The 72089-nt window shown below is 41.6% G+C and overlaps 1 pseudogene; it reads right to left on the bottom strand.

The window, feature by feature from the left end:
* Nucleotides 1-41277: 41277 nt before the first annotated feature.
* Nucleotides 41278-63838, bottom strand: LOC123487049 (annotated as a pseudogene).
* Between the last annotated feature and the right edge of the window lie 8251 nt (nucleotides 63839-72089).

Here is a 72089-nt window from a genome sequence, read left to right as displayed (position 1 = left end):
AGGTGTTATTGAACACGGGGGGTGTTTGTTTTATATGTATAGGAAGCAGCGGTCTATAGGCATTTCTGGGAATTGTTAAATGTGGTCCGGGACCACTGTACCATAGTGTCTGGGAAGCTAGAGGAACCCGTTGAAGATACATATAGGATGGCACATGGAGTGGTGTGGATGGGAATACCTAAGATACATATAGGATGGCACATGGAGTGGTGTGGATGGGAATACCTAAGATACATATAGGATGCAAATGGAGTGGTGTAGATGGGAATACCTAAGATACATATAGGATGGCACATGGAGTGGTGTGGATGGGAATACCTAAGATACATATAGGATGGCACATGGAGTGGTGTGGATGGGAATACCTAAGATACATATAGGATGCACATGGAGTGGTGTGGATGGGAATACCTAAGATATACAGTGGGGAAAAAAAGAATTTAGTCAGCCACCAATTGTGCAAGTTCTCCCACTTAAAAAGATGAGAGAGGCCTGTAATTTTCATCATAGGTACACGTCAACTATGACAGACAAAATGAGAAAAAAATTTCCAGAAAATCACATTGTAGGATTTTTAATGAATTTATTTGCAAATTATGGTGGAAAATAAGTATTTGGTCAATAACAAAAGTTTCTCAATACTTTGTTATATACCCTTTGTTGGCAATGACACAGGTCAAACGTTTTCTGTAACTCTTCACAAGGTTTTCACACACTGTTGCTGGTATTTTGGCCCATTCCTCCATGCAGATCTCCTCTAGAGCAGTGATGTTTTGGGGCTGTCGCTGGGCAACACGGACTTTCAACTCCCTCCAAAGATTTTCTATGGGGTTGAGATCTGGAGACTGGCTAGGCCACTCCAGGACCTTGAAATGCTTCTTACGAAGCCACTCCTTCGTTGCCCAGGCGGTGTATTTGGGATCATTGTCATGCTGAAAGACCCAGCCACGTTTCATCTTCAATGCCCTTGGAGGTTTTCACTCAAAATCTCACAAAACATGGCCCCATTCATTCTTTCCTTTACACGGATCAGTCGTCCTGGTCCCTTTGCAGAAAAACAGCCCCAAAGCATGATGTTTCCACCCCCATGCTTCACAGTAGGTATGGTGTTCTTTGGATGGAACTCAGCATTCTTTGTCCTCCAAACACGACGAGTTGAGTTTTTTTAACCAAAAAGTTATATTTTGGTTTCATCTGACCATATGACATTCTCCCAATCCTCTTCTGGATCATCCAAATGCACTCTAGCAAACTTCAGACGGGCCTGGACATGTACTGGCTTAAGCAGGGGGACACGTCTGCCACTGCAGGATTTGAGTCCCTGGCGGCGTAGTGTGTTACTGATGGTAGGCTTTGTTACTTTGGTCCCAGCTCTCTGCCGGTCATTCACTAGGTCCCCCCGTGTGGTTCTGGGATTTTTGCTCACCGTTCTTGTGATCATTTTGACCCCACGGGGTGAGATCTTGCGTGGAGCCCCAGATCGAGGGAGATTATCAGTGGTCTTGTATGTCTTCCATTTCCTAATAATTGCTCCCACAGTTGATTTCTTCAAACCAAGCTGCTTACCTATTGCTGATTCAGTCTTCCCAGCCTGGTGCAGGTCTACAATTCTGTTTCTGGTGTCCTTTGTCAGCTCTTTGATCTTGGCCATAGTGGAGTTTGGAGTGTGACTGTTTGAGGTTGTGGACAGGTGTCTTTTATACTGATAACAAGTTCAAACAGGTGCCATTAATACAGGTAACGAGTGGAGGACAGAGGAGCCTCTTAAAGAAGAAGTTACAGGTCTGTGAGAGCCAGAAATCTTGCTTGTTTGTAGGTGACCAAATACTTATTTTCCACCATAATTTGCAAATAAATTCATTAAAAATCCTAGAATGTGATTTTCTGGATTTCTTTTTCTCATTTTGTCTGTCATAGTTGACGTGTACCTATGATGAAAATTACAGGCCTCTCTCATCTTTTTAAGTGGGAGAACTTGCACAATTGGTGGCTGACTAAATACTTTTTTCCCCCACTGTATATAGGATGGCACATGGAGTGGTGTGGATGGGAATACCTAAGATACATATAGGATGCACATGGAGTGGTGTGGATGGGAATACCTAAGATACATATAGGATGCACATGGAGTGGTGTGGATGGGAATACCTAAGATACATATAGGATGGCACATGGAGTGGTGTGGATGGGAATACCTAAGATACATATAGGATGGCACATGGAGTGGTGTGGATGGGAATACCTAAGATACATATAGGATGGCACATGGAGTGGTGTGGATGGGAATACCTAAGATACATACAGGATGCACATGGAGTGGTGTGGATGGGAATACCTAAGATACATATAGGATAGCACATGGAGTGGTGTGGATGGGAATACCTAAGATACATATAGGATGGCACATGGAGTGGTGTGGATGGGAATACCTAAGATACATATAGGATGGAACATGGAGTGGTGTGGATGGGAATACCTAAGATACATATAGGATGGCACATGGAGTGGTGTGGATGGGAATACCTAAGATACATATAGGATGCACATGGAGTGGTGTGGATGGGAATACCTAAGATACATATAGGATGGCACATGGAGTGGTGTGGATGGGAATACCTAAGATACATATAGGATGGCACATGGAGTGGTGTGGATGGAAATACCTAAAATACATATAGGATGGCACATGGAGTGGTGTGGATGGGAATACCTAAGATACATATAGGATGGCACATGGAGTGGTGTGGATGGGAATACCTAAGATACATATAGGATGGCACATGGAGTGGTGTGGATGGGAATACCTAAGATACATATAGGATGGCACATGGAGTGGTGTGGATGGGAATACCTAAGATACATATAGGATGGCACATGGAGTGGTGTGGATGGGAATACCTAAGATACATATAGGATGGCACATGGAGTGGTATGGATGGGAATACCTAAGATACATATAGGATGGCACATGGAGTGGTGTGGATGGGAATACCTAAGATACATATAGGATGGCACATGGAGTGGTGTGGATGGGAATACCTAAGATGCATATAGGATGGCACATGGAGTGGTGTGGATGGGAATACCTAAGATACATATAGGATGGCACATGGAGTGGTGTGGATGGGAATACCTAAGATACATATAGGATGGCACATGGAGTGGTGTGGATGGGAATACCTAAGATACATATAGGATGGCACATGGAGTGGTGTGGATGGGAATACCTAAGATACATATAGGATGGCACATGGAGTGGTGTGGATGGGAATACCTAAGATACATATAGGATGGCACATGGAGTGGTGTGGATGGGAATACCTAAGATACATATAGGATGGCACATGGAGTGGTGTGGATGGGAATACCTAAGATACATATAGGATGGCACATGGAGTGGTGTGGATGGGAATACCTAAGATACATATAGGATGGCACATGGAGTGGTGTGGATGGGAATACCTAAGATACATATAGGATGGCACATGGAGTGGTGTGGATGGGAATACCCTAAGATACATATAGGATGGCACATGGAGTGGTGTGGATGGGAATACCTAAGATACATATAGGATGGCACATGGAGTGGTGTGGATGGGAATACCTAAGATACATATAGGATGGCACATGGAGTAGTGTGGATGGGAATACCTAAGATACATATAGGATGGCACATGGAGTGGTGTGGATGGGAATACCTAAGATACATATAGGATGGCACATGGAGTGGTGTGGATGGGAATACCTAAGATACATATAGGATGGCACATGGAGTGGTGTGGATGGGAATACCTAAGATACATATAGGATGGACATGGAGTGGTGTGGATGGGAATACCTAAGATACATATAGGATGGACATGGAGTGGTGTGGATGGGAATACCTAAGATACATATAGGATGGCACATGGAGTGGTGTGGATGGGAATACCTAAGATACATATAGGATGGCACATGGAGTGGTGTGGATGGGAATACCTAAGTATAGAAGCGGCAGGACTAGAGGGGCTATAGAGCCTATATAGAATATGGGAACTGTGGTGACTACAGAGACTACAGAGGAACCGTTGAAGATACATATATAGGATGCACATGGAGTGGTGTGGATGTGACCTACCTAAGTATAATGCAAATGTATTTGTGGCCGGAGTCAAAGTAAAAAGGAGTCCTGAGCGAAAGGGACCAACGCCGGCCCGGAGTAGAGGCCCAGAAGTAGAAGGAAGGAGAGCCCTGCTGGGCCCTGGGTTGTGTCCGGTTAAGTGATGAACTTTGCTATAGCATTGATAAGGAAAAAGGCCTTTTAAAAGACTATGACCAACAATGTCAGCGGAGTCACTCACCACCTTCCGGAGACATTTGAAACCCCACCTCTTTAAGGAATACCTGGGATAGGATAAAGTAATCCTTCTACCCCCCCAAAAAAAAATTGTAAAGTGGTTATCCCACTGGCTATAGGGTGAATGCATCAATTTGTGAGTCGCTCTGGACTAGAGCGTCTGCTAAATGACGTAAATGTGCCCTTGAGCAAGGCACTTAACCCTAATTGCTCCTGTAAGTCGCTCTGGATAAGAGCGTCTGCTAAATGACTTAAATGTAAATGTAAATGTAATGTGCCCTGGACCAAATTTGGGAGATCTCTAGAGACGTACAGAAAAACAGAGAGGCTCATGACTATCTTTTGGCAGGTCAAGGGGGCACTTGTGCAATCATTGGCGATGAATGATTAATATGCTGTCTCGCCTGTTCTATTTAGACCTTGATTGTTTTATTGTGTAAACATTTATAACCTTTATTATGATAGAATTACCGTACTAATTAGATTGTATAACCCAGAATGAAGGGTTTGAAATGATGAAGTGTCTTTATGTGTTGATTTCATAACACTTTGCCCTATTTCTTTGCAGTATTATTTTAGTGCCTTGTAGCAAACAGGATGCATGTTTTGGAATATTGTTATTCTGAACAGGCTTCCTTCTTGTCACTCTGTCATTTAGGTTGTTATTCCAACGATGGGAGGCAATAAAACTAAAGAAGGATTTACCTAAATTGGTTGAGACCAGAGGGACCTCAAGAGTTAACCAACCCTGAGAGCTCATTCTTTTATACATTAGCAATGAAGCTAGGTAAGTTGGAAGCTTGTGTAGCAAGGCTTTGTAAATAAAAAAGGAGTAATGAAGTGACCTACGGGACTTTAATGAGGACCAGCCGACCTTTTGATACAGGATGCAGTGGTGAGTATCAGAACTGTCACCAGTGATAAAAACAAATGGCGCCACGGTAGACGGCAACCAAAGGTGTAAGAGTAGTGGCTGCTGCAGTCTGCTAAATGGTGTCACGAAGAACTGGCAGGAAAGTTGACGGTACAATCTGCTTCCTGCTGTTTTGGGAGACGCAAGATCTATAAAAAAAAAGGCCCACTTTAAATCTGAGCTTTTTAACTAGCTCATCCGTATGTTTTTTAAAACATTAAGTCTTTGTCAATCCAAATGCCCAGATATTTATAGGTGGAAATGGGAGAACCATCCAATGAATAAATACACTGCTCGAAAAAATAAAGGGAACACTTAAACAACACAATGTAACTCCAAGTCAATCACACTTCTGTGAAATCAAACTGTCCACTTAGGAAGCAACACTGATTACACTCTTACACCTTTGGTTGCCGTCTACCGTGGCGCCATTTGTTTTATCACTGGTGACAGTTCTGATACTCACCACTGCATCAAAAGGTCGGCTGGTCCTCATTAAAGTCCCGTAGGTCACTTCAACACTGATTGACAATACATTTCACATGCTATTGTGCAAATGGAATAGACAACAGGTGGAAATTATAGGCAATTAGCAAGACACCCCCAATAAAGAAGTGGTTCTGCAGGTGGTGACCACAGACCACTTCTCAGTTCCTATGCTTCCTGGCTGATGTTTTGGTCACTTTTGAATGCTGGCGGTGCTTTCACTCTAGTGGTAGCATGAGACGGAGTCTACAACCCACACAAGTGGCTCAGGTAGTGCAGCTCATCCAGGATGGCACATCAATGAGAGCTGTGGCAAGAAGGTTCGCTGTGTCTGTCAGCATAGTGTCCAGAGCATGGAGGCACTACCAGGAGACAGGCCAGTACATCAGGAGACGTGGAGGAGGCCGTAGGAGGGCAACAACCCAGCAGCAGGACCGCTACCTCCGCCTTTGTGCAAGGAGGAGCACTGCCAGAGCCCTGCAAAATGACCTCCAGCAGGCCACAAATGTGCATGTGTCTGCTCAAACGGTCAGAAACAGACTCCATGAGGGTGGTGTGAGGGCCCGACGTCCACAGGTGGGGGTTGTGCTTACAGCCCAACACCGTGCAGGACGTTTGGCATTTGCCAGAGAACACCAAGATTGGCAAATTCGCCACTGGCGCCCTGTGCTCTTCACAGATGAAAGCAGGTTCACACTGAGCACGTGACAGACGTGACAGAGTCTGGAGACGCCGTGGAGAACGTTCTGCTGCCTGCAACATCCTCCAGCATGACCGGTTTGGCGGTGGGTCAGTCATGGTGTGGGGTGGCATTTCTTTGGGGGGCCGCACAGCCCTCCATGTGCTCGCCAGAGGTAGCCTGACTGCCATTAGGTACCGTGATGAGATCCTCAGACCCCTTGTGAGACCATATGCTGGTGCGGTTGGCCCTGGGTTCCTCCTAATGCAAGACAATGCTAGACCTCATGTGGCTGGGGTGTGTCAGCAGTTCCTGCAAGCGGAAGGCATTGATGCTATGTACTGGCCCGCCCGTTCCCCAGACCTGAATCCAATTGAGTACATCTGGGACATCATGTCTCGCTCCATCCACCAATGCCACGTTGCACCACAGACTGTCCAGGAGTTGGCGGATGCTTTAGTCCAGGTCTGGGAGGAGATCCCTCAGGAGACCATCCGCCACCTCATCAGGAGCATGCCCAGGCGTTGTAGGGAGTTCATACAGGCACGTGGAGGCCACACACACTACTGAGCCTCATTTTGACTTGTTTTAAGGACATTACATCAAAGTTGGATCAGCCTGTAGTGTGGTTTTCCACTTTAATTTTGAGGGTGACTCCAAATCAAGACCTCCATGGGTTGATAAATTTGATTTCCATTGATAATCTGTGTGATTTTGTTGTCAGCACATTCAACTATGTAAAGAAAAAAGTATTTAATAAGATTATTTCATTCATTCAGATCTAGGATGTGTTATTTAAGTGTTCCCTTTATTTTTTTGAGCAGTGTATATAGTCCATCTGAAACATTCTTGAGAGAACAACATGTATTTAGTCTTGTCCGTATTAAGTACACATTTTAAACCAACCTTTCTGTAAGGTAACGAGGTCAGATTGCAGCTCTATCATCGTCTGGTCAACAGTTGGGGCAATGGCCTTCGGAAAGTATTCAGACCCCTTGACTTTTTCCACTACAGCCTTATTCTAAAATGGATTAAATAAATAAAAAATACTCAGCAATCTACACACAATACCCCATAATGACAAAGCGAAAACAGGTTTCAAAAACAGAAATACCTTATTTACATAAGTATTCAGACCCTTTGCTATGAGACTCGAAATTGAGCTCAGTTGCATCCTGTTTCCATTGATCATCCTGGGAGAACCTTCCAGAAGGCCAACCATTTCTGCAGCACTCCACCAATGAGGCCTTTATGGTAGAGTGGCCAGACGGAAGCCACTCCTCAGTAAAAGGCACATGACAGCCCACTTGGAGTTTGCCAAAAGGCACCTAAAGGACTCTCAGACCATGAGAAACAAGATTCTCTGGTCTGATGAAACCAAGATTGAACTCTTTGGCCTCAATGCCAAGCGTCACGTCTGCAGGAAAATTGATAACATCCCTACGGTGAAGCATGCTGGTGGCAAAATCATGCTGTGGGAATGTTTTTCAGCGGCAGGGACTGGGAGACTACTCAGGATCGAGGGAAAGATGAATGGGGCAAAGTACAGAGAGATCCTTGATGAAAACCTGCTCCAGAGTGCTCAAGACCTCAGACTGGGGTGAAGGTTCACCTTCCAACAGGACAATGACCCTAAGCACACAGCAAAGACAACGCAGGAGTGGCTTCGGGACAAGTCTCAATGTCCTTGAGCACGGAATTGAACCTGATTGAACGTTTCTGGAGAGACCTGAAAAAAGCTGTGCATCTATGCTCCCCATCCAAGCTGACAGAGCTTGAGAGGATCTGCAGAGAAGAATGGGAGAAACTCCACAAATACAGGTGTGCCACGCATGTAGCGTCATACCCAAGAAGACTCAAAGTAATACTTATGTAAATGTCATATTTCCATTTTTTATAAATTAGCAAAAATGTCTAAAAACCGAATGCACTGTACATCACTGAGCCATCACATGAGCCATCACTGCAAAGAGCCATCACAATGAGCCATCACAATGAGCCATCACTGCAATGAGAAATGGGACATGAAGTACGTACTTGTACACGCAACAGAGAACACAACAGAGAACATGGAGGAGAGACACGCAAAAGAACATGGAGGAGAGACACGCAACAGAGAACATGTAGTATGGACACGCAACAGAGAACATGGAGGAGAGACACGCAACAGAGAACATTTAGTATGTACTGACAACAGAGAACATGGAGGAGAGACACGCAACAGAGAACATGGAGGAGAGACACGCAACAGAGAACATTTAGTATGTACTGACAACAGAGAACATTTAGTATGTACTGACAACAGAGAACATTTAGTATGTACTGACAACAGAGAACATGGAGGAGAGACACGCAACAGAGAACATGGAGGAGAGACACGCAACAGAGAACATTTAGTATGTACTGACAACAGAGAACATTTAGTATGTACTGACAACAGAGAACATTTAGTATGTACTGACAACAGAGAACATTTAGTATGTACTGACAACAGAGAACATTTAGTATGTACTGACAACAGAGAACATTTAGTATGTACTGACAACAGAGAACATTTAGTATGTACTGACAACAGAGAACATTTAGTATGTACTGACAACAGAGAACATTTAGTATGTACTGACAACAGAGAACATTTAGTATGTACTGACAACAGAGAACATTTAGTATGTATTGACAACAGAGAACATTTAGTATGTATTGACAACAGAGAACATTTAGTATGTACTGACAACAGAGAACATGGAGGCATTAATACCATCGTTGCTGAGTGGGGTACAGCATTAAGGTGAGCACTGTCTGGTAGGGGGTTCCACTAGTTACCACAGCCACAAAGTCAAATTAACGAAAACAACAAAAAATATATATATTTTAAGGTTAATTTAAGGTTAGGCATAAGGTTAGCTGTGTGGTTAAGGTTAGGTTTAAAATCACATTTCAAGAAGATACATTTGAGAAACGCTTAGACTTTGTGGCTGTGGTAACTAGTGACGACCGGTAGGTAGCCGGGACAGTGGTAGATTGAACTAGAGGTCATACACAGAACCACATCTGAATTGTGAATTCAGATCAATAAATTGCACTTTAAACATGAAGAGAAATTGTACATTTGTCACATAATAATAATATGCCATTTAGCAGACACTTTTATCCAACGCGACTTACAGTCATGTGCGCATACATTTTTACGTATGGGTGGTCCCGGGGATCGAACCCACTACCCTGGCGGCGTTACAAGCGCCGTGCTCTACCAGCTGAGCTACAGAGGACCACATCCCTTGTGCACTTACATGACATTATGCCAGCCATGTTTGCGCCCCATTAACAATACATGGGGAATATTTAAACTGAACGTCTAGAATCGGAACAATATGGAACGTTCTGAAAGTTGGCCCAACTCTGCATAATAATAATGTATTACATTTCTATAGCGCTTTTCATAACAGTCTCATGTCTCAGGTTCAGCCTAATGGAAGTACCTCCATGTTCTGAGGATATTTATAAGTTATATTCTCCGAGAATCAATGGCTAGGCCCAGAGCCATATATTAAAACGATACATTATTTCAACAAGTGCAGTTTGTGACCCTGCTTTTAAGACAGTACTCACTGGTGTTAATCAGATCTTCAGTCTCCTCTTCTTCTCCTTCCTCCTCCTCCTCCTCCTCCTCCTCCTCCTCCTCTTCATCTCCCAAAACGTCTTCCTCCTCTTTTCTTAAGATATAATCTTCTGGAGAGGAAGAGGGGGGTATCTCTTCTTTCACTATAACATCCTCCTCTTCTTCTTTCAATGTAACAGCCTCCTCTTCCTCCTTTTTCATTCTGAAAGCTTCTACCTCCTCCTCTTCCACTGTGACAGCCTCTATCCCCTCTTCCTCTTTCACTCTAAAGTGTTCTTTCTCTTCTGTCACTGGAACATCCTCTGCATCTTTCTCATTTTTCATTCCGAAAGCATCCTCTTGTTCTTCTTTTACGACAATGTTCAGCCCCAGAGCTTCTTTCTCCGTCCAGCAGACCTCCTCTTCTTTAGCAGGAGGAGAGTAGCTTAGTGAGCTCATGGTCGGGGATGTTAGCTAGATTGCTAGTTACGATTAACGAGTAGCCTGGTGCTAAGCTAACATAGCAAGCCAGCTAGCTACCTGACTAACAACGTAAATGTTAACTTAAATGGGGCAACTAGCTACACGAAAGAAGTTTAAAACACAGAAGGCAAATATAGACCGAAAGCGTCTACAGAGCTCCAATGTTTCGGCTATGTTGGCTAGCACGCCACCGAGGTGACTGACTAGACCACTGTGAAACGATAAAGTTTAACTAAGTACTTCCGGGTCACGGATTTTTTTAATCCTTCAGCATAAGAGTCCTGTCCTGTATACTTTCTAAATGAATAATTAGGGAGAAAATGATGGGAAATTATATGTGATTTATTTGTTTATTGTTATATTTTTTAATCTAAATGGTCAATATTTGTTTATTTTGTGTGTGTACTCCTATCCACTGAGTGGCGCAGTGGTCTAAGGCACTGCATCGCAGTGCTAACTGTGCCACTAGAGATCCTGGTTCGAATCCAGGCTCTGTCGCAGCCGGCCGCGACCAGGAGACTCATGGGCGGCGCACAATTGGCCCAGCGTCGTCCAGGGTAGGGGAGGGAATGGCCGGCAGGGATGTAGCTCAGTTGGTAGAGCGTTTGCAACGCCAGGGTTGTGGGTTCGATTCCCATGGGGGCCCAGTATTAAAAAAAGGAAGAAAAAAAAATAATGTATTCACTAACTGTAAGTCGCTCTGGATAAGAGCGTCGACAAAAATGTAAATGTTTATTTTTTGCACCGTACATAATCACCTGGACGTTGTGTCAGTAAAAGGTGGTACCATTCTGCTCGGCAGCATGTATGGCTTCCAAATCCACAGAGTTTACACACAGAGGGCGTCGCTGCTCATTAAAGAGTGGCCAATCAACTTAAATCAAATATATATATATATATATATTAATATTGGCCATAAATATTACACGCTAAAAGTCACAAAGTCAGAAGGCCCGCCTACTCGTGTGATGACACTTAAACCAATTTAACTGTTCTCGGAAAATGACCAATCAGATGAGGGAGTGTGATGACGCGTATGCCGACCGGCTTGCAGGGCAGACAAGAGACATGCATTTTCTTTTATCCATTGATCCATCAATTATGTGGTTATTTAATAACTATAATAATACAACTAACCGTTCTAAATGTAAAGTGGAAATCAGATATTTTTTTATAGCCTTGCAGTTGCAAGAGGTCAAAACATTTAATAATAATAATAATAATAATAATAATAATAATTGATTGGAATTACCTGGCACTTTTCTAGAAGTTCCAATCAATTATTATTAAATGTTTTGACCTCTTCCATAGCTTGAAGACCATGCTTTAGTACAGAGACGGAAACTGGTACAAAATACAAAAAAGGTTGCCCACGTTATCTGCTTTCCTGGTTTTAAGGTAAATATGAAAAAGTATACAGTATAGCAAATAGGGGTGGCAATACAGTCTGCTACCGTTCTCAATGGTTTCCCATCTAGCTTCCATCTAGCTTAATGTAACCAGTTACTGCTCAGTGGGGACCTTGGTCAGAGCAACACAACGGGAGGGTTAAGGTAAATATGAAAAAGTATTCAGTATAGCAAATAGGGGTGGCAATACAGTCTGCTACAGTCCTCAATGGTTTCCCATCTAGCTTCCATCTAGCTTAATGTAACCAGTTACTGCTCAGTGGGGACCTTGGTCAGAGCAACACAACGGGAGGGTTAAGGTAAATATGAAAAAGTATACAGTCTAGCAAATAGGGCTGGCAGTACAGTCTGCTACCGTCCTCAATGGTTTCCCATCTAGCTTCCATCTAGCTTAATGTAACCAGTTACTGCTCAGTGGGGACCTTGGTCAGAGCAACACAACGGGAGGGTTAAGGTAAATATGAAAAAGTATACAGTATAGCAAATAGGGGTGGCAGTACAGTCTGCTACCGTTCTCAATAGTTTTCCATCTAGCTTGTCTATACCTGGTGGTTTATCATTATTGATAGATAACACGTTTTCCACCTCTCCCACGCTAACTCGACCAAATTCAAAACAGCAATCCTTCTCTTTCATTATTTGATCTTTTATACAAAAAAAGATATGATGGTTCACTGTTCAATGTTGTCATTTCCCTTCTGAGTGTTTCCACTTTACTTGTGAAATAGTCATGGAAATGAATGGCCATATCAAAAGGGTTTGTTTTAAATGACTCATCAACTTCAATGAACGATGGAGATTAACTGGGTTTTCTGCCCCTGATATCATTTAAGGTACTCCAAAATAATATATGTGTTTTATTTAATTTATCTTGGTTTGGTAATATAATTTATTGTTATTTTTGTAAAGTTCAGTCACTAAATGTCTAAATTGACAGTATGTCAACCAATCAGCTGAGCAGCCCGACTTGTCTAAATTGACAGTATGTATAAATCAACCAATCAGCTGAGCGGCCTGACTTGTCTAAATTGACAGTATGTATAAATCAACCAATCAGATGAGCAGCCCGACTTGTTTACCACAACAAACCTGCCAAGAGAGGGCCGCCCACCAAAACGCTTTTAGGCCATCAAGGAAAACGCTATGTCTGGCGCAAACCCAACACCTCTCATCACCCCGAGAACAAAATCCCCACAGTGAAGCATGGTGGTGGCAGCATCATGCTGTGGGGAAGTTTTTCATCGGCAGGGACGGGGAAACTGGTCAGAATTGAAGGAATGATGGATTGCACTAAATACAGGGAATTTCTTGAGGGAAACCTGTTTCAGTCTTCCAGAGATTTGAGACTGGGACGGAGGTTCACCTTCCAGCAGGACAATGACCCTAAGCATACTGCTAAAGCACCACTTGAGTGGTTTAAGGGAAAACATTTAAATGTCTTGGAATGGCCTAGTCAAAGCCCAGACCTCAATCCAATTGAGAATCTGTGGTATGACTTAAAGATTGCTGTACACCAGCGGAACACATCCAACTTGAAGGAGCAGTTTTGCCTTGAAGAATGGGCAAAAATCCCAGTGGCTGGATGTGCCAAGCTTATAGAGACATACCCCAAGAGACTTGCTGCTGTAATTGCTGCAAAAGGTGGCTCTGCAAAGTATTGACTTTGGGGGGGTGAATAGTTATGCACGCTCAAGTTTTCTGTTTTTTGGTCTTATTTCTTGTTTGTTTCACAAAAAAAAATATTTTGCATCTTCAAAGTGGTAGGCATGTTGTGTAAATCAAATGATACAACCCCCCCCAAATCAATTTTAATTCCAGGTTGTAAGGCAACAAAATAGGAAAAATGCCAAGGGGGGTGAATACTTTCACAAGCCACTGTATAATGTATTCTTACTTTTGTTAAGTTCAGTCACAAAATGTCTAAATTGACAGAATGTATAAATCAACCAATCAGCTGAGCAGCCCGACTTGTCTAAATTGACAGTATGTATAAATCAACCAATCAGCTGAAGCAGCCCGACTTGTCTAAATTGACAGTATGTATAAATCAACCAATCAGCTGAAGCAGCCCGACTTGTTTACCCCCTCTTTTGCATTATTTATTTGTATTTTATTTATTTAACCTTAATGTAACTAGGCAAGTCAATTAAAGACAGATTCCTATTTACAATGACGGCCTCCATAGAACCATACATTTGTTCAGTTCATCATCAATCTAGGGAGCTCTAACAGTTTTCACAGTTAACGTCTTAACAGCTGCTTGGCAACAATTGGCAAGAATAGTTTTACAAATACTTCCAGTGCTGCATCTGGATTCACTTCCTCATACACATCAGACCAACATAAATGTTTTACAGCTTCAACAAAAGAGTCCTGAGAAAACATTTTGTAAGATCTCTTATAAATTACTTTATTGCCACAGTGTTATGGTCACTACAGCCAATGGGAACTGGTATTGTTATGGTCACTACCAGCCAATGTGAACTGATATTGCTTTGGAGCTAAAGCTAAAAGTAGCTAGCTAGCTGGTAAATGAGTATTTTCCCCAAAGCCCACTGGCAAGACTGCTAATACAGCCTCCTCTCACACAAACACTCAAAATGCTTCTAGCTGCTCCTATTTTAATCTCTAAATGCTTCTAGCTGCTCCTATTTTAATCTCTAAATGCTTCTAGCTGCTCCTATTTTAATCTCTAAATGCTTCTAGCTGCTCCTATTTTAATCTCTAAATGCTTCTAGCTGCTCCTATTTTAATCTCTAAATGCTTCTAGCTGCTCCTATTTTAATCTCTAAATGCTTCTAGCTGCTCCTATTTTAATCTCTAAATGCTTCTAGCTGCTCCTATTTTAATCTCTAAATGCTTCTAGCTGCTCCTATTTTAATCTCTAAATGCTTCTAGCTGCTCCTATTTTAATCTCTAAATGCTTCTAGCTCCTTCTATTTTAATCTCTAAATGCTTCTAGCTGCTCCTATTTTAATCTCTAAATGCTTCTAGCTGCTCCTATTTTAATCTCTAAATGCTTCTAGCTGCTCCTATTTTAATCTCTAAATGCTTCTAGCTGCTCCTATTTTAATCTCTAAATGCTTCTAGCTGCTCCTATTTTAATCTCTAAATGCTTCTAGCTGCTCCTATTTTAATCTCTAAATGGTTCGTTACTATGTGGCAGGGTCGTCTCTCTATCTCCTTTTCGGAAAAGCTCCATCACCCGAGTCTTTCCTCGCCGCAGTATTAGCCGGCTAGCCTAACTTTAGCTTGGCTTGCTAACCTCTCTAGCCAAAATTGACGAGGACAGTGTGGGGCGTTGCGCATGCAAATAGCGCGCATATGAGAACCAATCCAAAAAAAAGTCGTCATCGCTCAGGGTCGCTAAGAATTTGAGCTAACCTCAACCTTTTAAAAGCCGGAAGTTACCAGTGACCCTGGTGTAGTCATATATGATGTGCGTCAGCAGCATTAGATAAGATAAGGAGCAATACTTCCTCAAGAGGACAGCTAATGGCGAACCAGTCAATGTTCAGGGTCACCCAGAAAAAATAGACCTCTCTGTTAACATCACACGCACTATCCAAGCATTGCACACACATGATCCAAATACTGACGGTTAGCTCTTGGTGGCCCTATAGCAGCACCCCAAAAGAAGAGGCTTTAGATGAGGCAGGTGACCTTGCAACCACAACACTAACAACATTTGACATGAGATCCTCTCTAAGCTTTACAGGAATATGGCTCTGAACGTATACAGCAACACCTCCCCTACAGGCATTCCTGTCTTTTCTGTAGATGTTATATCCTTGTATTGCTACCACTGTATCATCAAATGAATTATCTAAGTGAGTTTCAGAGATGGCCAGTATATGAATGTTATCCGATGTTAGTAAGTTATTGATTTCATGAACCTTTCTAAGGCTACATATATTAAATATGGGCTGTTATTAGCCCTGTCCCGGGTAGCTTGCCGGAGAATAGTCAATGAGGCCCTTGTGAGTGTCAGTTGGTGTGTGTGTGTGTGTGTGTGTGTGTGTGTGTGTGTGTGAGTGTCAGTTGGTGTGTGTGTGTGTGTGTGTGTGATGTTGGGCTGAAGCTACTGACCCGGAAGTTGATGGAAAAGTTATTTTTTCCCAGACCAAAAGTTTATTTTTTAATTTATTTAACTAAACAGCTAACCTTATTGTATTGAGACATACTAAGAGAAGCAAGAGTTGTTTGATTAGTTCAGATTTTTGTATGAGAGTAAAATAAAATAAACATAGCCTACTACACATCTGCATTCATTCAGTCAAACAAACAGATCATATCTAAATAAGCATTTAGCTCTATGACGTTACAATACATAGATGTATATAATGAACGCCCACTAGTGGCGCTCCACATTTTACAATCAGCATCTGTACTTTTGGGAACATTGATGAGGTAGCTAGTGAATGTTCTGCATCTCAACAACTTACCGACGTCGTCATAACAACGTCATCACATTTTTAAACACCTTTAGCTTGAAGACTAGAACACAAATTAACTCAATGAAACACAACTAAATTCATGAGGTTAAGGTTATAATTAAAAAAATACACATTCTATTCATCCACTTAATCATTTATATTTTAAAATATCCAAATCATATAACGAACATATAAGGGTTCATACTTGTATTCAATCAATCCAAATCAATAATCAAAGCAAAATACACATTTAAAAATGTTAATCTTATTTGATCATGTCTGAAGAGGAAAAAACTAAAACAAAAGTGGGCCTATTTTAATGATTTCATATAAACAATATGATTTAATGTGGCATAAACACAAACACAAATTCTCAGTCAAAAACATAAGTCAGAACACAGCCTCTCTATTCTCTCATGTGATTTCAGATCCTCTGTCCGGGAAAATGTATTTCCAAAATTAGGTTCCCTAACTGACTGAAACACTTTCCACACTGGGAGCAGTGGTAGGCCTTATCCTCTCCTCTGTGTATTCTCTCATGTGTTTTCAGGCTCCCTAACCGGGTGTATTCATTCCGCCGATTCAGTTGCACAACGGAATCTCTGCAGCTGTTTGGAGTTTCTATCGGACAAATCCCCATCCCCGTTTTGTTCCGTTTGCTTCCGTTTTAAGATACGTTTTGCAGCAGAATTACTGTAATGAATACACCCCAGGGGGTTGGAATCGAAATTCCATTCTAAAAAAAGAACCCCCAAGAAGTTGGTTCCGTTCCACTGTTCCGAGCCAATGATGTGTTCCCTGGATGACTGACAGGGGGCGCTGTATTGAAGCCACCCAGCAGCCATCTTGGAACTCCTCCATCATTGGAAGCTATAGAAATGTATTTATTACGTCTTTACACCTTTATCCTCTATCAGACGCCTTAATGCTTAAACTTATACATTACTGTGGTCCTCTGTAGCTCAGCTGGTAGAGCATTGCGCTTGTAACGCCAGGGTAGTGGGTTCGATCCCCGGGACCATCCATCCATAAAAATGTATGCACACGACTGTAAGTCGCTTTGGATAAAAGCGTCTGCTAAATGGCATATTATTATTATTATTATTATGTGAGGTAAACATAAAAATAAAACATGAAAAATATATAACATCTTCCTTAAAGTATAATCTTTTTTAGTACTAATATTACTGTCTCCACTACAAAAAATACTTAAAATACATTTAATTCAAATACTGTAGAATTCCATTAATTCCTATGGAGGACTGCTCCTACTGGGGAGTAACAATATGGCCGACTGGTAGCTTCAAAGCCTCTAAATACATAGCATCAGCAATCCAGGGTTTATATACGTCATTGGTTCAGACCAGCAAAATAAAGTTCTGAACCGGTTCGAACCCCAAATAACAATACATAGCATCAGCAATCCAGGGTTTATATACGTCATTGGTTCAGACCAGCAAAATAAAGTTCTGAACCGGTTCGAACCCCAAATAACAATACATAGCATCAGCAATCCAGGGTTTATATACGTCATTGGTTCAGACCAGCAAAATAAAGTTCTGAACCGGTTCGAACCCCAAATAACAATACATAGCATCAGCAATCCAGGGTTTATATACGTCATTGGTTCAGACCAGCAAAATAAAGTTCTGAACCGGTTCGAACCCCAAATTACAATACATAGCATCAGCAATCCAGGGTTTATATAAGTCATTGGTTCCGACCAGCAAAATAAAGTTCTGAACCGGTTCGAACCCCAAATAACAATACATAGCATCAGCAATCCAGGGTTTATATATACGTCATCGGTTCAGACCAGCAAAATAAAGTTCTGAACCGGTTCAAACCCAAATAAGGTACCGGTACATATCGTTCCTTTCTTAACATGTGAAAGCAACTCTTTAAAAAAAACATTTAGCTCATTAAATGACTTCACCAATCAGTGCGGATAGAGCAGCTTGCTATGGAGCGGGCAAGCTAGTTGTTTACATGCTCGATGGACAGACAACAAGTGTAAGGCGCGAGACGCGACTGAAATTTCTCTCCCCATCTTCTGAAATCAAGCTTGTAAGTCAGTACTGTAGCCTTGCCTTCGATGGGGGGGAGGGGGCAGTTCGCAAACGGCCACACTGGCAAAGATTTTCAGCTCGTAGGCGGACACTGGAAGATGTTTCTGAGTGAGAGCTTTGCATAGGCGCTTCGTTGGCATTTCTGTGAGACTGTAAGAAAATGCCTGGAACTTAAAAGTAACTGCCCAGTGTTTCTAGATTTCTATTAAATATGACCTATAATTACTTACAATATGAGTGAAATTGGTTTTCCTTCCAAAAAATTGTCATTTATGTATGTTAAAAAGCAGCTTTTCTGCGTTGGAATGGTGTGGGGGTATACAGGTCATGAAAAATAGAGTAGACCGCTGATTGGCCAGCTCATCCTCCTCTAGACCGCTGATTGGCCAGCTCATCCTCCTCTAGACCGCTGATTGGCCAGCTCATCCTCCTCTAGACCGCTGATTGGCCAGCTCATCCTCCCTCTAGACCGCTGATTGGCCAGCTCATCCTCCTCTAGACCGCTGATTGGCCAGCTCATCCTCCTCTAGACCGCTGATTGGCCAGCTCATCCTCCTCTAGACCGCTGATTGGCCAGCTCATCCTCCTCTAGACCGCTGATTGGCCAGCTCATTCTCCTCTAGACCGCTGATTGGCCAGCTCATCCTCCTCTAGACCGCTGATTGGCCAGCTCATCCTCCTCTAGACCGCTGATTGGCCAGCTCATCCTCCTCTATGAGGAAATAGGAAGCATTTTTGAAACAGTCTGTTTTAGATACAAGTTTGAGATTGGGTTTTATTAAGTGTTTTTTCTCCAATTGATGCTTTGGCCACATACGAGTATAGGATGAGTCAACAACATTATTTGGGTATGAGTTAACAGAATATTAACTTTTTAAAATGAGATTTTCACTAGGCAATTACTTTTAAAATAACATAATTAAACAGTTCCCAAGCTTTTAAAATAAAGGTTCTGTTCCAGAACAGTAGAGATCACTTTCGTTACCGGTTCTGTTTCTGTTCCTCAAATGTTTTGTTATTTTCCGGTTTTAGGTCCGGTTCCACACTGGGCGCACTGGAAAGAGTGTGTGTGTTCTCTCATGCCTTTTCAGGGTCCCTAACTGGGTAAAACTATTTCCGCACTGGGAGCATTGGAAAGGCTTCTCTCCTGTGTGTGTTCTCTCATGCTTTTTCAGGGTCCCTAACCGTGTAAAACTATTTCCACACTGGGAGCATTGGAAAGGCTTCTCTCCTGTGTGTGTTCTCTCATGCCTTTTCAGGTTCCATAACAGGGTGAAACTCTTATTACACTGGGAGCAGGAGTGTGGTCTCGCTGGTTTGGGCGTCTCTAGGTCTTGTTCCCCTGATGGACCCTTTCCACTGTTAGAGTGAGAGTCTGGTCTCTCTCCTGCCAAAGACAAACAGAGTATTTGGTTAAACAGAGAGACCTAAATGAAATCTCCATATGATAAAACAGTCTTCCTATGAGGTTTAATCCAGACTTGCTGGAACCAACTGCAAAATACACAGGGCAATTCAAATATTGATAGGGAAACTAGTTGCTGAGGAAGTGGCTGTTGTTCTGGATGGTGATAGATTGTGCTGGTATTGTAGTCTGTTTTTGAATTGATTTGGTCTTGTCAATGTTATGTGCAGGGCTCCCTTGTGAAAGAGACCCTGGTCTCAATGGTGACTTCCTGTTTCAATAAAAGTACAACAACAATAAGGATCCCTCATTAGAAAACTGTTCCTTTGGATTCTGGATGCTGATTGGTTGATAGCCGTTAGTTATTCACAATAGTCAACGGGTAATGCATATGTTAACCGTCCCAACACTCCTTCCATCTTCTTTGTAAGTCTTGGTTCCAGCGGTTGTCAGTCGGATCCCTGCAAGGTTTTGTATATATGACCTATTATAGGAATATCCTTGTCTGACTCAAATAGGATTCCCTCAAGACTTTTCCGATGTCCAAAAGATTTAAAATCGACATTTTCCTGATATGAAACCTTTAAGTTGCATGTATTAAAAAAATATCTACATTGGTCAGTTCAAAGTTGCTTTTTAATTCTGTCATGGAAATAAATGCATTTCCTATTACCAAGTCATTTACGGTTTTCTATGCCTTTAGATTTCCATGTGTGGACCAATTTATCAGTGAATTCTGAAAAGCTCTCCAAGGATTGTTCCATAAGGTTGTGTTTCTTTAGAGTCATATTGGTTCTTGTAGAATACGTTTCATTGTCTTCCATATTGTTATAGTGTTCTTAACTATGAAGTTGCTAATGTTCTTAGCTTTATGAATATATACAAGCAGTTTAGTTTATTAGCAGAAATAGAAAGACAGTTTGTAACAGTAAAAAAAAAACTACAACAGTATGTGCAGGAGGGGGAAAAAAAGCCCCGAAGGGCTGGTCTAGTTTATTTATTTAAAAAGCCCCGAAGGGCTGGTCTAGTTTATTTATTTCAATTGATTGATTTCCTTATATTAACTGTAACTCAGTAAAATCTTTGAAATTGTTGAATTTATCTTTTCGTTCAGTGTATTATTTATTATCCGTACTCATTTCTTATACTGCAAAAATTTATAAAAACCTGTTTTTGCTTTGTAATTATGGGGTACTCCATTTTAGAATAAGGCTGTAACGTAACAAAATGTGGAACAAGTGAAGGGGTCTGAATACTTTCCGAATGCACTGGTCACTTTAATAATGGAACACTGTTCACTTTAGTCATGTTTACATACTGTTTTACTCATTTCATATGTATATACTGTATTCTACTGTATTCTAGTCAATGCCACTCCGACATTGCTCGTCCTAATATTTATATATTTTTTAATTCCATTATTTTACTTTTTAGACGCATGTGTATTGTTGTGAATTGTTAGATACTACTGCACTGTTGGAGCTAGGAACACATGCATTTCACTACACCCGCAATAACATCTGCTAAACATATGTATGCGACCAATAAAATGTTATTTGATTTGAGCATGCAGGTCTCTGCAGATGAGGTGTAGTAATTGTATGCAGGTCTCTGCAAATGTAGTAATTGCATGCAGGTCAGAAACATATTCAAGTGTAGAATATTCACAATAGTTCAACAACAGAGTTTGTGCCCGTTTTTTAAGATAGTGCTTACTGTATGTACTGTTGTTAATCAGATCTCCAGGCTTCTCTTCTCCTTCTTTCAATGTGACCGTAACCTTCCCCTCCTCCACTCCAAAAACTATATCCTCCTCTTTCACTCTGAACGCGTCTTCCTCTTCTTTCACTGTAACATCCTCCTCCTCTTTCACTCTGAACGCGTCTTCCTCTTCTTTCACTGTAACATCCTCCTCCTCTTTCACTCTGAACGCGTCTTCCTCTTCTTTCACTGTAACATCCTCCTCCTCTTTCACTCTGAACGCGTCTTCCTCTTCTTTCACTGTAACATCCTCCTCCTCTTTCACTCTGAACGCGTCTTCCTCTTCTTTTACTGTAACATCCTCTTCCTCTTTCACTCTGAACGCGTCTTCCTCTTCTTTCACTCTGAACGCGTCTTCCTCTTCTTTCACTGTAACGTCTTTCTCTTCTTCTTTCACGGTAACAGCCTCACCCTCTACTTGTTTTTGTATTGTAACAACCTCCTCTTCCTCCTCCTCTTTCACTAGAGCTTCTTTCTCCGTCCAGCAGACCTCCTCTTCTTTAGCAGGAGGAGAGTAGCTTAGTGACCTCATGGTCGGGGATGTTAGCATTAACGACTAGACTTGAGCTACATAACCAGCCAGCTAACTGACTAACGTCAATATGAAATTAAATGGGGTAACTGGTTGTTTCCACAGAAGTGTGTTTAAAACATAGTCGCAAATAAACAACGAAATTGTCTAAAGAGCTTGAACGTTTCGACTATGTTGGCTAGCAAGCTACCAAGGAGGCTGCAGTTGTTGAAGAAGTGTTCCGTCCACTAGATTATACGTCACACTAGCAGCGTCGCCTGAAAGACGCACATCGCCATCTGCTGACTGGAGTGGGTAACGAAGTTTGGAGAAAAGCATAAAGAAAATCTATTACACATCTGTATTTCTGATTAATTCAGTCAAATAAACAGTTATTTTCAAAACAAGCACCGACAGTTATTGACACCCTTGATAAAGATGAGCAAAAAAGACTATAAAATAAATCATTAAAATACTGAACTTTATTGTATGTTTTTAAAAAAGGGAATATTTTATACATTAAGAGAAAGATATAAAATAGAGCTCTTTGGCTTCTGGTTTAGAGTCGGAATGAGAATGCATGAGCAGAAAAGAACCCCATACCTACTGTACAATATGGTGCTGGATCTTTGATGTTATGGAGCTGTTTTGATTCCAATGGTCCTGGGGCCCTTGTAAAGGTCAACGGCATTTTATCCAGTACCAGGATATTTTTTTGGCCAAAACCTGGTTGCCTCTGCAAGTGGATCTTCCAGCAAGACAATAACCCCAAGCACACATACAAATAAAAATCCACAAAGAAATTGTTAATTGTGCACTGTCGTATCGGGTGAATGGTGGCCATTATTGCTGTCAACAAAGAGTCCGTCTATGCTGCATCGTGTTAGAGGCTTTTATTAAAATCACGAGGTTACAGCATAAATGACAGGTGACATGACACCCGGGGAGCGACGCCTCAGAATGGCTGCTCGTTCTCACTTTCTTCTTCGTTTAACCCCCCTATTTATAAACAATGAAGCTCCCTCTTCTGGCCAATCCCCAGTCTCCCCTGTCTACAAGACACTTCCGGTCTGTTGTACAGTGGGGAAAAAAAGTATTTAGTCAGCCACCAATTGTGCAAGTTCTCCCACTTAAAAAGATGAGAGAGGCCTGTAATTTTCATCATAGGTACACGTCAACTATGACAGACAAAATGAGAAAAGAAATTCCAGAAAATCACATTGTAGGATTTTTTATGAATTTATTTGCAAATTATGGTGGAAAATAAGTATTTGGTCAATAACAAAAGTTTCTCAATACTTTGTTATATACCCTTTGTTGGCAATGACACAGGTCAAACGTTTTCTGTAAGTCTTCACAAGGTTTTCACACACTGTTGCTGGTATTTTGGCCCATTCCTCCATGCAGATCTCCTCTAGAGCAGTGATGTTTTGGGGCTGTCGCTGGGCAACACGGATTTTCAACTCCCTCCAAAGATTTTCTATGGGGTTGAGATCTGGAGACTGGCTAGGCCACTCCAGGACCTTGAAATGCTTTTTACGAAGCCACTCCTTCGTTGCCCGGGCGGTGTGTTTGGGATCATTGTCATGCTGAAAGACCCAGCCACGTTTCATCTTCAATGCCCTTGCTGATGGAAGGAGGTTTTCACTCAAAATCTCACGATACATGGCCCCATTCATTCTTTCCTTTACACGGATCAGTCGTCCTGGTCCCTTTGCAGAAAAACAGCCCCAAAGCATGATGTTTCCACACCCATGCTTCACAGTAGGTATGGTGTTCTTTGGATGCAACTCAGCATTCTTTGTACTCCAAACACGACGAGTTGAGTTTTTACCAAAAAGTTATATTTTGGTTTCATCTGACCATATGACATTCTCCCAATCCTCTTCTGGATCATCCAAATGCACTCTAGCAAACTTCAGACGGGCCTGGACATGTACTGGCTTAAGCAGGGGGACACAGCAGGATTTGAGTCCCTGGCGGCGTAGTGTGTTACTGATGGTAGGCTTTGTTACTTTGGTCCCAGCTCTCTGCAGGTCATTCACTAGGTCCCCCCGTGTGGTTCTGGGATTTTTGCTCACCGTTCTTGTGATCATTTTGACCCCCCAGGGTGAGATCTTGCGTGGAGCCCCAGATCGAGGGAGATTATCAGTGGTGTTGTATGTCTTCCATTTCCTAATAATTGCTCCCACAGTTGATTTCTTCAAACCAAGCTGCTTACCTATTGCAGATTCAGTCTTCCCAGCCTGGTGCAGGTCTACAATTTTGTTTCTGGTGTCCTTTGACAGCTCTTTGGTCTTGGCCATAGTGGAGTTTGGAGTGTGACTGTTTGAGGTTGTGGACAGGTGTATTTTATACTGATAACAAGTTCAAACTGGTGCCATTAATACAGGTAACGAGGGGAGGACAGAGGAGCCTCTTAAAGAAGAAGTTACAGGTCTGTGAGAGCCAGAAATCTTGCTTGTTTGTAGGTGACCAAATACTTATTTTCCACCATCATTTGCAAATAAATTCATTAAAAATCCTACAATGTGATTTTCTGGATTTTTTCTCCTCAATTTGTCTGTCATAGTTGACGTGTACCTATGATGAAAATTACAGGCATCTCTCATCTTTTTAAGTGGGAGAACTTGCACAATTGGTGGCTGACTAAATACTTTTTTCCCCCACTGTATGTGACGTCACACCCAAAACATTCCCTCTTGATACTAACACAAACAACATTCCATTTCTTCATGAAAAACATTTAACAAAGGCATAATCTTCAGATACGATATTCCCCCCTTCGAGACGAACTAAACGTCTCGAAAACAAACAGAATAGGATTATGACTAGTAACAATTTATCTTATTGAGTATCTTTAACATTAAACCAAAAACATTCTCCTCTAGAGTGTAAATACCTTTCTATGAAATAACTGTTTATGAAGTGTGAATACATTACTATGAAATATGAACAAATCTCTATGGAGTGTAAGAGCGAAAAACTGTCCGGCAACCTTCCATCCATCAATCAAGACAGTAAAATTCTCTCACGGTCCCTCTGCCCCAGGCAACCACCGTCGGTACTCCAGATAACCTCATAACCCATGTAAATGCATTTGAAAGTATGATGCAATTAAATACACATGTAAGCCCCTGCAAACAAAATCCTATCCGATAACATCCACTCTAAGGCTGGTCAACCCATTGGACCGTACAGTGGAACTCTCCCTGCCTAGACTTTCTGTCCCTAAGCATCCACGAAATAAACAAAAACATCTAAGATCCTCACATGTATTCAATAACATCAAACATCATTCTACAAAATTAATCCCTAAGAATATGACACAATTATGTATTACACATGTCTATATTTCATTGCAGACACTGGAATGTAGTCCACTACACTTCATCTCCCTGTAGTCTCGACTTCCAATGGACTTGTTGATGATGGAATCGGCCACACCCTCCTTGTTTCATCTCCTCCAGTCATATTGTCCCTTCATATTGTCCCTGTTTGAGTCACATGTTCCCCCAAATGCTTCTGGAAGAAAAGAAAAGAAACGACCAAACAGTATCTTTTGCAAAACAACCCTTTCAAATTAAACATCAATATCCACTAAGAATATAAAAATGATATATAAATGATGCATGAATCACATAAACCTATTCCCCCCTTTGATTCATAAATCATACCAACATCACCCTAATATTGAAAAAAAATTGAAAAATCATCAAATAATCAAAAATGATATTTATCCATCAGTTCCACTTGTCCATCTTTATCCAGATCAGGAACAGTCAACACCGGCATCTGAGTGTTGTCTCCAGGAATCACTCTCCAACCTATCTCAATATCATAGCTTTCTCAAAGGTAAGTAACAAATTCACAGTGCTATCAAAGCTGCCATTAAAATGTAACCCATCACTGCCCCTACTGGCCTAACTGATCTTGCAACCAAGTCTTCCAAAAGCATCCCTTATTTCCTTCAATGCATCTATAACCCCAGTGATATTATCTGAACTATCTGGACTCAAAGTATAACTAATATTTATCAATATGATCTTCCCAAAGGTTACACCATACCATGAATAAAGTCCCCCCTTCTCCCTTAGACTTATCCTTCAATGATAGGCTTGAAGCCTATGACATGTCCCTTTTCATCCTATTTTGAACTCTAGTTTCAGATTGATCTGTGTTCGGTGCTACCCCTCTTTTAATAGTAAAAGCCTCATATGGAAGCTTCAACGTTGACATTAACAACATCCTATCCATCCATAGGGTAAGAATATATACGTTTTATCATCACAAACCCACCAAATATCTCTAAAATTCCCAATAGTCACATTGCCAGTCAAAAGCTAATCGTTTAACCATCAAAGTCCTGCTCTTCTTACTACCTGGTATATTAAAAAGTAACCTTATATTTCTCATTACTACCCTTAATGTCATGCTTATCCAAAGTCATCATATAATCATCACAATCTGATATTCCCATAAACATACCCTTTACCTCATATGTTTTATTAGAACAAAAACAACTTTTAGCCCTCAATGTTTCACCTGAATACTTCAGGGTTCCGTTGTTACCTGATTTTCCTTTCCCATTTAACAATTCCCATAGGGTAATTCATTTAACCAAGAACACTTAAACCTAGGCTTAAACCACTGTTCTGACAACGACATTATTTTATCTGTCAATGACTGTTGCTGATACCACAGTCATGACAAAGCATAAGACTGACCCATACCTGATAGAGGCCGCGCGACCGTCTAACATGTTTGGTGCTGGAATTCTCAACAGACATGGACCCTCAAGATTCCTCACTGATCTTACAGAATGAGTTAATCTATCTCTAATTTCCACAACAGAAGAACGAGCGGTACTGATCAGATACCTCTCCTTGTCTGTCATTAAAATCAAAGACCTCATCCTGTCCTCCATGATGAATCTATATTCTCTCTACCACTATCTGTTCTCCTATTTTAACCCTATTCGTACTATCATTGACAGCACTCTCCATCCGTAACATAACCCATGAGTCCTTCTTGCTACCCCTTTAATTTCAGAAAAGTTGTTGTCGATGTCATACTTACTACATTTGCTATTGCCATCGTATCATTAATCCCTTCCAAAGTTACCATTAAAGTAGTTGACTTAATTGCTGTATCAACCCTAATTACTTCTAGTGCAAAAGTTCCCATTATCCTATGTGTATTATTCACTGTTGGAGTGACTACTGTAACATATTCTTCCTGAACTCCTTCGGTGACTGTGAAACTTCAACAGATTTCAAATCTTCCATCATAAGCGTCACTTTACGAATTACATAGCCTTTTAACCAATAATTCTTAACCGGAACAACTTCTAATGCTTGCCCTAGATAAGTACACATATATTCTCCCTGACCTTTCTCTGTAACATTACGCAACATAAGTGAACAGTCACTCCTAACCTCTTCCACTTCATATCGTTGTACAAACTATCCCTCCTTTGACTAGGTGCAACAGCTTCTACTCCTGGTCCTGATAACAATACTTATTCTCCATAATTATCTCTCCATATGGGAGAAACGTCCCCATCCTAACCCTAATAAGTATTCTTTCCCCTAAAATTGGTGCTGTATTGGTTCCCTTATAATCAAATGCGATATATTTATGGCTTTAATAACTATCAATGTTGAAAGAGTTAAATTGCTTCTCCCTGTTGTTGTAATAAACTGAAGTGTTAATGTCCTTAGTTACTCCTAGTTTTCCCCAAAGAAAAGTTGTCTCTGCTTGTACTTCCATCTATCACCACTAGTGTCACTTTTTCCCCAAATCTCAGTCCTTTCTCTAAATCCCTGACTTTCAAACTTTTGATTACACAAAATACACCTATAATTACCTTGATCTTCCTACTCTACAGTGTCCTTCCCCATTGTTCTCTCTCTTACTACTAACTTTGAAACTTAGCTTACTGTCTCAGAGTTCCTTCAACCCTAATCTACTCCTAACTTATTTTAATCTAATGTTTTCTCTCATAACATTTAAAACTTTTTCCCCTGATTTATTCACAAAATCCCTTACCACCAAATTTTTTGAATATGTGATTGGGAAAGTTCCCCACCTGCTTCTGACTCATTACACACAGACTTGGCAAACGACTAAACACCTTTTAGCCTAGCCTGAAATCTCTTAGTGTAAGAATGTAACCCAGAATAAACAGTCACCCCTTTTAACTTTTCAGACAGATTGTCTAATAGACAGTCGTCTAGTGTACATCTTATTGTACAATTCAATTTAAACAATGCATCTCTTCCCAACACTGCAATAACAGTATCTTCTAATATTAGTACCTTAAGAGTAATAAACTGTTTTACTACCTCAAATCCCTATCCTAATTAGTTATCAATTAGTGAGATGTTTAACCTCTTTAGGCTGAACACAGATACGTTTTCCCCTATTCACTATCACTTCTAATGGTCGGTTGTTTCACTTCAATAGTTAGCTATTTTCTCTTCTTCTCTAATCGATGCTCTCAGCTGATACCCCCCTTCCGGATCTTCTAGGCACTAACAGGTGATCTTCACTTGCTCCTATATCTTCCTCTGTTGTTTCCTCCTGACGCATTTTCATCACAGGTAAAGTACCCAATCTGTCCACAATTATAACAGTCTTCTGAAAGTTGCTGGAAGTGTAGCTGAAATCTTCCTCCTTCTTCTAAGTCTTCTCGTCCTCTTCAATTCTGTGTCTGTCCATAAACTGGCTTTGGATATGAATCAACTGGTGCCGCCCTTGGTGGCTGATACAATTGCATTTGATATTGTTCAGTTGAAGCTGTAACAGTGATTGTTGATTTGGTTCACTCTGATTCTTCATAACCAAAACTTATCTTCTCCACCCGTTGTATGATTGAGTTTTCAGAGTTTCTTCGTCCTGTTCTTTCTTCTTCTCCAATTCTTTGGATCCTTTTCTCAGCAGTTTCTCCTCTTCTGTATCTTCAGCTGTGTTACTTCTAAACTATTTGCTTTATCCAGGCATGATAAACATCGGTCTATATCTCTATTTCTTCTTTGCTAGTCATTGTAGGATAAAATCCTCTTGAACATAAAGCACCCTTAATCTCCAAATCTTCATCGCTTTCTTCATCTTCAACTTCCATCAGAGATCAAATCTCGTGTATCCTTCTTCTTTTTCCTCTTGCCAACTTCCTTCTGATCACAGAGTCATATCCACCCATGCATGACCTCTTCATCATCACTCATCTTCATCATCCTCATCCTCTTTAACCTCACTCTTCTCTTCCATACATCACATTTTCTTCCTTCTGGAGTTCTGGATTCATCTTCATCGTCGTTTCTGCTTGTCCTCTATCTATTATTCGTCTTCATCTCTGATGTAACAATCACCCTGCTGGATGATCACTGAAAGCTGAGGATAAACATCCCTAAGCTGTACTTTTTGCTGAATCCGTATGTGAGAAAGGTGTACTAACTTCTGCCATTAGTTTTTCTAACACTACTTTCTAACACTACTTTAGTTAAAGGATTACTATTTTTCCCTCTATCAATCGGTGTAATCACCTTCCTCTAGCCTTGCTGTCCTTTCTCCCCATTGTAACTACTCTTTTATATTCCTTTATTATGAATTAGCTTATTTTAGACTGTATAGCCTAAGGCTTCCCCCCTGTAATTATTAATATAAACCTAACAACTCCAAAAAAAAAATATATATATATATGTATTTTTTTTTTTATAAATCACCCAAAATATGAATATTAAAAAATTCAATTAAATGTTTTATTCAAAAACCATTTAATTAAAAATAAAAAACCAATTAAAAAACCAATTAAAAATTATGAATAATTTAAAACCAATTTTTATTCCTATGTCACCAATTTATCAATTAGTGTTGGCTATCTTACCACAACCCATCAAATGCAAGTAAATGTAGTTAGTCAACTTCAAAGCAATCCCAAAAACAAAGCCTCTAACCTTACAACCCTTTGATTTTTATAAATTCCATTGTTTAATATGCACCCAAGTATCTTAATTGCCGAATAATGTCAGTACCTGATTTCCAACCCAATTCCAATCAAACCCCAGTGATGCAGAGCATCCAAAATGCAATTTTTTAATGAATCATTTGCCAAGCCTATGTGAAACCGTCATCAAATATTTTGTAAGGGATGATTTTTGTGAACTAGCCTGATATCTGATCCTCTCGTTTGCCTCGTCACACCTTGTCACGTGACGCACGTCAGTCACACGTTAGCCCCTCCTCTCTCCTGTCTCTCATGACAATGGAACAAAGACACAGAAACAGCTTTTAGTAGTTAATGCAATCACTGAGTATTTCCAACCATTCAATATTCGTTCGTTCTACATTATTCACTCTAAGACTAACCTCAGAACTAAATAGATCGCTCAAAAACATTTTTATTTAATTTTAATCGTCTTTTAATTATTTAATTCAATTCATTATACTTCGCCAACATATATTTAATGTATAAATTCAATAGGTCACAAAACAAGTTTCATCTTTAACCAGCCGCCGTTGAAACTAGAATACTCGTGTTAAAATCTCTCCTCTTTGTCTGTGTCCATTTCCCTTGCAGGGTAACGCCAAATGGGACCTATGACCTTAACCCACCATTTTGGTTTGTAGTTTTACAATACCCTCGTGTTGTAGTTTAGTGCCGTAAACCAAAACGTGTCCTAATCTCGTGCCATAAACTCCCCCTTTCTGTAGTGTAGTGTCGCAAAATTAAACGCATGCGCACAGCCCCTTATAGTCAAACAACATTTAACAGCGCTCACAAAACATATAACCTGACTTAAACACAGAGACAAATTTAAGAGACTTTAATCCATCGCAATGGAGTCTCTAAGGATACATTAACATGTAGCACACAACACAATTAGCATTAGTCTTAGCCACGATGTACCATGTAGCATGAAACACACTCCCATTTAGCATTAACATTAGCCGTAGCCTCTAGCTAACTGCGGCCTACTACACAGAGACATACCCTGCACTGCCCTATCAATTTTAAACATATTTATCCTACCGTTTTTGCTACCGGGACTAATGAGCATTACACCGAGAAATCAAACCCAATCAGACATCCCGTCGGACGAAAGTCAAATCATAATCACAATCAGATAAACCTCATTAATCCGAGCTCTCTTTAAAAAAAAAAAAACACCGTCCACCCATTCTATCGTGTAAACGGATTTGCCGGCCCAACATCTAAAATGGCCCCCCCTGGAGGTCTTAAATGGTACAGTGCTCTAAAGAATGCGCATATCTGCCTTAATCGTACACTTCAATACTTAAATCCTACCGTTTAATGCTCTAAATTTCCAATTATCTGCCGTTTCCAATGGAATAAATTTTTGCAGACTCTAGTCGACCGCAATAACGCCACCCGAGGCAAGGTCGTATGGTACATCTCTCCAGTGTACACAAGTCGTATCCAATCTAACAAACTCCGAAGCGGTAAGAAACACTCACCCTTTTTGGCCATGCTTCAAAGCGAGTTAGCCTGGCGGTTGACTGAAACAAGGAAGAGACACAAACCCAGCCCCACGTTGGGCGCCATTATGTCGTATCGGGTGAATGGTGGCCATTATTGCTGTCAACAAAGAGTCCGTCTATGCTGCATCGTGTTAGAGGCTTTTATTAAAATCACGAGGTTACAGCATAAATGACAGGTGACATGACACCCGGGGAGCGACGCCTCAGAATGGCTGCTCGTTCTCACTTTCTTCTTCGTTTAACCCCCCTATTTATAAACAATGAAGCTCCCTCTTCTGGCCAATCCCCAGTCTCCCCTGTCTACAAGACACTTCCGGTCTGCTGTATGTGACGTCACACCCAAAACATTCCCTCTTGATACTAACACAAACAACATTCCATTTCTTCATGAAAAACATTTAACAAAGGCATAATCTTCAGATACAATAGCACAAAATCAACATTTTTGCAATGGCCATCTCAGTCTCTGGACTTGGAGCCCCATTGAAAACATGTGGTTTGAATTGAAGAGGGCAGTCCATCAGCGCAGACAAAGGATATCAAGGATCTGGAAAGATTCTGATACGGAGGAATGGTTTAAAATCCCTCTCAATGTGTTCTCCAATCTCATAAAACATTTTGACCTTTTTGAGAATTACTTGTGGAACAACATTTCTTTCTCTGAACAATTGTGTTAGTATAAAATCATATAATTTCACTTTTTTTGTTGTTGTTGCAGAGAATATAGCTCATTATTTGTATTATTTATTTTATACAGTAATTTTTGCTAATCTTTATCAAGGGTGTCAATCATTTCAGAGCCCACTACAGCTCTATACTGCTCTGGATGTTGTTGTTGTTATTCTGTCTCTCACTGTTCAAATAAACCTACCATTAAAATTATAGATTGATCATTTCTTTGTCAGTGGGCAAACGTACAAAATCAGCAGGGGATCAAATACTTTTTTCCCTCACTGTATATAATGAACAGACTAGCTCTATACTGCTCCTACAAGGTGTAACAAAGTACGTTCATCTCTAGGAGACAGAACTCGTCTCCTTTCTGAGCGGTATGACGGCTGTGTGGTCCCATGGTGTTTATACTTGCGTACTATTGTTTGTACAGATGAACGTGGTACCTTCAGGCATTTGGAAATTGCTCCCAAGGATGAACCAGACTTGTGGAGGTCTACAATTTTTTTTCTGAGGTCTTGGCTGATTTCTTTTGATTTTCCTATGATGTCAAGCAAAGACGCACTGAGTTTGAAGGTAGGCCTTGAAATACATCCACAGGTACACCTCCAATTGACTCAAATGATGTCAATTAGCCTATCAGAAGCTTCTAAAGCCATGACATCATTTTCTGGAATTTTCCAAGCTGTTTAAAGGCACAGTCAACTTAGTGTATGTCAACTTCTGACCCACTGGAATTGTGATACAGTGAATTATAAATGAAATAATCTGTCTGTAAACAATTGTTGGACAAATTACTTGTGTCATGCACAAAGTAGATGTCCTAACCGACTTGCCAAACTATAGTTTGTTCACAAGAAATTTGTGGAGTGGTTGAAAAACAAGTTTTAATGACTCCAACCTAAGTGTATGTAAACTTCCGACTTCAACTGTACATTATCAATCATTTCACACATGTTATCCAGATACTGACTGTTAGCACTTGGTGGTCTATAGCAGCTTCCCACCATAATGGGCTTTAAGTGAGGCAGATGAACCTGTAGCCACATTACTTCAACAGTATTTAACATGAGATCCTGGTGTGTGGTTCTGAATATAAACGGCAACACCTCCACCTTTGGCATTTCTGTCTTTTCTGTAGATGTTATAACCTTGTATTGCTACCACTGTATCATCAAAAGTATTATCTAAGTGAGTTTCAGAGATTGTCAGAATATGAATGCCATCTGTTTCGAGCAAATTATTGACTTCGTGGACCTTGTTTCTTAAGCTACAAATGTTAACGTGGGCTATTTTTTAACACTTTTCTGGGATGCTTGATTGTTTTCATTGCTTTACTGGGAAGCTTAGCAGAAGTAGACATGCCCGTGTTATTTATGTTAGTGAGCTGCACACAGTGGACTTCCTACTAGGGCACACCGCCTCTGTGCTAACAGTATTACTCTGGTTCATAGGCACATGATTACTGCATATATATATAGCTGTAGGCTCAGCTGAGGCGTTCAGGGCAGTTAGAGGGACATATATTAGGTTATTTACATTGTGTCTTCTAAAGCCTGTGGGATAATGTACATTTGCTGAAGCATTATGATGACTTAGCGACACAAGGGTAGGGATTAACTGAACTGGGGTCATTGATAAGTAATTGTCTCAACGCAGCCTTATAATGTTGTGAAAGGATCAGGCTGTTGATTGTGGCCTGTGGAATGTTGTCCCACTGCTCTTCAATGGCCGTGCGAAGTTTCTGGATATTGGCGGGAACTGGAATACGCTGTCATACGCATCTATCCAGAGCATCCCAAACATGCTCAACGAGTAACTTGTCTGGTGAGTATGCAGGCCGTGGAAGAACTGGGAAATTTTTCAGCTTCCAGGAATTGTGTACAGATCCTTGCGACATGGGGGCCGTGCCATTATCATGCTGAAACATGAGGTGATGGCGGCGGATGAATGGCACGACAATGGGCCTCAGGATCTCGTCACGGTGTTCAAATTGCTCTCGATAAAATGCAATTGTCTTCGTAGCTTATGCCTGCCCATAACATAACCCCACCGACACCATGGGGCACTCTGTTGACAACGTTGACATCAACAGACTGCTCGCCCACACAACGCCATACACGTGGTCTGCGGTGTGAGGCCAGTTAGACGTACTATAAAAATTATCTAAAATGACGTTGGAGGTGGCTTATGGTAGAGAAATTAACATTCAATTTTCTGACAACAGCTCTGGTGGGTATTCCTGCAGTCAGCATGCCAATTGCACGCTCCCTCAAAACTTAAGTCATCTGTGGCATTGTGTTGTGTGACAAAACAGCACATTTTATAGTGGCCTTTTATTGTCCCCAGCACAAGGTACACCTGTGTAATGATCATGCTGTTTAATCAGCTTCTTGGTATGCCATACCTGTTAAGTGGATGGATTACCTTGGCAAAGGAGAAATGCTCACTAACAGGGATGTAAACAAATTTGCGCACAAAATCTGAGAGAAATAAGCTTTTTTGTGCATATGGAAAATTTCTGGGATCTTTTATTTCAGCTCATGAAACGTTTATATTTTTGTTCAGTATAATATGACTAAATGTGTTTCTTTCTGTGTTGCAGGGGCAGTCAAGAAATGGAATGGCAAAGCCACAGAACATGACATATGCAGAGCTGTGGGAGACCACCTCAAGCATGCCCCTGGTAGAGCCGGGGGTGGTGTTTACCACGGCCACAGAACATGACCTATGCAGAGCTGTGGGAGACCACCTCAAGCATGCCCCTGGTAGAGCCGGGGGTGGTGTTAACCACGGCCACAGAACATGACATATGCAGAGCTGTGGGAGACCACCTCAAGCATGCCCCTGGTAGAGCCGGGGGTAGTGTTTACCACGGCCACAGAACATGACATATGCAGAGCTGTGGGAGACCACCTCAAGCATGCCCCTGGTAGAGGGTTTACATTTACGTCATTCAGACGCTCTTATCCAGAGCAACGTACAGTTAGTGCATACATTTTTTTTTTTTATACTGGCCCCCCGTGGGAATCGAACCCACAACCCTGGCGTTGCAAACGCCATGCTCTAACAACTGAGCTACCTCCCTGCCGGCCATTCCCTCACCTACACTGGACGACGCTGGGCCAATTGTGCGCCGCCCCATTGGTCTCCCGGTTGCGGCCGGCTACGACAGAGAGCCTGGATTCGAACCAGGATCTCTAATGGCACAGCTACAGCTGCCTTAGACCACTGCGCCACTCGCCAGCAGGCTTGAAAAGATTGATCTGTTTGATCCATTTGTTTGTTTCAGTTTTCAGTAGTTGAATCCTTTGACGTATTGTTGATTTGAACATTTTTAATTTTCAACAAAAATGTACTTGATTGGTTGAAAAGAGATACCAAACGTACATACCATGCACAATTTTGACACAGTGGAAGATATACTGAATTGATGCTGTTTTTTCATACTAAGATGGACCAAGATATGTGTTGCTTTTGCACTTATTTGTTCATTGGTTTTGCAAGTCTGATTGGTCAGTCATTGGGTTAATTTGTTTTGCAATATGTTCAAATCAAATCAAGCTTTATTTATATAGCACATTTCAGACATGGATGCAACGCAGCTTCAAAGGAAAAAACTAATACAAATAAAGAAAAAGAAAATTACTACACATCAATCAAATGAGTATTCTAAGGAAATTAGCTGGTATTGATTAAAATAGTAAGAATATGATGTAATATCCAACATATAAATAATTATGATTACTAAATGTTACATGAAATGTAAATATGATGAAATATCAAAACAGATTGGAAACCCCTTTGTTAATATGTATTGGCAATAATTCACTTAATGGTGAGGCATGGAATAATCAAACATGTATATTTTACCAGGCTGGATGTTTGAAATATGAGTAGGTGATTTGAGTCATGCTTCTTCAGTAGTGGAATAAAGACAATTAGCACTTGAATGTTGTCAAGAAATACTGGAGTGATGTAAGATTGTTAATTAATAAAAAAATCATAGACGAATTATTGATACTGGCTTCAAGTGTATAGGATGCAAGTACGTTTAAATTAAGTTGTTTAAAAAAAATACGTATTTTTAACTCTCACCCAAAACCGAACGTAGATTGGACAAAACCAAATTTACATTAGACGTCTTTTCAATGACATTTTGCTAGGTGGGATACAATGTCAAAACACAGTTTTGACGTGTCCAAATCAATAACCAATATGCAGAAACAGTTTGTGATCAATTAAAAACATAAAATGTACTATCTACACAAACATGTTCCACAATAGTAATCAAATTGCTTGAATTTTTTTTTTTACGAGCACCTTATTAACTGCACAAGCACCAAAAACACTGTTGTTTTGACAAGTGGCAATACATCACTGATATCGATTAGGGGGGAAAATCAGGTTGTACGTGCTGTTGAAACTAACACAACTAAAAAATACACATGGAAACGGGCGATATCTTTTACTTCACTGGTTAGTGGACAACCGGCAGAAGACAGTCAGCTACATTTTGGAGTGATGCATTTACATTTAGGGGTCCCCAAAACGAAGAGAAACGCAACACTTAATTGTCATCACTCATATCGATATCACGTTGAAATCAATTGCAGGAGAGGGGGGAGATGAGGTTGCACATCCTGTTAAAACTAACAGCTCAAACACCACACGGAATCTGGGAATAATGTGTACATCACTGGTCAGAGGACAATTTGTAGAAAACAGCTAGCTACGTTTTGATTAACGTGGAACACAACTTTTTTTTTACTTTTTTTTTTTTACTTTTTGTTAAATCACATAAATACTCTTTCAATTCATAGCCTGGGTTTTTCCCAGAGGCTAATATCCATATCATGCTGAAATAAATAGAACAGGGGGAAATGTTTAGGGTTCTACATTGTGACATTATTAATTAAAGTACTCCTTCTACAATGTTAAAACATTCTACATTGTGACATTATTTCATTGATATCATGAAACAACTAATGTATGTACTTTCTGATGTTTGATCAGAGATCTTTTATCAAAGTATCTCTTGTCACATGATCACAGCTATATCATTTATCTCCAGCTATATCATTTATCTCCTGCTAAATTGTTTCTCTCCTGTGTGTGTTCTCTGGTGTGATTTTAAATCTCTTAACCTAACAAAATTCTTTCTGCAGTCAGAGCAGTGATAAGGTTTCTCTCCCGTGTGTGTTCTCTGGTGTACTACCAGGCCGCTTGACTGAGTAAAACTCTTCCCACATTGAGTACAGCTATACGGTTTCTCTCCTGTGTGCGTTCTCTGGTGTACTACCAGGCCGCTTGACTGAGTAAAACTCTTCCCACATTGATTACAGCCATAAGGTTTCTCTCCTGTGTGTGTTCTCTGGTGTATCGTCAGATACACAGATGTACCAAAACTCTTCCCACATTGATCACAGCTATAAGGTTTCTCTCCTGTGTGTGTTCTCTGGTGTATTGTCAGATCGCAAGATGCAACAAAACTCTTCCCACATTGAGTACAGCGATAAGGTTTCTCTCCTGTGTGTGTTCTCTGGTGCACTATCAGGGAGCTTGACTGAGTAAAACTCTTCCCACATTGATCACAGCTATAAAGTTTCTCTCCTGTGTGTGTTCTCTGGTGTATCATCAGATTGCAAGATGCAACAAAACACTTCCCACATTGAGTACAGCTATAAGGTTTCTCTCCTGTGTGTGTTCTCTGGTGAACTATCAGGGAGCTTGACCGAGTAAAACTCTTCCCACATTGAGTACAGCTATATGGTGATTTCTCTCCTGTGTGTGTTCTATGGTGTGATTTTAAATCTCTTAAACTAACAAAAGTCTTTCCGCAGTCAGAGCAGTCGTAAGGTTTCTCTCCTGTGTGTGTTCTCTGGTGCACTATCAGGGAGCTTGACCGAGTAAAACTCCTCCCACATTGATCACAGCTATAAGGTTTCTCTCCTGTGTGTACGCGCTGGTGTATTTTAAGTTCTGATGAAGACTTGCAACGTTTCCCACAGTCAGAGCAGCAGTGAGATTTCTTCCCAGTGGGTCTCAGATAGTTTTTCTTAAGGTGTTCTGATCTGGAGAGAGACCTTTCTGCCTCGTCAGCATCATGTTGTTGAGGCTCCCCAGAGGATCCACAATAGCCACGTCTCTCTCCTGTGTGAATGACAAAGTCAGACAGATGGTTAAAGAACCACAACAGCAGAAATACACTGTTTATTTGAGGTAAAAGGTGATACCCAGAGCATACCTATGAAATTGTACAACAATTGACGTCTTAAATTATTTGACAATTGTCTTAAGACAGTCAAGTGAGCAACAAGTCATATTTTGTCATTTTTTCACATTAGTAGTAACATCGATGATTCTAGGCTCGAAATAAGTTATTAAAGTTGTTGAAATCCTAAGCAGAGTGCCAGACGACTTTTACTCTCCAATATAGGACCCTTTCTGTGTTTGCTGCTTGTTGATATGCAAGACAATTTGGCTGCAGAAACTCCTCCATGCTAATAACCTCTAGTTATTGATGTAGTATATCTGAACTCCTCCATGCTAATAACCTCTAGTTATGGATGTAGTATATCTGAACTCCTCCATGCTAATAACCTCTAGTTATGGATGTAGTATATCTGAACTCCTCCATGCTAATAACCTCTAGTTATGGATGTAGTATATCTGAACTCCTCCATGCTAATAACCTCTAGTTATGGATGTAGTATATCTGAACTCCTCCATGCTAATAACCTCTAGTTATGGATGTAGTATATCTGAACTCCTCCATGCTAATAACCTCTAGTTATGGATGTAGTATATCTGAACTCCTCCATGCTAATAACCTCTAGTTATGGATGTAGTATATCTGAACTCCTCCATGCTAATAACCTCTAGTTATGGATGTAGTATATCTGAACTCCTCCATGCTAATAACCTCTAGTTATGGATGTAGTATATCTGAACTCCTCCATGCTAATAATCTCTAGTTATGGATGTAGTATATCTGAACTCCTCCATGCTAATAACCTCTAGTTATGGATGTAGTATATCTGAACTCCTCCATGCTAATAACCTCTAGTTATGGATGTAGTATATCTGAACTCCTCCATGCTAATAACCGCTAGATATGGATGTAGTATATCTGAACTCCTCCATGCTAATAACCTCTAGTTATGGATGTAGTATATCTGAACTCCTCCATGCTAATAACCTCTAGTTATTGATGTAGTATATCTGCGTGGAGCAACAATGGTGAGCGAAGATTTTAGTTTTTCACAACGTATTCTGAATATTACAGCGCACTATCAGTGGAAGATCAGGAGTGCTACTCAAGGAAACTCACATTAAGCTATGTGTCACTATTCACTAATTCACCACCGTGGGGGAAAACTCAGGGGAGTTCTCAGAGGCTGCCAGCAACAATAGCCTCCATTTACAGGTTGCTTATGACTGCATTTCACACTACTTTAGGATTATAATTGTAAGGCTCGTTTGAATGTCCTGCTTAATATAATGTTTGTGGCATCGTCTCAAAACAACTGATTTATACTTAAAAAACATTTAAACTTCAACCAGTAAAATGCTCTTTGGCTAGCTTTGCTACCAGCCTGTTAATGAGCGTTAGCATTCAAGCTAACAAGAGCTGCATCCAAAATAGGTATTTATATAACATAGACGGACCCATAACTTCACCTAACAACATAGACCTACTGTAGGACCCATAACTTCACCTAACAACAACATAGACCCACTGTAGGACCCATAACTTCACCAAACAACAACGTAGACCTACTGTAGGACCCATAACTTCACCTAACAATATAGACCTACTGTAGGACCCATAACAACACCTAACAACATAGACCTACTGTAGGACCCATAACCTCACCTAACAATAACACAGACCTACTGTAGGACCCATAACTTCACCTACAACATAGACCTACTGTAGGACCCATAACTTCACCTAACAACATAGACCTACTGTAGGACCCATAACATCACCTAACAACATAGACCTACTGTAGAACCCATAACATCACCTAACAACATAGACCTACTGTAGGACCCATAACATCACCTAACAACATAGACCTACTGTAGAACCCATAACATCACCTAACAATAACACAGACCTACTGTAGGACCCATAACTTCACCTAACAAAATAATAATAATAATAATAATAATAATATGTCATTTAGCAGACGCTTTTATCCAAAGCGACTTACAGTCAAGTGTGCATACATTTTTACGTATGGGTGGTCCCGGGGATCGAACCCACTACCCTGGCGTTACAAGCGCCGTGCTCTACCAGCTGAGCTACAGAGGACACATGCTAAAAGAAAGGAACGAGGTGGGTAGATAACTGTGTCATTGTAGCAAAGTATTAATAAACTAAAAATCAGATCTCTTAAACATTTCATTCATTTTCTTTCTATTATCTATACAATAGGCCATCATTGATTTTGGCCCAACGTTCAAGGAGCGCGGAGAGGATATTTTCAGCATGAGCCTGAAGCCACAGATTGGCCAAACTGGTATTTCTAAAAATGAATTCAAAGGCCCTGTAGACTGAGCCTAATAAGGCATTATTCTTTTCATTTGCATTTAATTCTAAGTAAGTCACAGCCTATATGTGCAATTTATAGACTCAAATGATTTAATACAACAAAATGTTGTTTAAATGCTGAGCCCTTTATCTTCCTTCCAGCCTATTGTGTCGCTCTCGCAAATGTATTTCTTTGTAGGCTATATCCTTGAAATAATTGAAATATTATAGCCTAAATAATTATTTTTTGTTCCTTCTTAGGCTCCCTGTCTGGCTCCTGACCTATTTAGTGTTTATATTATGTTTAATACGGCATGTAGCCTATTTGAAATGATGAGCATTCACCTTTTCATGTTTATTAAAATACTTTTCATTCAAATCATATGGTTTGGTTTCAGTACTTAAAAACCAAATGGTAGGTCCAGGTAGTCCAAAGAATAGATGGGTGTTGGTTAAATTGTGATTTTAATGAATGGAGCGAATTTGGAGCGGCATTTATTTGTTTTTGTGAGCGCGGAGCGGTTTTTAGCGGAGCGGCTGGAAAGGCTGTGGAGCGCCGGAGCGGTGAGCAGGATTTCCGACCGCTCAACTACGCTCACATACTCTGAATAGAATACATAGAAAAAAATTATTTGAATTATTTAGACTTTCTAAATGAGGAAAAACAACATAGAATGAATTACCATAACTGAATAAATAAAATGGCAGCAGTACATGCAAGCTCGCTAGACTAGTTCCTAAAAGACCTGCATGGAATGTGCTTTTTCTGTTTCCAGGAAAATCTTTGCATTGTTTTTGTCAGACTGAGGAGTACAGGTTAAGGCGGCGTACACAGCAAAGCAACATTCTTCAGCAGGGTAACAACTCCTTTTGAAATAAGTGGACAAACTGACATCAGACAGAGAGGAAAATGGAAAGCGGGATACCTAGTTAGTTGTACAACTGAATGCATTCAACTGAAATGTGTCTTCCGCATTTAACCGAGAGAGGGACCATTCAATGGTTGGTTCTCATAGTATGGTGTCCCATTGAATGGCCCTGGAGGGCTGACTAGTCTGTCCCAAAGTACCTCTGGCCAAAGTGTGTGGGAGCCACAGGGTGCACCTCGGTGGTCAGTATGGTGATTTCTGGGAATTCTTGAATGATGGATTTGGCACCGTGAGGGGTGGAGAAGAGACTCAGGAGGATGATATGTTTGGGCTGGAGACCATGTTCAGTCAGAACCTGTACATGAGGAGGACTTTCCTCCTGCTGATGTCTGGGGGGAACTTGGCGTAGTAGACTTTGGCCTTCTGGGTGTCCTCGTCACTCTGGATTAGGATCTTACCGATACGGATGGACCGGCAGCAGTCTCTGAGGCCCTGCTCCATGGCCTCGCCACTTCTCATAATACTGACACCGCAGTTGCCTTTTTCAAACTTTGACGCCATCATATTTATGCCCTGTAGGAGTGGCAAAACTACATAGAGCCTAAACTATTTAGCGTTTTCTTAATTCTATGGAAACGTATTTTGAGAATGGAATTGGTACGGAAATCAAAATGCCTTGTCAAAATCAGCAGCTGAACAACAATGACAGACAAGAACACGCGGCAATGAGCGGCACCAAGCAGGTTCGGTTTTGCTAGCTGCGGAAACAGCGTCCTGCCAGAGTCTAATAGAGATGCAGAAGTCCCCGAAACTTGTGAAAATGTGTTTAACAGTGAACTACAGAGGCAGATCGGATCGCAATTTCCGTACCAATTCCGTTCTCAAAATACGTTTCCATAGAATTAAGAAAACGCTAAATAGTTTAGGCTCTATGTAGTTTTGCTATTCATATAGCTAAATGTGATGCTGGACCTACTGTAGGACCCATAACTTCACCTAACAATAACATAGACCTACTGTAGGACCCATAACTTCACCTAAAAACATAGACCTACTGTAGGACCCATAACTTCACCTAACAACAACATAGACCCACTGTAGGACCCATAACTTCACCTAACAACAACATAGACCTACTGTAGGACCCATAACTTCACCTAACAACATAGACCTACTGTAGGACCCATAACTTCACCTAACAACAACATAGACCCACTGTAAACTAAGGAGGAACTAAGGAGCATGAACCATGAAAACAGCCCCAGACCATTATTCCTTCTCCACCAAACTTTACAGTTGGCACTATGTATTTGGGCAGGTAGCTTGTAAGTAAGATCTACACCTGTAGCATGAATCGTTCCTGTTCACAACGAGGTAAAGAGCGGAATAATTGAAGGAATTAATCCGAGCCTAACGCTCATCACCTGTGGAAGGCGGGGCTTCCAGCGAGGCGTGGATTTCATTGGCCTTGGCCTTGTCAGGTGTGATTTTAGATGCTTCAACCAAAGTCACGACTCACCATAGTATGTTTTACCAAAGTTGACTGACCCTTAAGGGAACTACACTGCCATAAATGCAAGGAAATCCTCACTGGCAATTATAGAAAGACCCATATACTGTATAGCCATTGATTCTTGAAGAATATAACTTATAAATGCCTCAAATGTATTTCCCCATCAAAAACCAAAACATAAGCTTGTATAATGCCACTGGTTGTAAACAAACACTGTATATCTTCAAAACCAGGTTAAAACTATGATTTTGACCTTATGGATGGCCAGTCCTTGTATTCATAGTGTAGTGAATTCCAGCGGTAGCCCTGAGCTGGACTCAAACCTGGGTCCAGAGACTGTCAAGCCAACACCTTATAACTGTTATACCAAGATGTCTGAACTTATTGATGAGGTCGCTAGGTTTTGGGTTAAGGTTGCTACAATAGCTTTCTCTATAAATTTGAGAGTGGTTACATTTCTCCAGCCCCCATCCCTCAGCTATTTACCAAACCAAGTCTCTGGGCAGTCATTTTATTGCTGGGTTTCCCCTTTTAAAAAAGCCACACATCAATCAATCAACCAATCTGCAGTTCAAACAATAACAAAGCTGTCATTCCACCACTGTTTTGGTAATAAGATGAGGATGGGACTGGAGAAATGTAACTACTCTCAAATTCATAGACAGACCTATGGATCCAAGGACTGACCATCCATGATATCAACATAATAGTTTTAACCATGTTGAGGCTATACAGTGCTGGTTTACATTTACATTGTTTCTAAACATTGGAGTAAAAAAAGCTTGGGATCTGATGGGGTACAGCAGTTGAACTAAGCTCATGAGGCATGTGTTATATTCTTCAAGAATCAATGGATATATATAAATAATTTAAAAGTCCAAATATGGATGTAGCAACTACAGATTCCCCCTTTAACACCACACATCAGTTCAACAACTGCAGAGTTTGTGCCTCTGTTTTTAAGACAGTACTTACTAGTGTTAATCAGGGCCCGGTTTCTCAAAAGTATCTTACTGCTAAGTTCATCATTAGAACCATTGGATGCCTTAAGATGCCTTTGGGAAACCGGAACCAGATATCCAGTTTCCTCCTCTTCTTCCTCCTCCTTTTTCGATGTGACAGTCATCTCCTCCTCCTCCTCTTTCACTCCAAACACGGGAGCCTCCTCTTCTTTCACTGTAACATCCTCCTCCTCTTTCACTCTGAACGCGTCTTCCTCTTCTTTCACTGTAACGTCTTTCTCTTCTTCTTTCACCGTAACAGCTTCACCCTCTACTTGTTTTTGTATTGTAACATCCTCCTCTTCCTCCTCCTCTTTCACTAGAGCTTCTTTCTCCGTCCAGCAGACCTCCTCTTCTTTAGCAGGAGGAGAGTAGCTTAGTGAGCTCATGGTCGGGGATGTTAGCTAACAGGCTAGTGCTAACTTAACCAGCCAGCTAGCTGACCAATAACAACAACACCGTAAATATGAAATTAAATGGGATAACTAACTACACGACAGAAGTGGGTTTAAAACACAGTGGCTAATATACACGAAAGCGTCTAAAGAGCTTTATTGGTTCGGCTATCTTGGCTAGCAAGCTACCGAGGTGTCTGACTAACTGTTGCTGCTGTTGAAAGAAGCGTCCCGTCCACTAGATTATACGTCACACTAGCAGCATAGCCTTAAAGCCCCACATCGCCATCTGCTGACTGGAGTGGGTAACGCAGTCTTTTTTTTTTTCTTTTTTTTGTCATTTACCAGACGCTCTTATCCAGAGCGATTTACAGGAGCAATTAGGGTTAAGTGCCTTGCTCAAGGGCACATCAACAGATGTTTCACCTAGTCGGTGAAGATCTACACCTGTCGTTTCCAATGGGAGCAAATTAATCATAGTGGGCAGAACAAGCAAGGAGGTGGGCAGAGCCAAGCAGGAGCAAGAGAGGTCCTATTGGCCCGTTCTAGAATCTATTTGCATATTACCTTTAGGGAACGCCTACTTTTTTAGAAACTTTGGCAAAGGGTAAAGTCTATTAAACGTAGTCCATTCTGTTTGTTACAGATTCTAGTTACGGAAACAGGAAACTGAGAAAATTAGCAGAACGTCTTCAAAATCCATCTGGCTACCTGTTCTCCCACTGGACTTCCTCTCAACACCATATTTGGTAGTGAGTGGAAACAACAGGATGCTTCACATTATACATCAGGTGAAATATCTGGCTCATTGTTCTATCTGTGGTGTGGTTGTGTTATTAGCTGGTGGGCATAAGACGAAAATAGTGAAATTAATCGATCCCAGTCCAGGAAGGACCTGATTTTTTATACATGACAGTAAAATATTGTTATGATGACTATAACATTTGTTGGCCCCTTAAACCTTCAATTCTTGCACATTTTCTCATAAAAAATATATTTCAACTGCTCAGGCAACATTGCCGAACTCCTAAACTCGGAACCAATCAGAGGTCCCGTACATAACCCTCGTGATCAAGGCAGCCAATGGCATGCCTCTTGTGAAAACTGCTGTTTGATGAAGAGAAACAGATATATCTAGCTCCCGAAGACTGAAATAAGATAAATATAATGTTTCGAGTGCACTTGAAATATTCAGCATGCAATAAGAATTGTTTTGATAGTATGAAGAGAACTCCATGGACATTTTATCAAATGTATTGAAAGTAGGTCAATGTTACAGTTTGAATAGCCAGCTACTGTAAATGTCAATTTGTGTTTCATTATCTAGCTATCTCTCTGTCAATGAATTGCATTTTTTAATCATGTTTTGGCATGATTATATGTCTCATTTCAAGTAACTAGCTGCAGGCTTAAAGAAACATTCAAATCATATACTTTGCACAGAAACCCAAATAAAAGTATGAGTAGGTGAATGAGTAGGTGTTCTAAAACGTTTGACCGGTAGTGCACATACAGACAGACATAGGCCTAAGTGTTGTTGTTCATTAGTTTGCTCCAATTAGGGGAGAGGTGGTAGGGTTAGTGGAAAATAATGAAGGAAAATATTGTCGTATCGGGTGAATGGTGGCCATTATTGCTGTCAACAAAGAGTCCGTTTATGCTGCATCGTATTAGAGGCTTTTATTAAAATCACGAGGTTACAGCATAAGTACAGACCCGCGGTGTCGTTTAACCCCTATTTATAAACAATGAAGCTCCCTCTTCTGGCCAATCACCAGTCTCCCCTGTCTACAACACACTTCCTGTCTGTTGTACATGACGTTACACTAAAACATATACTAACGTAAACAACATTCAATTTCTTCATGAAAAACATTTAACAAAGACATAATCTTCAGATACGATAATATATTTTTAAAAGATATATATATATATATATGTCTGTGTATGTGTATTTATATGTGTATATGTACACTACCAGTCAAAAGTTTGGACACACCTACTCATTCAAGGGATTTTCTTTATTTTTACTATTATTCTACATTGTAGAATAATAGTGAGGACATCAAAACTATGAAATAACACCTATGGAATCATGTAGTAACCAAAAAAGTGTTAAACAAATCAAAATATAATTTATATTTTATATTCTTTACAGTAGCCACCCTTTGTCTTAATGACAGCTTTTCACACTCTTGGCGTTCCAAGATGGCGTAGCAGTGCAGTCGTGTTCTTTGTTGTGTGTCCGTGTAAATAGCCAGTTTTTTTGTATTTTTTGTATTTTTCGTACATATTTCCCTATCACACTTTTCATCCTTCTACAAAATATACTTTACTGTAACCCGCCTCACTCTATGTGGAACGGATTATATTATTGACTTACCTTTTATCTAGAATCTCCAGTTGAAACTAGCTAGCCAGCTAACTAGCTACTTGCTATTAGCCACCGTTAGCGGTTTTCACCCAGAACATCGGATTTTCTGCCGGAATAACTGAATCTCTGGACATTAACACCGGATCGCAACTAGCGAGCTAGCTAGCCGCAACCGAATGGATGTTGCTGTTTGGCTAATCACCACTGCCCCCGAAGCAAGCACCAGTTAGCCTTGAGCTAGCCTTCGAGCCAGGCCCATATCCCGGCTATCTACCTCTCTGTCTACTGGACGGGAGTAGCCAGTTAACTAGCTACTTGCTATTAGCCACCGTTAGCGGTTTTTCACCATTGTCTGTGGCCTGCACTACCTACCAGCCAGCTCTAGCCTCGACTAATATCGGCCAGTCTGCACTGTCTGCACAGCGCGTTATCGACCCAGAACATATCGGTTTTTCTGCCGGAATCACTGAATCACTGGACCTTTAACACCGGATCATCGCAACTAGCTAGCTGCAACCAAATGGATGTTGTTGTTGGCTAATCAGCCTTGAGCTAGCCCCAAGCCCATCTCCCAGCTATCTTCCTCTCTGTCAACCGGACAGGACCTCCTAGTGTTGACACGGAGCCCCGCCGATCCAACATGACTGGTCTGCCGACGAAATCGTCTGATGTGGTTTCAACAGGCTTCCCGTTACGACGTCGACCACAAAGATCCATCTGCTAGCCCCGGCCCGCTAGCACACGCAAGCTGTGGCCTCTTGCTAGCCAGTGCTGTAGCAGCCCCCGAACTACCTCCGAACTCTCCTATTGCTGTTCACCGGACCTTACGATAACTCAGCTATACAGCTGATGCCTGCTGGACTGTTCCTTTATACGGTACCGCATCCTGTTTATGTTTAGCCTCAGCCCAAACTTTGTCGCCATTACCAGCTGTTGTCTTAGCTCTCTCGAATAATCCCTGTGATTGCTTTATGCCTCTCTCCCATGTCAATATGCCTTGCTTATTGCTGTTTCGGTTATTTCTTATTGTACTATTTCACTGTAGATCCCCCAGCCCAGCTCAACCTGCCTTAGATAGCTCCTTTGTTCCACCCCCCATACACGCTGAGACCGACTCAATCGGTGCCTCCAGTGATGCTATCTCTTTCATCGTTACCCAATGCTTAGGTTTACCTCCACTGTACTCATATCCTTCCATATCCTTGTCTGTACATAATGCCCTGAATCTATTCTACAATGCCCGGAAATCTGCCCCTTTTTTTCTCTGTACCCAACGCACTAGAAGACCAGTACTTAAAGCCTTTAACCGTATCCTTATTCTACTCCTCCTCTGTTTCTCTGGTGATGTAGAGGTTAACCCAGGCCCTGTAGCCCCCAGTATCACTCCTACTCCCCAGGCGTTATAATTTGGTGACTTCTGTAACCGTAAAAGTCTTGGTTTCTTGCACGTTAACATCCGAAGCCTCCTCCCTAAGTTTCAGTTATTCACTGCATTAGCACACTCTGCCAACCCTGATGTTCTAGCAGTGTCTGAATCCTGGCTTAGGAAGGCCACCAAAAATTCAGAAATGTCCATCCTCAACTACAACATTTTCCGTCTCGATAGAACTGCCAAAGGGGGTGGGGTTGCAATCTACTGTATAGATAGCCTGCAGAGCTCTATCATACTATCCAGGTCTGTGCCCAAACAGACGAGCTTCAATGCCATACAACACTCCTTCCGTAGCCTCCAACTGCTCTTAAACACTAGTAAAACTAAATGCATGCTCTTCAACCGAACGCTGCTTGCACCCGCCCACCCGACTAGAATCACTACTCTCGGCGGGTCTGACCTAGAGTATGTGGACAACTATCAAATACCTAGGTGTCTGGTTAGACTGTAAACTCTCCTTCCAGACTCACATTAAGAATCTCCAATCCAAAGTTAAATCATGAATCGGCTTCCTATTTCGCAACAAAGCCTCCTTCACTCATACTGCCAAACATGCCCTCGTAAAACTGACTATCCTACCGATCCTTGACTTCGGCGATGTAATTTACAAAATAGCCTCCAACACTCTACTCAGCAAATTGGATGTAGTCTATCACAGTGCCATCCGTTTTGTCTCCAAAGCCCCATATACTACCCACCACTGTGACCTGTACGCTCTTGTTGGCTGGCCCTCACTACATATTCGTCGCCAAACCCACTGGCTCCAGGTCATCTATAAATCACTGCTAGGCAAATCCCTATCTTACCTTAGCTCACTGGTCACCATAGCAACACCCACCCGTAGTATGCGCTCCAGCAGGTATATCTCACTGGCAGTGGCGGCTCCTGAAAAAATTCTCAGGGGGGGCAATTTTTCTGATGATTTAGGTGACCTACACACATTTTAAAAAAGATATGTCCAGCAACAACATGAAGACAGGGGCAGCATATAAGTCAATACCAGAAGCATTTATTGACTGATCTCAAAAGTGTTGGCTTACCAGGGTTGGTGGAGCCCTCAGTTTCATCTTTGCCTCGCAAAGCTAACTCAAACACTCCGCAAAACTTCACACACTGGATTAGCCGGCTGAGGATGTGGCGGTTCTTGCTAATGTCGTAGTAAATATATTTGTTATAGTGAATATGGAATATGATATGTTGAGTAAAATGTTGTGCTAAGATCTATTTAGGTCAGGAGCTGGTTATAAGTTCTGTTCCTATCCAATAACAATGGACAAAAGGGTCCTATCTTGTCAGCCTTGTCAGCAGGTGGCCAAGGACAACACCCACGCCATAGGCCTCTCAGTTCTTCCAACTCACGAGTTCTTGCTCTGAGGACACACACACACACACACACAAACACACACACACACACATCATCACTGTTAAACACACACACACACACACACACACACACACAAAAATCCCCTCTCTTAGGCTGAACATTTGAAGACAGAGAACCCGACTCAGAGCCAATGCAACAGTGACAGTAGCCTGGAGGGGACCTCGCCCAACTCATCAGGACCAATCAGAAGATCAGAACTACTAGATTCAACCTACTTCATTTATTGCATAAAATGTCTGCACACAATGTTTCGGGGCTCTCTTCAGATAATAATAATAATAATAATAATAATAATAATAATAATATGCCATTTAGCAGACGCTTTTATCCAAAGCGACTTACAGTCATGCGTGCATACATTTTTGTGTATGGGTGGTCCCGGGATCGAACCCACTACCTTGGCGTTACAAGCGCAGTGCTCTACCAGCTGAGCTACAGAAAGTGGATACTCATGGATGCGCATCGCAATTGTAAAATGTCAACACAATTGGAGACACCACGTCATTTTTGGAGACATGTTATTGACAGTAAACTATTGTAGATGCGACTGCTAACTAAATAAAACATTTTAGCTGGCTAGCTAATCATCTTAGCTAAATGTGGGGCAAACAATTCAGTTATTTACCGTTAATTTGAGGGATTGGGGTGAAAGAAATCGAGTTACATAGTGATACTTTACGATATACTGTATTGACAATATCGCAATATTTTAGCGCTAGTTGGCTGTACCTGCACCAAAACACCATTATTGTTCCTTCATAGCTTGTTCTCAATCTTTTCACATTGGGAGCACATTTGTTTTCAGCACTTTTATTTCCATGACTGATCAAAACTCGTTCTCATGGCTTTCTGATCCCTCTGCAACAGACATATGGTGCGCAATAAAATCACAGTATCGAATCGCAATACGTATAGAATCATGAGACTCGCAAATTTGCATATATCTTATCGTGAGGTCCCTGGCAATTCCCAGCCCAAGTTCATTTGCCACAACAAATCTCTTCGCTAGCAAACGCGATGTCTTCTCCAAAACGGCAATGTGTCTCCAGCAATGTTTACTTTTTTGACGTTCTATGGCATCTCCACTTTCCAAGCATATATGACCACATGTAATATTTTGGTAAGTGATGCAAATAGTGAACTATGTAGGGCCAGGATGTAAAATATATGTAGCTGCAGCAATTTCTCTTATCTGATATGGTAAGTAATGGGGCTTAATGTATAGCTCCCTAAGAGTTTGACGAACGGGTCCGTGCACGCGATTCCAGATATCTTTACCTCTGAATAAACTGCCTTTATTATACCATATCCACCCTGTCCAAAGTCTCTACTTGGTCTCAGTTCTCCAGTAAACTTGTGATTATCAACACTAACCTCATCGTTGTGGCGGCGGACAGCTAGCCTGTATCCCTCATCCAGTTGAGTGGCAATGTTATTTTTTCCTCGGGTGTAGGACTTTCCGCCTTTAGTAGAAACCTGTTGAATTATTAAATTTGGTCTGGGAGGTCCTAATTGTTTCGTTGCCAATTTATCTTCATTTGTTCGCCGACAAAAAGGAACTTCTTTCAAAGACACAATCCGCTCTTTTCTTAGTTACGTTCATGGTTACGTTACGTATGACGAAAGCGCGTAAGTGCAAGCCCTCAGACACCCATAGAGATTGTATTGAAAGGTCTGATATTTGAAAAAAATAGATTTTACATGGGAGTCTATGACAGACTTATGGGCGATTTTCAACCTGACTGAAATCGCCCCCAAAGGGGGGAGCCATTTGAAGCACGACTTTAGCCTGATTCGACATTTAGTGGCAGTGTGGCACTGTGGCAGATCAGACGTATAGATTACAACACTGATAACTACTGTTGCCGTGATATAATTGATTAGAAAAAAAATCCCTTCCTTTTCCCGTTTGGCAGTGCGTCGCCCATATCGCCCTATTGAACAGGCCGCCCCTGCTCACTGATCATCCCCAAAGCCAACACCTCCTTTGGCCGCCATTCCTTCCAGTTCTCTGCTGCCAATGACTGGAACAAACTGCAAAAATCTCTGAAGCTGGAGACTCTTATCTCCCTCACTAACTTTAAGCGTCAGTTGTCAGAGCAGCTTACCGATCACTGCACCTGTACACAGCCATTCTGAAATGAGCCCACCCAACTACCTCATCCCTATATTGTTATTTATTTTGCTCTTTTGCACCCCAGTATCTCTATTTGCACATAATCTCTTGCACATCTAGCATTCCAGTGTTAATACTAATTGTAATTATTTTGCACTATAGCCTATTTATTGCCTTACCTCCATAACTTGCTACATTTGCACACACTGTATATATATTTTCTGTTGTATTTTCGGACTTTGTTTTTTTACCCCATATGTAACTCTGTGTTGTTGTTTTTATCGCACTGCTTTGCTTTATCTTGGCCAGGTCGCAGTTGTAAATGAGAACTTGTTCTCAACTGGCTTACCTGGTTAAATGAAGGTGAAATAAAATTTACAAAATAAAAATACAATGCTTTCAGTTTTTTGTGCATTGTGGGTAGTTGAGAAGATATCCGGAAATAAGTTAATACATACGTAATAACAGAGTAGGCGTTCCATGTATGGAATGTATTGGATGCATGAAAAATAAATGCTCTCTCTTGCCCAGTGGGAGAATCTGTAACAAACAGAATGGACTACGTTTAATAGACTTTACCCTTTGCCAAAGTTTCAAAAAATTGCGTTGTTTAGAAGGAGTGCAAGGGCGAATTGAGTTATTGCACATGGGCAATCTTCACAAAGTAGGCGTTCCCTAAAGGAAATATGCAAATAGATTATAGAACGGGCCAATAGGACCTCTCTTGCTCCTGCTTGGCTCTGCCCACTTCCTTGCTTGTTCTGCCCAGTATGATTAATGTGCTCCCATTGGAAACAATAGGATGAGAATGTCACTTCGTATCTTGTAGGAAGAAAATACGGTTTGTTAATGAGGAGCAGCTGATTGAATTACCAATCTGGAAGAAACCATTTTGAGATATCCAAACTGGTGGAGAAAGTGCTGGGTAGAGTGAAGGCTGTGAGGATCACGAGAGGCGGGCTGGTTTTTTGCTTCTGCAGATCAGGAAAGGAACGTGTGTTGGGTCTTAACCGATTCCATAAGTTTGAAGTGTCGTGTGTGTCTCTTCGGAACAGGGCACCTCTCAAGGGTGTTATATCTGGAGTCTAGTTGGAAGTAGATGTTCAAGAGATGAAAAATATTCCTGGAGTGATTGGATGCACGTCGGATGAATCGTGTCCTGAATGGTGAAAAAGTGAAGAGTCTATCTGTTCTTTTGTTTTTTGATATAGAGTCTCTCCCTACTCAAGTGCAGTTGAGGTATATTAACTACAGAGTCAGAGCATTTATCCCAAGACCAAATGCAGTGTGATCATTGTAAAGCTTTTGGTCATGTTTCAAGTGTTTGCAGAAGGGAGAAGCCGAGACAATATCATGTGTTATAAAAGTGATGAAAATGTGACATGTTGCAATTGTGGTGGGAACCATGAAGCCACGTCTTTCGAACGCCACACAATGGTGAAAGAGAATGTGGTGGCCAAAGTCAGGGCTGTCCAGAGCATTTCATATGCAGCAGCTGTTAAAAGGGTTGAGGGTTTGAATGGTGCTCCTGAAGAGTCCATGGTGGTGGATAGGCCTTCACTGCAGGCTGCAGGGGTTGCCTTTCACCAGGGCCTGAAAAGCTACAGGAATGAAAAGGGAGATATGGAGAATTGGAAGAAGTGGGAGTTTTGTTTGTTTAGTTTTTGTCAATGTACTATTTTTATTTGGGTGGATTAAGTTAGTTTCCCTATTAAATCTGGATTTGTAAAAAAAAAAAAAAAAAAAAATGTTAACCTTGTTTTGGTTTCAACCCGTCCTGTTGGTGGCGGCAATCCACATTTTGGGGTTGTAGTCGCCATAAAACCCACCGAAGAAGAAGAAGAAGAAGAAGAAGAAGAGTAGCAGCAGCAAAAGGAGATGTGGGACTTTAAGGCTATGCTGCTAGTGTGACGTATAATCTAGTGGACGGGACGCTTCTTTCAACAGCAGCAACAGTTAGTCAGACACCTCGGTAGCTTGCTAGCCAAGATAGCCCAACCAATAAAGCTCTTTAGACGCTTTCGTGTATATTAGCCACTGTGTTTTAAACCCACTTCTGTCGTCTAGTTAGTTATCCCATTTAATTTCATATTTACGGTGTTGTTGTTATTGGTCAGCTAGCTGGCTGGTTAAGTTAGCACTAGCCTAGCTAGCTAACATCCCCGACCATGAGTTCACTAAGCTACTCTCCTCCTGCTAAAGAAGAGGAGGTCTGCTGGACGGAGAAAGCAGCTCTAGTGAAAGAGGAGGAGGAAGAGGAGGATGTTACAATACAAAAACAAGTAGAGGGTGAGGCTGTTACCGTGAAAGAAGAAGAGAAAGACGTTACAGTGAAAGAAGAGGAAGACGCGTTCAGAGTGAAAGAGGAGGATGCCGCCGTTTTTGGAGTGAAAGAGGAGGAGGGGGAGATGACTGTCATATCGAAAAAGGAGGAGGAAGAAGAGGAGGAAACTGGATATCTGGTTCCGGTTTCCCAAAGGCATCTTAAGGCATCCAATGGTTCTAATAATGAACTTAGCAGTAAGATGGTTTTGAGAAACCGAGCCCTGATTAACACTAGTAAGTACTGTCTTAAGAACAGAGGCAGTTGTTGAGCTGATGTGTGGTGTTAAAGGGGAAATCTGCAGTTGCTACATCCATACGCCAATATTTTTTGTAGAGCAGTCACTAATATATACTTACAGTTGAAGTCGGACGTTTACATACACTTAGATTGGAATCATTAAAACGAGTTTTTCAACCACCACACATTTCTTGTTAACAAACTATGGTTTTGGCAAGTTAGTTAGGACATCTACTTTATGCATGACACTAGTAATTTTTCCAACAATTGTTTACAAACCAGATTATTTCACTTATAATTCACCGTATCACAATTCCAGTGGGTCAGAAGTTTACATACACTAAGTTGCAAGCCAAAGAACACCATCTCAACCGTGAAGCACGGGGGTGGCAGCATCATGCTGTGGGGGTGCTTTTGCTGGAGGAGGGACTGGTGCACTTCACAAAAGAAATGGCATCATGAGGAAGGAAAATGATGGAGATATATTGAAGCAACATCTCAAGACATCAGTCAGGAAGTTAAAAGCTTGGTCGCAAATGGGGTCTTCCAAATGGACAATGACCCCCAAGCATACTTCCAAAGTTGTGGCAAAATGGCTTAAGGACAACAAAGTCAAGGTATTGGAGTGGCCATCACAAAGCCCTGACCTCAATCCTATAGAACATTTGTGGGCAGAACTGAAAAAGCATGTGCGAGCAAGGAGGCCTACAAACCTGACTCAGTTACATCAGCTCTGTCAAGAGTAATGGGCCAAAATTGACCTTAAATTGAATTTATTGTGGGAAGCTTGCGGAAGGCTACCCGCAAGTTAAACAATTTAAAGGCAATGCAACCAAATACTAATTGAGTGTATGTAAACTTCTGACCCACTGGGAATGTGATGAAAGAAATAAAACCTGAAATAAATCATTCTCTCTACTATTATTCTGATATTTCAGATTGTTAAAATAAAGTGGTGATCCTAACTGACCTAAGACAGGGAATTTTTACTAGGATTAAATGTCATGAATTGTGAAAAAACTGAGTTTAAATGTATTTGGCTAAAGGTGTATGTAAACTTCCAACTTCAACTGTATGTACTCGCGGTCAATGTGGCAACGACGTCGTCGATGCACTTATTAATGAAGGCGTTGACTGATGAGGTAAACTCCTCAATGCCATCGGATGAATCCCTGAACATTTTCCAGTCTGTTGCTAGATAAACAGTCCTGGAGCTTAGCATCCGCTTCATCTGACCACTTCCGTATTGAGCTGGTACTTTCCTGTTTCCGTTTTTGCTCGTAAGCAGTATTTGTATTTATTATGGATCCCCATTAGTTCCTGCCAAGGCAGCAGCTACTCTTCCTGGGGTTTATTATGGATCCCCATTAGTTCCTGCCAAGGCAGCAGCTACTCTTCCTGGGGTTTATTATGGATCCCCCATTAGTTCCTGCCAAGGCAGCAGCTACTCTTCCTGGGGTTTATTATGGATCCCCATTAGTTCCTGCCAAGGCAGCAGCTACTCTTCCTGGGGTTTATTATGGATCCCCCATTAGTTCCTGCCAAGGCAGCAGCTACTCTTCCTGGGGTCCAGGAAAATTAAGGCAGTTATACATTTTTTTAAAACATTACAATACATTCATAACAGATTTCACAACATATTAAGTGTGTGCCCTCAGGCCTCTACTCTACTACCACATATCTATAACACAAAATCTATGTGTACATGTGGGGATAGTGCGAAGAGAACTAGCTGATGATATTTCACTTAACTATAGTATGTAAAGTTGGCTAGATAGCTAGCTAACGAGCAGCTCATTAGCCTACACACAGTGGCCTGCTGTAGATAGCTAGCTAACGAGCAACTCATTAGCCTACACACAGTGGCCTGCTGTAGATAGCTAGCTAACGAGCAGCTCATTAGCCTACACACAGTAACCTGCTGTAGATAGCTAGCTAACGAGCAGCTCATTAGCCTACACACAGTGGCCTGCTGTAGATAGCTAGCTAACGAGCAGCTCATTAGCCTACACACAGTGGCCTGCTGTAGATAGCTAGCTAACGAGCAGCTCATTAGCCTACTCACAGTGACCTGCTGTAGATAGCTAGCTAACGAGCAGCTCGTTAGCCTACACACAGTGACCTGTTGTAGATAGCTAGCTAACGAACAGCTCGTTAGCCTACACACAGTGACCTGCTGTAGATAGCTAGCTAACGAGCAGCTCGTTAGCCTACACACAGTGGCCTGCTGTAGATAGCTAGCTAACAAGCAGCTCAATAGCCTACACACAGTGACCTGCTGCAGATAGCTAGCTAACGAGCAGCTCATTAGCCTACACACAGTGGCCTGCTGTAGATAGCTAGCTAACGAGCAGCTCATTAGCCTACACACAGTGACCTGCTGTAGCTAGCTAGCTCACAATACAGCGTTTAACATTTCCAAAATGTATTTACTTACTTACTGTATAGGTTCACGCCTACGCCCATGACATGGACACCATGCTGTATATGACGGATGGTGGTTTGCACCTGCTACCACATATCTACAACACAGAATCCATGTGTACATGTGTGTATAGTGCGTATGTTATCATGTGTCTGTGCCTGTGTGTGTCTTCACAGTCCCCACTCTTCCATAAGGTGTATTTTTATCTGTTTTTTAAAATCTGATTCTACTGCTTGCATCAGTTACTTGATGTGGAATAGAGTTCCATGTAGTCATGGCTCTATGTAGTACTGTGCGCCTCCCATAGTCTGTTCTGGACTTGGGGACTGTGAAGAGACCTCTGGTGGCATGTCTTGTGGGGTATGCAAGGGTGTCCGAGCTGTGTGCCAGTAGTTCAAACAGACAGCTCGGAGCATTCAACATGTCAATACCTCTCACAAATACAAGTAGTGATGAAGTCAGTCTCTCCTCCACTTTGAGCCAGGAGAGATTGACATGCACATTATTAATGTTAACTCTCTGTGTACATCCAAGGGCCAGCCGTGCTGCCCTGTTCTGAGCCAATTGCAATTTTCCTAAGTTCCTTTTTGTGGCATCTGACCACACGACTGAACGCTAGTCCAGGTGCAACAGAACTTGGGCCTGCCTTGTTGATAGTGCTGTTAAGAAGGCAGAGCTTCTCCCCATTCTAGCTACTGTTGTATCAATATGTTTTGACAGTTTATAATCCAGGGTTACTCCAAGCAGTTTAGTTTCCTCAACTTGCTCAATTTCCACATTATTCATTACAAGAATTAGTTGAGGTTTAAGGTTTAGTGAATGATTTGTCGCAAATACAATGCTTTTAGTTTTTGTAATATTTAGGACTAACTTATTCCTTGCCACCCATTCTGAAACTAACTGCAGCTCTTGGTTGTGTGTATTGACCTGGTACTTTCCTGTTTTGAGTTTTTACTTGTAAGCAGGAGTCAGGAGGAAAAAGTTATGGTCAGATTTGCCAAATGGAGGGTGAGGGAGAGCTTTGTATGTGTCTCTGTGTGTGGAGTAAAGGTGATCGAGAGTATTTCTCCCTCTAGTTGCACAGGTGACATGCTGGTAGAAATGAGGTAAAATGGATTCAGTTTTCCTGCATTAAAATCACAAACAAACAAAATATAACTATTGTAAAATAGATTGTGTCCGTAAAATGTATATAGTATGTATAAGTTGGAAATAGAAGCCTAAGTGTTGTTGTTCATTAGTTTGCTGCAATTAGGGGAGAGGTGGTAGGGTTAGTGGAAAATAATACATTTACATTTACGTCGTTTAGCAGACGCTCTTATCCAGAGCGACTTACAGGAGCAATTAGGGTTAAGTGCATTGCTCAAGGGCACGTCGACAGATTTCTCACCTAGTCGGCTCAGGGATTAGAACCAGCGACCTTTCGGTTACTGGCACACTGCTCTTAACCACTAAGCTACCGGCCGTTAGGAGCTCCATCTCTGGCGTTGAGTGATAGCTAGTGATACAGCTAGCTAGGTCTATTTCAAACATTGCCATCCCATGGCAGCATTTACTGCCAGATTCAGAAGCTTGAAAACCCAATAAAAAATCTTGAAAACTACATTCTATTTTTGCCCATAGTTTAGATTTTTTATTTTTTTTTTTTTATAAAACAAAATAATTCATGCTTTTTATTTTTGGCTGTTTTATTTTTGGAGGTCGGGGACAGAACATAAAGTGCATTCTGAATGTTCAGACCCCTTCCCTTTTTCCACATTTTGTTACGTTACAGACTTATTCTAAAATAGATTAAATAAATAAAAATACTCATCAATCTACACACAATACCCCATAATGAAAAGGCAAAACAGATTTTTAGAAATGTTTGTTAATTTATTAAAAATAAAACACAGAAATACCTTATTTACATAAGTATTCAGACCCTTTGCTATGAGACTCAAAATTGAGTTCAGGTGCATCCTGTTTCCATTGATCATCCTTGAGATGTTTCTACAACTTAATTGGAGTCCAACTGTGGTAAATTCAATTGATTGGACATGATTTGTAATGGCACTCCATAAAGAAATCAAGCCATGAGGTCGAAGGAATTGTCCGTAGAGCTCCGAGACAAAGATTGTGTCGAGGCACAGATCTGGGGAAGGGTACCAAAAAATGTCTGCAGCATTGAAGGTCCCCAAGAACACAGTGGCATCCAACATTCTTAAATGGAATAAGGTTAGAAACTCCAAGAGCTCCAGAGTTCCTCTGTGGAGATGAGAGAACCTTCCAGAAGGACAACCATCTCTGCAGCACTCCACCAATCAGGCCTTTATGGTAGAGTGGCCAGACGGAAGCCACTCCTCAGTAAAAGGCACATGACAGCCTGCTTGGAGTTTGCCAAAAGGCACCTAAAGGACTCTCAGACCATGAGAAACAAGATTATCTGGTCTGCTGAAACCCAGATTGAACTCTTTGGCCTGAATGCCAAGCGTCACATCTGGAGGAAACCTGGCACCATCCCTACGGTGAAGTATGGTGGTGGCAGCATCATGCTGTGAGGATGTTTTTCAGCGGCAGGGACTGGGAGACTAGTCAGGATCGAGGGAAAGGTGAACGGAGCAAAGTACAGAGAGATCCTTTATGAAAACCTGCTCCAGAGCACTCGGGACCTCAGACTGGGGCGAAGGTTCACCTTCCAACAGGACAACGACCCTAAGCACACAGCCAAGACAACGCAGGAGCGGCTTCGGGACAAGTCTCTGAATGTCCTTGAGTGGCCCAGCCAGAGCCCGGACTTCAACCCGATCCAACATCTCTGGAGAGACCTGACAATAGCTGTGCAGTGACGCTCCCCATCCAACCTGACAGAGCTTGAGAGGATCTGCAGAGAAGAATGGGAGAAACTCCCCAAATACAGGTGTTCCAAGCTTGTAGCGTCATACCCAAGAAGAATTGAGGCTGTAATCGCTGCCAAAGGTGCTTCAACAAAGTACTGAGTAAAGGGTCTGAATACTTATGTAAATGTGATATTTCTGTTTTTTATTTCTAATAAATGTGCAACATTTTCTAAAAACCTGTTTTTGCTTTGTCATTATGGGGTATTGTGTGTAGATTGATGAGGCGAAAGAAAACTAGTTAATCTATTTTAGAATAAGGCTGTAACCTAACAAAATGTGGAAAAGTCAAGGGATCTGAATACTTTCTGAATGCACTGTAAATGGATACGACTTATTAACAGCCACTGAAATAGGAGAGACTTTGTCCCCTCTCTGTTTGTCTACTCAACCAGAGTGTAACCAGAACACCCCATTTTTGCTCCGTGCAGATATACAGTGAGGGAAAAAAGTATTTGATCCCCTGCTGATTTTGTACGTTTTGCCCACTGACAAAGACATGATCCGTCTATAATTTTAATGGTAGGTTTATTTGAACAGTGAGAGACAGAATAACAACAACAAAAATCCCGAAAAACGCTTGTGTTTTACATCCATAACTACATTTACATTGTTGTTTTGATTATTGCTTGAACAGTTACTAAGATAATATTTTGTTGTGATAGTTGCAAAATACGTATTTTGGATGCAGCACTTCTTAGCTTGAATGCTAACGCTCATAGAGAAGTAGCAAATAAACTCCCCTGAGTTTTCCCCCACGGTGGGGAATTAGTGAATAGCCACACAGAGATTTAATGTGAGTTTCCTTGAGTAGCACTCCTGATCTTCCACTGATAGTGCTCTGTAATATTCAGAATACGTTGTGGAAAAACAAAAATCTTTCCTCCTTGCAGATATACTACATCCATAACTAGCGGTTATTAGCATGGAGGAGTTTCTGCAGCCAAATTGCGTGCGCGTCGCCCTCGTGCGGCAATTTTAGCAAACACAGAAAGGGGCCTAAATTGGAGACCAAAAGTCATCTGGCACTCTGTTTAGGGTTTCAACAACTTTAACTCATTTCTAGCCTAAAATCATCAACTTTACTACTGTTAAAAAATAAGACTAAATATCACTGTTGTTGTCACTGACTGTCATATTAAGACAATTGTCAAATAAGTTTGTAAAAGTATTAAAACATTCATTACAGATATACATTGTTGTACAACATCATGGGCATCACCTTTTAGCTAAAAGAAACAGTGGATTTCTGCTGTTGTGGGACTTTAACCATCTGTCTGACTTTGTTGTTCACACAGGAGAGAGACGTGACTATCGTGGATCCTCTGGGGAGCCTCAACAACATCATGAAGCTGAGGAGGCAGAGAAGAGTCTCTCCAGATCAGAACACCTCAAGAAACACCAGCGGAAACCCACAGGGAAGAAATCTCACCTCTGCTCTGACTGTGGGAAGAGTTACTCAAGATTAGATTCATTACAATCACACCAGAGAATTCACACTGGACAGAAACCTTATAGCTGTGATCAATGTGGGAAGAGTTTTGTTTCATCTAGCTGTCTGACTATACACCAGAGAATTCACACTGGAGAGAAACCTTATAGCTGTGATCAATGTGGGAAGAGTTTTGTTACATCTAGCTGTCTGACTATACACCAGAGAACACACACAGGAGAGAAACCTTATAGCTGTGATCAATGTGGGAAGAGTTTTGTTTCATCTAGCCGTCTGACCATACACCAGAGAACACACAAAGGAGAGAAATCTTATAGCTGTGATCAATGTGGGAAGAGTTTTGTTTCATCTAGCCATCTGACTATCCACCAGAGAACACACACAGGAGAGAAATCTTACCACTGCTCTGACTGTGGAAAGAGTTTTTCTATCTCAGGAAATTTTAAATCACACCAGAGAACACACACAGGAGAGAAACCTTATAGCTGTAGTCAATGTGGGAAGAGTTTTGCTCAATCAAGCAACCTGATAGCACACCTGAGAATACATACTGGAGAGAAACCTCACTGCTGCTCTGACTGTGGGAAGACCTTTTCAAAATTATATACATTACAATCACACCAGAGAATTCACACTGGAGAGAAACCTTATAGCTGCTCTGACTGTGGAAAGATATTTTCAAAATTATATACATTACTATCACACCAGAGAACACACACAGGAGAGAGGCCTCATAGCTGTAATCAATGTGGGAAACGTTTTCTTCGCTCAAGCTGCCTGATAGTACATCTGAGAAAACACACAGGAGAGAAACCTTACAGCTGTACTCAATGTGGGAAGAGTTTTACTACATCTAGCCAGCTGACTATACACCAAAAAATACACACAGGAGAGAAAACGTATAGCTGTAATCAATGTGAGAAGAGGTACTCTGGTAAAAGATCTCTGATTAAACATCAGAAAATACATACATGAAGGAGTTGTTTCATGATATCAATGAAATGTCACAAATACTAGGAGTAGTTTAATTAAAATGAATAATGTCACAATGTAGAACCCTACACGTTTTCCCCCTGTTCTATTGATTTCAGCGTGATATGGATATTAGCCTCATTAGGGGAAAAATCCAGGCTCTGAATTGAAAAAGTACTATTTATGTAATTAACAAATAAAGTGTTGTGTTACACTTACCACGTTGGCGACCCACTCACACCAGAGTCAAAATGCAACACTTCAAAATGTAGCTAGCTGTTTGCTACAAATTGTCCTCTGACCAGTGATGTACACATTATTCCCAGATTCCATGTGGTGTTTGAGCTGTTAGTTTTAACAGGACGTGCAACCTCATCTCCCCCCTCTTGCGCAATTGATTTCAACGTGATATCGATATGAGTGATGACAAATACGTGTTGCGTTTCTCTTCGTTTTGGGGACCGCTAAATTTAAATGCATCACTCCAAAATGTAGCTGACTGTCTTCTGCAGGTTGTCCTCTAACCAGTGAAGTAAAAGATATCGCCCGTTTCCATGTGTATTTTTTAGTTGTGTTAGTTTCAACAGCACGTACAACCTGATTTTCCCCCCTAATCGATATTAGTGATTTATTGCCACTTGTCAAAACAACTGTGTTTTTGGTGCTTGTGCAGTTTATAAGGTGGTTGTTAAAAAAAATTCAAGCAATATGATTACTATTGTGGAACATGTTTGTGTCGATAGTACATTTTATGTTTAGGTTTATAATTGATCACAAACTGTTTCTGCATATTGGTTATTGATTTGGACACGTTAAAACTGTTTTGACATTGGGCAGTATCCCGCCTTGCAAAATGACGCAGTATAGAAAATGGGTCTATGAACAGTTTTATTAACAATCTTACATCACTCCAGTATTTCTTTACAACATTCAAGTGCTAATTGTCTTTATTCCACTACTGAAGAATCATGACTCAAATCACCTACTCATATTTCAAACATCCAGCCTGACAAAATATACATTTTTAATTATTCCATGCCTCACCATTAAGTGAATTATTGTCAATACATATTAACAAAGGGGTGTACATTTGGTTTTGATAGTTCATCATATTTCAATGTAATGTAACATTTAGTAATCACAATTATGTATGCAACCAATTTACAATTACTGGTGCAATTATTCTGTTTACAAACAGTGTTGTAAAACTAGCTTATATTTTCGGTTGGATATGACATCATATTCTTACTATTATAATCAATCCATTTCCTTAGAATGCTCTTTAGTCTTTCAATTTTTTATTTTTTTATTCTCATGTTTGTGTCGTAAATATTTCCGTGTTTATTTTCATTGTTTTTATTAGTCTTTCCCTGTGAAGCCATTGCATTCCATCCATGTCTGAATATGCTATATAAATAAAACTGAACATATTGCAAAACAAATTAACCCAATGACCGACTTCAACCAATCCAGTGCATTTTTGTTGAAAATAAACAATAAGTCAAAGGATTCAACTACTGAAAACTGAAACAAACAAATGGATCAAACAAATCAACCCCGCTTTTCAAGCCTGATGAAGGCGTGGTGGCCGTGGTAAACACCACCCCCGGCTCTACCAGGGGCATGCTTGAGGTGGTCTCCCACAGCTCTGCATATGTCATGTTCTGTGGCCTTACCGTTCCATTTCTTGACTGCCCCTCCAACACAGAAAAGAAACACATTTAGTCATATTATATAAAACCCTCAAAGTAATAGGATATGGAGCATCTACGGCCTCAGTTACACCCGACACTTAAATGTGACTTCTGTCATCCGATCAAGCTGCATTAGATCTGGATGCAGACATTAGGTTTAGACCTGCCAGGCATTGTGTTGGGGATTTGACCGTCTGGCCCATTAGATCTGGATGCAGACATTAGGTTTAGATCTGCCAGGCATTGTGTTGGGGATTTGACCGTCTGGCCCATTAGATCTGGATGCAGACATTAGGTTTAGATCTGCCAGGCATTGTGTTGGGGATTTGACCGTCTGGCCCATTAGATCTGGATGCAGACATTAGGTTTAGATCTGCCAGGCATTGTGTTGGGGATTTGACCGTCTGGCCCATTAGATCTGGATGCAGACATTAGGTTTAGATCTGCCAGGCATTGTGTTGGGGATTTGACCGTCTGGCCCATTAGATCTGGATGCAGACATTAGGTTTAGATCTGCCAGGCATTGTGTTGGGGATTTGACCGTCTGGCCCATTAGATCTGGATGCAGACATTAGGTTTAGATCTGCCAGGCATTGTGTTGGGGATTTGACCGTCTGGCCCATTAGATCTGGATGCAGACATTAGGTTTAGACCTGCCAGGCATTGTGTTGGGGATTTGACCGTCTGGCCCATTAGATCTGGATGCAGACATTAGGTTTAGATCTGCCAGGCATTGTGTTGGGGATTTGATCGTCTGGCCCATTAGATCTGGATGCAGACATTAGGTTTAGATCTGCCAGGCATTGTGTTGGGGATTTGACCGTCTGGCCCATTAGATCTGGATGCAGACATTAGGTTTAGATCTGCCAGGCATTGTGTTGGGGATTTGACCGTCTGGCCCATTAGATCTGGATGCAGACATTAGGTTTAGATCTGCCAGGCATTGTGTTGGGGATTTGACCGTCTGGCCCATTAGATCTGGATGCAGACATTAGGTTTAGATCTGCCAGGCATTGTGTTGGGGATTTGACCGTCTGGCCCATTAGATCTGGATGCAGACATTAGGTTTAGATCTGCCAGGCATTGTGTTGGGGATTTGACCGTCTGGCCCATTAGATCTGGATGCAGACATTAGGTTTAGATCTGCCAGGCATTGTGTTGGGGATTTGACCGTCTGGCCCATTAGATCTGGATGCAGACATTAGGTTTAGATCTGCCAGGCATTGTGTTGGGGATTTGACCGTCTGGCCCATTAGATCTGGATGCAGACGTTAGGTTTAGATCTGCCAGGCATTGTGTTGGGGATTTGACCGTCTGGCCCATTAGATCTGGATGCAGACGTTAGGTTTAGATCTGCCATGCATTGTGTTGGGGATTTGACCGTCTGGCCCATTAGATCTGGATGCAGACGTTAGGTTTAGATCTGCCAGGCATTGTGTTGGGGATTTGACCGTCTGGCCCATTAGATCTGGATGCAGACATTAGGTTTAGATCTGCCAGGCATTGTGTTGGGGATTTGACCGTCTGGCCCATTAGATCTGGATGCAGACATTAGGTTTAGATCTGCCAGGCATTGTGTTGGGGATTTGACCGTCTGGCCCATTAGATCTGGATGCAGACATTAGGTTTAGATCTGCCAGACATTGTGTTGGGGATTTGACCGTCTGGCCCATTAGATCTGGATGCAGACATTAGGTTTAGATCTGCCAGGCATTGTGTTGGGGATTTGACCGTCTGGCCCATTAGATCTGGATGCAGACATTAGGTTTAGACCTGCCAGGCATTGTGTTGGGGATTTGACCGTCTGGCCCATTAGATCTGGATGCAGACATTAGGTTTAGATCTGCCAGGCATTGTGTTGGGGATTTGACCGTCTGGCCCATTAGATCTGGATGCAGACATTAGGTTTAGACCTGCCAGGCATTGTGTTGGGGATTTGACCGTCTGGCCCATTAGATCTGGATGCAGACATTAGGTTTAGATCTGCCAGGCATTGTGTTGGGGATTTGACCGTCTGGCCCATTAGATCTGGATGCAGACATTAGGTTTAGATCTGCCAGGCATTGTGTTGGGGATTTGACCGTCTGGCCCATTAGATCTGGATGCAGACATTAGGTTTAGATCTGCCAGGCATTGTGTTGGGGATTTGACCGTCTGGCCCATTAGATCTGGATGCAGACATTAGGTTTAGATCTGCCAGGCATTGTGTTGGGGATTTGACCGTCTGGCCCATTCTACTGGAGGAGTAGCTGCCCCGAGGAGTTTACCTTTGATGACATTTTGTTTCTGACCCTAATCAGGTCGCAGCATTGGACTGTTTTATTCAATATGCATTTTGTCGCTTCACTAGTTTAGTCCTAACTATCTAATTTATGTTGCATAAAGTTATTTGACCTTGTGTTACATTTCTGTCTGTGCTCTGAAAAACCACGCTGATATTGGCTAGCTACTTCAGTTCGAGTGTCAGAATAGCCATAAAGCCATAAAGCCCAGTTCCCCCCCCACCATAAAGCCATAAAGCCCAGTTCCCCCCCACCATAAAGCTATAAAGCCCAGTTCCCCCCACCATAAAGCCATAAAGCCCAGTTCCCCCACCATAAAGCCATAAAGCCCAGTTCCCCCCACCATAAAGCCATAAAGCCCAGTTCCCCCCACCATAAAGCCATAAAGCCCAGTTCCCCCCACCATAAAGCCATAAAGCCCAGTTCCCCCCACCATAAAGCCATAAAGCCCAGTTCCCCCCCACCATAAAGCCATAAAGCCCAGTTCCCCCCACCATAAAGCCATAAAGCCCAGTTCCCCCCCACCATAAACCCATAAAGCCCAGTTCCCCCCCACCATAAAGCCATAAAGCCCAGTTCCCCCCCCACCATAAAGCCATAAAGCCCAGTTCCCCCCCCACCATAAAGCCATAAAGCCCAGTTCCCCCCACCATAAAGCCATAAAGCCCAGTTCCCCCCCACCATAAAGCCATAAAGCCCAGTTCCCCCCACCATAAAGCCATAAAGCCCAGTTCCCCCCACCATAAACCCATAAAGCCCAGTTCCCCCCACCATAAAGCCATAAAGCCATAAAGCCCAGTTCCCCCATCATAAAGCCATAAAGCCCAGTTACCCCCCCCACCATAAAGCCATAAAGCCCAGTTCCCCCCACCATAAAGCCATAAAGCCCAGTTCCCCCCCCACCATAAAGCCATAAAGCCCAGTTCCCCCCACCATAAAGCCATAAAGCCCAGTTCCACCCCCACCATAAAGCCATAAAGCCCAGTTCCCCCCCCACCATAAAGCCATAAAGCCCAGTTCCCCCACCATAAAGCCATAAAGCCCAGTCCCCCCCACCATAAACCCATAAAGCCCAGTTCCCCCCTCCCCCACCATAAAGCCATAAAGCCCAGTTCCCCCCCACCATAAAGCCATAAAGCCCAGTTCCACCCCCACCATAAAGCCATAAAGCCCAGTTCCCCCCCCCACCATAAAGCCATAAAGCCCAGTTCCCCCCCACCATAAAGCCATAAAGCCCAGTTCCCCCACCATAAAGCCATAAAGCCCAGTTCCCCCCACCATAAAGCCATAAAGCCCAGTTCCACCCCCACCATAAAGCCATAAATCCCAGTTCCCCCCCACCATAAACCCATAAAGCCATAAAGCCATAACGCCCAGTTCAGATGTATTTCCCCCACCCCCCATTGTATAAGACTGGTTGTGTTTTTGACACTGTATATTATGTAACGGAGAAAAATAAATATAAAGATCCCCTCAACTGCTTCACCCACTCCAGTCAGTAGATGGCGATGTGGGTCTTTCAGGCGATGTTTACCAGTGTGACGTATAATCTTGAGGACGGGACGCTTCTTCAACAACAACAACAGCCTCCTCGGTAGCTTGTTAGGCAACATAGTCGGGACATTCAAGCTCTTTAGACTATTTCGTTGTTTATATGCCACTATGTTTTAAACGCACTTCTGTGCGTAGAAGCACTCAGTTACCCCATTTAATTTCATGTTGACGTTGTTGTTGTTAGTCAGCTAGCTGGCTGGTTAAGTTAGCACTAGCCTAGCCTAGCTAGCTAACATCCCCGACCATGAGCTCACTAAGCTACTCTCCTCCTGCTAAAGAAGAGGAGGTCTGCTGGACGGAGAAAGAAGCTCTAGTGAAAGAGGAGGAGGAAGAGGAGGATGTTACAATGCAAAAACAAGTAGAGGGTGAGGCTGTTACCGTGAAAGAAGAAGAGAAAGACGTTACAGTGAAAGAAGAGGAAGACGCGTTCAGAGTGAAAGAGGAGGAGGATGTTACAGTGAAAGAAGAGGAGGAAGCTTTCAGAGTGAAAGAGGAGGAGGAAGCTTTCAGAGTGAAAGAAGAGGTGGAAGCTTTCAGAGTGAAAGAGGAAGCTTTCAGAGTGAAAGAGGAGGAGGAAGCTTTCAGAGTGAAAGAAGAGGAGGAAGCTTTCAGAGTGAAAGAGGAGGAGGAAGCTTTCAGAGTGAAAGAGGAGGAGGAAGCTTTCAGAGTGAAAGAGGAGGAGGAAGCTTTCAGAGTGAAAGAGGAGGAGGAAGCTTTCAGAGTGAAAGAAGAGGAGGAAGCTTTCAGAGTGAAAGAAGAGAATGTTACAGTGAAAGAGGAGGAGGATGAGAAAGAGGATGGAGTTTGTGGGGTGAAAGAGGAAGAGGAGGAGATGACTGTCACATTGAAAGAAGCAGAAGAGAAGCCTGGAGATCTGATTAACACCCGTACATACAGTAAGCACTATCTTAATGTCTTCCTGCTCTCATTGTCAGAGTGGACACTTTGTTTGAGGACCACAACAACCTGCTACACTTGTGAGAAAACAAGTTATGGTTTATTTCATTCCATTTTACGAGTTTATAGTTCCAGAATCTGAATAGTTCCAGAATCTGAATAGTTCCAGAATCTGAATAGTTCCAGAATCTGAGTTTTGTCAATTTATTAATGATCTTCTGTTTGCAGCGTTCCTGTCAATGTTGAGTAAAGGACACTCACCTGATTACGCGTAGAAGTAGTCCTATAGGCTACCTGGCCTGATTATTCATAGAAGTAGTCCTATAGGCTACCTGGCCTGATTATTCATAGAAGTAGTCCTATAGGCTACCTGGCCTGATTATTCATAGAAGTAGTCCTATAGGCTACCTGGCCTGATTATTCATAGAAGTAGTCCTATAGGCTACCTGGCCTGATTATTCATAGAAGTAGTCCTATAGGCTACCTGGCCTGATTATTCATAGAAGTAGGACTATAGGCTACCTGGCCTGATTATTCATAGAAGTAGGAATATAGGCTACCTGGCCTGATTATTCATAGAAGTAGTCCTATAGGCTACCTGGCCTGATTATTCATAGAAGTAGGACTATAGGCTACCTGGCCTGATTATTCATAGAAGTAGTCCTATAGGCTACCTGGCCTGATTATTCATAGAAGTAGTCCTATAGGCTACCTGGCCTGATTATTCATAGAAGTAGTCCTATAGGCTACCTGGCCTGATTATTCATAGAAGTAGTCCTATAGGCTACCTGGCCTGATTATTCATAGAAGTAGGACTATAGGCTACCTAGCCTGATTATTCATAGAAGTAGGACTATAGGCTACCTGGCCTGATTATTCATAGAAGTAGTCCTATAGGCTACCTGGCCTGATTATTCATAGAAGTAGTCCTATAGGCTACCTGGCCTGATTATTCATAGAAGTAGTCCTATAGGCTACCTGGCCTGATTATTCATAGAAGTAGGACTATAGGCTACCTGGCCTGATTATTCATAGAAGTAGGACTATAGGCTACCTGGCCTGATTATTCATAGAAGTAGTCCTATAGGCTACCTGGCCTGATTATTCATAGAAGTAGTCCTATAGGCTACCTGGCCTGATTATTCATAGAAGTAGTCCTATAGGCTACCTGGCCTGATTATTCATAGAAGTAGGACTATAGGCTACCTGGCCTGATTATTCATAGAAGTAGTCCTATAGGCTACCTGGCCTGATTATTCATAGAAGTAGTCCTATAGGCTACCTGGCCTGATTATTCATAGAAGTAGTCCTATAGGCTACCTGGCCTGATTATTCATAGAAGTAGTCCTATAGGCTACCTGGCCTGATTATTCATAGAAGTAGTCCTATAGGCTACCTGGCCTGATTATTCATAGAAGTAGGACTATAGGCTACCTGGCCTGATTATTCATAGAAGTAGTCCTATAGGCTACCTGGCCTGATTATTCATAGAAGTAGGACTATAGGCTACCTGGCCTGATTATTCATAGAAGTAGTCCTATAGGCTACCTGGCATGATTATTCATAGAAGTAGGACTATAGGCTACCTGGCCTGATTATTCATAGAAGTAGTCCTATAGGCTACCTGGCCTGATTATTCATAGAAGTAGTCCTATAGGCTACCTGGCCTGATTATTCATAGAAGTAGTCCTATAGGCTACCTGGCCTGATTATTCATAGAAGTAGTCCTATAGGCTACCTGGCCTGATTATTCATAGAAGTAGTCCTATAGGCTACCTGGCCTGATTATTCATAGAAGTAGGACTATAGGCTACCTGGCCTGATTATTCATAGAAGTAGGACTATAGGCTACCTGGCCTGATTATTCATAGAAGTAGTCCTATAGGCTACCTGGCCTGATTATTCATAGAAGTAGGACTATAGGCTACCTGGCCTGATTATTCATAGAAGTAGTCCTATAGGCTACCTGGCCTGATTATTCATAGAAGTAGGACTATAGGCTACCTGGCCTGATTATTCATAGAAGTAGTCCTATAGGCTACCTGGCCTGATTATTCATAGAAGTAGTCCTATAGGCTACCTGGCCTGATTATTCATAGAAGTAGTCCTATAGGCTACCTGGCCTGATTATTCATAGAAGTAGTCCTATAGGCTACCTGGCCTGATTATTCATAGAAGTAGTCCTATAGGCTACCTGGCCTGATTATTCATAGAAGTAGTCCTATAGGCTACCTGGCCTGATTATTCATAGAAGTAGTCCTATAGGCTACCTGGCCTGATTATTCATAGAAGTAGTCCTATAGGCTACCTGGCCTGATTATTCATAGAAGTAGTCCTATAGGCTACCTGGCCTGATTATTCATAGAAGTAGTCCTATAGGCTACCTGGCCTGCGCGCAAATGTTGCCTTATAAATGTGCCCATTTTGGGGATCTGATAGTATTTATGCTTGGCTTAACGCACCACCACTAATGAACTGTGGAGTTTCTCAAAGTCATGTTTTCTTCACCTCAAGCAAAGTCTGTTTTTACATCCACTGAGAATGACAATAGTTTCTCAATGTATTTGAAAAATCTTTCCAGCTCTCTCCCTTTGATAACCATGAGGCGTTATACACATCTAACTATTTAAATTGTTTAAATGTACATTTTACAATCGAGGTATAGATGCGTATAACACCTCATAGATAACCGCTCAGCGTGAAAGGGAAAATTGTAATGCTCCGATCCAGTGGGATACGTCATAAAATAGGCTTCTTATCAGTGCTTGACTTGGACTGAAATAGGTTCCGGTTCTCATTTTGGGTGCTGGTACTGTTTATATTTAGGTGCAAGAGCTCCACAATTCTTTTGAGCTGATATTCTATAAAAACAATCTGAGGTGCCGGTACTCAGCTCCGGTGAGCTCCTGCCCAAATCAACCACTGCTTCTTATCCCTTGCTCAAATAGCAGCTGTGTCTGTCCCGAGCTCACTGGAGCAGGAAACTGAGGGCCCAGAATATTTGATACAATGTTGCAAGTTCGATAGCACAACCTTCAGGCTGGACAGTTGATACCATGTTTCAAGTTCATTGGGCTGGACCCAGTTGATACCATGTTTCAAGTTCGTTGGGCTGGACCCAGTTGATACCATGTTTCAAGTTCGTTGGGCTGGACCCAGTTGATACCATGTTTCAAGTTCGTTGGGCTGGACCCAGTTGATACCATGTTTCAAGTTCGTTGGGCTGGACAGCTGATACCATGTTTCAAGTTCGTTGGGCTGGACCCAGTTGATACCATGTTTCAAGTTCGTTGGGCTGGACAGTTGATACCATGTTTCAAGTTCATTGGGCTGGACCCAGTTGATACCATGTTTCAAGTTCGTTGGGCTGGACAGTTGATACCATGTTTCAAGTTCGTTGGGCTGGACCCAGTTGATACCATGTTTCAAGTTTGTTGGGCTGGACCCAGTTGATACCATGTTTCAAGTTCATTGGGCTGGACCCA

Source organism: Coregonus clupeaformis, unplaced genomic scaffold, assembly GCF_020615455.1.
Source record: "Coregonus clupeaformis isolate EN_2021a unplaced genomic scaffold, ASM2061545v1 scaf1434, whole genome shotgun sequence".
Lineage (NCBI taxonomy): Eukaryota > Metazoa > Chordata > Actinopteri > Salmoniformes > Salmonidae > Coregonus > Coregonus clupeaformis.
The sequence above is the reverse complement of the archived record's forward strand: the minus strand, read 5'-3'. Positions and strand labels throughout refer to the sequence as shown.